The sequence below is a fragment of the Dermacentor andersoni genome, chromosome 10 (genome assembly GCF_023375885.2).
Source record: "Dermacentor andersoni chromosome 10, qqDerAnde1_hic_scaffold, whole genome shotgun sequence".
Taxonomy (NCBI): Eukaryota; Metazoa; Arthropoda; class Arachnida; order Ixodida; family Ixodidae; genus Dermacentor; species Dermacentor andersoni.
The window spans coordinates 86,823,592-86,895,680 of record NC_092823.1 but is presented as its reverse complement, the minus strand read 5'-3'; the positions used below and the strand labels follow the sequence as shown (position 1 = coordinate 86,895,680).

At 46.4% G+C, this 72,089-nt stretch overlaps 1 protein-coding gene and 1 long non-coding RNA gene across 2 annotated transcripts in view; both read left to right on the top strand.

Moving 5' to 3' along the window:
* The first annotated feature begins 19,939 nt into the window (after positions 1 to 19,939).
* Positions 19,940 to 61,525, top strand: LOC140213542 (uncharacterized). Its single transcript, XR_011890404.1, has 3 exons — positions 19,940 to 20,344; positions 48,665 to 48,875; positions 61,414 to 61,525. It is a non-coding gene; the product is annotated as an uncharacterized lncRNA (long non-coding RNA).
* A 9,026-nt stretch (positions 61,526 to 70,551) lies between these two features.
* The window catches only part of LOC126543514 (gastric triacylglycerol lipase-like), a 34,409-nt gene continuing 32,871 nt past the window's right edge, over positions 70,552 to 72,089 (top strand). Inside the window, exons 1-2 of the mRNA XM_072284715.1 lie at positions 70,552 to 70,565; positions 71,849 to 71,999. Coding sequence (XP_072140816.1) covers positions 70,552 to 70,565; positions 71,849 to 71,999 — 165 coding nt within the window. The remainder of the gene's footprint in view (positions 70,566 to 71,848; positions 72,000 to 72,089) is intronic.

Here is a 72,089-nt window from a genome sequence, read left to right as displayed (position 1 = left end):
CTAGGTAGGCAGAAACTCTCAGACAAGGCAGCCACCACACTGGTCCCACTCTGTCCCTCTGTAGGCTTTTTTTGTCTTTTACAGAAAAAGTATAAGAAAAACCAAGGTCACCTTATTTCAGATATCGGAACGTTAATTGAAAACCTCTCTCAGTAAGCCGACTCCCTAATACTTAAATTTCCTGCTACTTCCAGTCTTTTTGACGGACATGTACTACTCACTTTCTGTGAGTAATTAGTGCCATCATTGTGCCTGTGGAGTCCTTCCTTGTCACAATGTATGTATCACTTCTCTAAACGCACATCTCTCATTCGGACAGGATTATTTTTCTCTTTATTCTTTATTCAGACATATCCCCGCTTAGCCCGAAAGCGCTACAGCAGGGGGGTTACAAGCATGAAAAGAATACATCTTGATTCTCACTGCACACCTGTTCACATGACAGTCTATTCCACTGAGCGATAGTTTTTACAAAAAAAGAATGGGCATACAGGCCCGTCCTAGCCCGCTATGCTCTAATTTTGCACTGGTGGTCAGTGCGTGCCGATATATAGTTTGGTGGTTTTATGTACATTTCCCTATCAATTCCAGTTTTGTTGCGATATATTTCATACACAAGATTTAGCCGCAGCTTCTTTCGGCGAGACGACAGGGACTCCCAGTTGAGCTCTGTTTTCATTGCTGTGCAACTGTACTTCCTCCCGTACCTACCCGAGACGAACCTGGCTGCTCTGTTTTGTATATTTTCTAGTTTGTTTATAAGACATATCTGTGACGGGTCCCATAGGATACAAGCATATTCCAAAATAGGTCGTATACAAGTTAGGTACGCCGTGATCCTAAGGTTAGAATTTGCGTATTTTAAATTTCTTTGAATGTAATTCAAAGCAACTACCGCTTTGCCAACTACATAGTCCACGTGTGCCCGCCAAGAGCAGTCGCCCGACAGCATCACACCCAAATATTTAGTCTTGGATTTATTACTTAATATATTATTCATTAGACTGTAGCTGGCATCGATTACTTTTTTCTTCTTAGTAAACCGCACATGGACGCACTTTCCGGTATTCAAATTCATTTTCCACTTTGAGCACCATTCGCAAATACGATCTAGATCGGCCTGCAGTTTGAGAACATCATCTTCATTATCGATTTTTCTATACACAATACAGTCATCTGCGAAGAGCCGCATGTTAGATGGTGGTGCTGGTGGTGGTGATGTTGAAACAGGCGGGGTTAGCCTGGCATACATAGCCGGCAATTGTTCCGCCTGATCCTCCTTCGAGTTGAGATCAGGGGGTGTGTCACCAGGTGTCGATGAGCCCCGTGTCTCGCAGGAAGGCTATCAGCAGTCGTTGCGCTCTCTTCCTGAATGCCGCGGGCCCTCCGGGGAAAACAACAGAGTCAATACCTAAGTTAATATCATTAATATATATAAGAAAAAGAAGAGGCGCCAGAACAGATCCTTGCGGGACGCCTGATGTGACCTCAAGATAATCTGAGTTAGTACCATTTAGGACCACACGTTGACGGCGACTTGACAAATAGTTCTTTATCCAGCTGAAAACACTATAATCTATACTTAACATTCGAAATTTATGAAGTAGTAAAGAATGGCAAACAGTATCAAATGCTATGCGGAACTCCGACAATATGCAGTCTATTTGTCCACCCATATCAACTACAGACGCCAAGTCATCATAAAATTCAATCAGTTGTGTCGCACATGAAAACCCCTTGCGAAATCCGTGTTGTCTGTTTGTAAGCAATGTGTTGTCCGTTAGATGTTTCATGATAGCCTTATATATTATATGTTCCATGATCTTGCACGAAATCGAACTAAGTGAGATAGGCGTACAATTAGTAACTTCTCTTTAGAGCCCGCTTTGTGAATAGGGACTACATTTGCAATTTTCCAGTCCTGTGGCATCTGACCAGTAGTTAATGACTTGTGAAATATTAAATAAAGGTAAAGCGAGATGGCGTGAGAACACTGTTTTAAAATTCTAGGAGAGATACCTTCAGGACCGATAGCGTTACTTTCATCAAGGTTTTTTAGCAAAGATTCAATGCCGCTAACACTGAGTTCGATTGGTTTCATAAGAGGAACGTTGCTATTGGATGATTTTGGGCTGCATGCAGATTGAGAAACAAAGACTGATTGGAAATATCTGTTTAGGCATGTCACTTTTTCTGCATCGTCAGAAAGAATGCGTTCATTGTAAATAATTTCAGTTATTCCAACAGGTTCAGACCCACATCTCTTCAAATATTGCCAGAACGGTTTAGGATTTGTTTTCATTTTGTCGTTTAATCGTTTAAGATACTGTTCTTTTGCTTTTTTCGACAGGTCTTTGTATTCGCGTGTTAATTCTTGTAGCCTTTTAAAACAGGCGTGTGTTTTTGTTCTTTTATATCTTTGAAACACATGCCTTCGTTTTTTTAATTAACCTCAATACACGAGAGGCGATCCATGGTTTTTTACGCTTTTGGAGTCTAGCCGATTGAATACTTGGTATGAACTTCTCTGTAAGGTCAAACAGGTTTTGTTTAAATGTGCTCCATAAAAATTCTACTTCATGTTCCTCCGCAATGCATTCAAAAACAGGAAGAAAATCAAGAATTTTATCAGAAATTGATGAATAATCGCCCTTTTCAAAGAAGAAAATTCTTCTGCTGATGCACTTTTTTATGCGCTGTACTTTCGTTTTGATCTCTGCAACCACAACCCGATGATCACTGATACCTGGAATGATATCAACATTACCAACTAACATTGGCGAATTACAAAGGAGAAGATCTAGGGTACTATTAATTTGTGTGGGTTCGAGGACATACTGAAGAAAGCCAAAGCTATCAACCAGGTTCCTCATTTCTAGATTAGTACGGTTTGCATTCATTAACTCGCATGTACCGTTTTCCCACTTTAGGTCGGGCAAGTTAAAATCACCCGCAAGCAGTATTATTTGGCCAGATACCTCCGAAACGATATCGTACAGAATTTCCAATACACTGAAATCCGTGCTTGGTGATCGATAAAACGCTTTAGTGACAAAAGAAAGATTATTAGCCAGTGTAACTGTGCACCAAACCGACTCGACCAAGTCATGACCGATGTTCAACATTGAAGACGAAAGGGACGAATGAACTAATATAGAAACACTACCGCCATGACCCGGCCTGTCGTTGCGATAAGCAGTATAGTTGCAGGGGAACACCTCGCTATCAGTAATGGATGGGTTTAGCCAGGATTCAGTACCAAACACTATATCTGCCTTTAATGACTCAACCAATCCGGCAAACTCATCGCTCATGCTACTCATGCAATTTCATGCTACGGCAATTTACCACCGCAATAACTAAATCACGATAAATAGAACAAATATCATTTGTACGTCACCGTTTGGACTGGGCAATAACTTCTTCCTTTCTTCCAATAACTTCTTCTTTGACGATACACAATTGTTACTTTTTCATGGTGACAAGACTACCAGACAAGTCGCAGAAGCATTCCATATCATCAGAAAAATCTAATAGTTGCGTTAGCAAAACATTTTAATCTTGTCAGCGAAAGAAATGGCATTGCTGCATAAAGGTAGATTGAATGGCAAGTACATCGCGTGCGTATGTTGGCTGTCCGGAGTTTGTATCTGATCATCGATGTATGACCGGGCGCATGCGTGCCCAGTTTTGTACGTATAAGTTGACTTCTTGCTTCAAATAAATCAGTTGTAAGTTCAGCGCCGTGTTTGTCTCCTCCTCTTTCTGGTCCTGTCGTCTAGCGCTGTTTGAATTTTAATAAGCCGATCCCGCGCTGTAAACGTCGCCTCCTCCGTGACGAGGTCCGACACATATGATGCCTGAGCCCGGACTGTAAATCCTCGGGCACTGGCATGAGCCGCCTCGTTTCCGGCATGGCCGGCCTGCGCGGGACTCAAGGTTAATGCCACAGTTTGATGGAAAGGATGGGCCAAGAGGAGCGAAAGAGCTGGCTTAGAGACCCTGCCCGCTCCGAAGTTATGTATGCCTGCTTTGGAGTCGCTAACGATAACTGATGAATTTGCATCTTGATGACTGCATCTTGCGCCTCCTCCGAGGAAGAGCCAGGAATGGAGGCGGCCGCTGTGACCTGACCGTGAGAGTTAACGACTGATATTGCATAATGATTTCTATTCCCATATTCGGCGGCATCAACATGGAGCACGTCTTTGAAGGTGGAGAATTATTTTTGGAGAGCCTTTGCTCGCTGCCTCCTGCGCTGTTTATGGTGCACAGGGTCCATGTTTTTAGGAAGTGGGTTGATGCAGAGGTTCTCGTGTATGTGATGTGGAATGGTGTATTTAGTCTTGATGATGGGTGCCGGAGTGATAGAGTTTGTAGAATGTGTCGACCTGTTGCGGTGTTAGAAATTCTGCTATATTGGGATGTGAGGTGGGCTTCTGTGAGTTCAGTAAGTGTGTTGAAGGTGCCAGTAAGCATTAGCCTTTCAGTGGAAGTACGTACGTATGGGGACTCCCAGAGCGAATTTATATATTTTGCGTAAAAGAGTGTCGATTTTATCTGATTCTGATTTAAGGAAATGTAGATACGGTGCTGTGAATGTAATCTTACTGACAACGAAGGCATGGACCAGGCTGAGAAGTTCGGCCTCCTTTAGTCCGCCATGTTTATTGGAGACTCGCCCTAGAAGGCGCAGGGTGTGATAGACTGTGGTTTGGAGTGTATGTAGGGTATATGTGTTGAGCCGGTTGCTTTGAATGTGTAAACCGAGCACCCGGTGCCTGTCCACTCTAGTAACAGGGATGTGGTTTGGGATGACCTGTATACTAGACATGTGTTTTTCGGCCCTCCGGTGGGATGGCAGAAGAAGTAGCTTCGATTTTTGAGGGGAACATGTGAAATTCATAGCCCCTGCATGAGCCACAACGGCATCTGCTGCGGCCTGTAGAGTGTCTTGAATCTCTCCATCGGAGCCGCCAGTTGTCCAAAGAGTGATGTCGTCGGGGTAGAGAGAAAACTCGAGATCAGGAATAGATCTCAATGCTGGCGTCATCGGTATCATAGAAAGATTAAAATAAAAGGGAAGAGCACTGAGACTTGGGGCGTGCGGTAGCTACCTAAAGCGTACGAAGAGGATTGCTCTGTGCCTATGTGTATGGTTGCGGTACGGTTGGCTAACAAGGCACGTATCTAGTCATACGTCTTTCCGCCAACCCCAATGCGATTAAGCTCTGGGAGGGTGGCGGAACGTGAAACGTTATTGAAGGCTCCGTGGAGGTCCAGACTGAGAATTGCTTGCGTATCTAGACTGCTATTGGGTGCAATGATGTCATGCTTCATTCGAAGCATATCTTGGCATGAGAGGGATTTTCCAAAACCTACCATTTCTGATGGATAAAGAATGTTGTCTTCATGTGTTTACTGAGTCGGTTGAGGATGAAGTGTTGGAGTGTTTTACCTAGACCAGAGGTTAGTGATATAGGCCTGAGATTAGAAGTGTTGAGTGGTTTGTTTGGCTTTGGGATAAAAATTACCCTGGCATCTTCCCACGAACTAGGGAGGGTGCCAGTGTCAAAGCAGTGATTGAAGTACGCCGTGATGGCTGTGACAGAGTTGTCAGTGGATTTGCGGTGGAGACCACCAAACAACAGGCAAGGAATGTAAGAAAAACTCCGCGACAACCCGCCCCCCTACCAAGTAAGAAGACGAGAAGTTTAACAACGCTTGCGCCCGAAAGCATCGCTGGAGCTCCCGCACCGACGACTTCCCCGAGCTGGTTACCACCTCGAACAGCTCACGTGTGCCGGAGCCTCGACGAAGACGTGGCCAGAGCCGCTCTCGCTCTATCCTAAGGTCAATCTCTATATCCTGCACTTGGTCATGGTATCGCTCCCTTAGGAGAATCCCATACGCCGTCACGGCGAGCGGCAGGAGCGGCTCGAGTTCCCCACGCAATACCAGCAGTTCGGACGAGACAGCGACTATGCGGACCCTCGAATATAAAGTACAGGATCTGCAGAGGACGATACTACAATGACCGGCAGCCGAGTGCAACACGCCAGAACTCGAGGACAGAGTAGCGGAGAGGTAGAATAGAAGGTACTAAAACAGGTAGAAGCCAGATTAATGAAGCGGTTAGACGAACGGTTGGAAGTACATCAAGCGAAAATTATCGACCTCGTTGAACGACGCCTCGAAGTCTTCGAGGAAACCATCGCTACGAAACGACCGGAAGGCGAGTGCAACACGCTAGAACTCGAGGACAGTGTAGCGAATAGTGTAGAAGAAAGAATACCAAGACGGGTAAAAGCCAAAATAATGAAGCGGGTAGACGAACATCTACAAGCAAATCAAGCGAAGATTCTCGACCTCGTTGAACGACGCCTCCAATTCTTCGAGGAAACCCTCGCTACGAAGCTTCTCGCATCATCAGACAGTGATATAGACACTGATAACTAAAATCATGGAAAAATTACAGCCACTAACCCGCATGGTCGCCACACACGACGCCAAACTGGATGGTTTCATGGCACAACTCAACTTCATGACCTATGCTTACAAAAATTTCGTAACTGATTAACAGCTGGCGGAGCAGTTAGGAACCAAGCGCAAAGTTCAAAAGACAGCACGAGTGGAATCAGAGGAGGATGCTAGCTCGGCAACACCAAACCATATACTCCAAGTAGTAAATAACTAACAACATGGCGGCTCCCAAACGTAGAAAGCCCGAGCCACTTCCCACCTTCAGCATTTGGCATTAGAATTGCAGACCCTGCTCGGCCAACCTGCAAGAAAATGTCAATACAAGCAATACAGACATGCAGAAAACCAACGCCGAGAAAATCAAGCTCCCTGGCTACTACACTATCGCACACACCACTTGCACCGAAGTTCTTGTTAAGAAGACACCAACCGCAAAGCCTCACAAAATTGAACAGCCTGAAATCGAACACATCATATTGGAGGTTTTTCTGACTCGCAAGACTCAACAGAGCCTATGCGTGGCCAATATCTACAACTCGCCGCGGCAGCAGCCACCCTACTACGATCACATCGCCAGAAACCGGGGCAAGAGTGTTAACGGCGACAAGCTCGTAGTAGCGGGGGACTTTAACGCCCCACACGTGGCCTGGGGCTACCCCAACACCACCAAGAAAGGGGTATGGGTTCACGACACCGCATAGTAACACGGCCTGACGCTATGTAATGACCTGACCCAACCCACCCGTTTGGCTAACAGCGTGTCGAAAAGAAAGGTGTGACTCACGGACTGAAACACGTACAGGAATGAACTTGGCAGCGAGTCCGACATCGAAGACATTGAAGCTTGGCTAAACGGTATCGTAGGTTCGGCTGGTGGCCACACAGGACGATTCAACTAGATGACGACAATCGGGTGGTTGATTATCACCTCCTGCATTTATTGGATGCATGGCGATCGCTCCTCAAATAATGGCGACGGGAAAGCTCAACCGCAAGCTCAAGCGCCGAATTGCCGCATGTACCACGCAGGCACAGGAGTACGCTGAACAGCTTGCGAAGCAGAACTGGCGGTCCTGCGACCAACTTCAAGGGACCCTCAGCACAAAGAAGATTTGGCATATACTTCGAGCCCTGGTCGACGACACCCACACCAAAACCAACAAAGACCCGCAATTTACGGAGTCACGCGCAACTATGGTGGCACAGAAGACCAGCTACTCTAAGGACTTCAGACGAAGCTACATGGCTCAGCTAACCGACAAACTACTGTCACCAACGCTACTACACCCACGGAGAACCAGGGAACTGCGAACGAAGAGCTAGGTCGGCCATTCACACAACTACCAAAGATGGTTCGCTGCAGCAAAAGGACTTCATTGGGCCACCGAGGCAGGGGACAACTACGGAGACAAGTACTAATCCTAGGGTACATGGAAATGCAGCGTCGATAGCTGCTTTCGACAAGCTTTTTATGCCTGCGGAGAGTACGACCATGCAATACCTTTCTTTACACGGGGCACGTGAATGTAGGTGGTACCTGCCGGCAGGGATCAACCTCGTTATTTATTCATGAGGTTTACACAGAGTATTGCTACATCGTACATTGAGCAAGTGGCAAAGCCGAGTTTTGTGGCACCTGTGAACCTAGTCCTAACTCTATGCATCTCGAAGAATTTCTCCGGTGATTCGGACACGTCTGATGCCTGGAAGAAACTTGATGAGTCATGAGTTTATTATGAAAGCCATATAAAGTGAGCTGATGTCTTGACTTCTGTTTATGAGTGTCGTAATACAGCTAGCGTATTACGCATTCGCATACTTTTGAGTCGAATTGCGATGGTTTGTTTATACACATGCGTCACGGCCATATCAACCACAACCTGTTATAAGGGACATTTCAAATTTATTGAAATGAAGTTGTTTATAGTTAAATTAATTGGGAATAGGCATGCATGAGAAAGGTTAAGTGCTGAGTGCGCAAACGCTCGTAGGGGCATCTTAAGGACGCCTACGTGGCGAAGATTACTCCAAGGCCCCCACTACTCTTAGTTGCTCATAGCTCCTTGGGCAATTTCAGGACGCTGATCTCGTCAGCGATACCAGAATACGCGCATCAAAGCAAAAACGATTTTGAAATCTGCACCATCAATCTGGCAAACAACTGTCTATTCCTGGTGGTTAAATCGTTCGCTGATACGACTAAGGAAGAAACTGAGTCAATTAATTGCAATTCAGTGGTTTACGTGTTCGCGAAACTGACACATTTTATTTGGGCTTTGCTCGAATTGACGGAGTTGCTTGCTTGATCAAAAGCTCGAGAAAGCTGCAGTGGAGAATAAACAGCCTCTGTAGACCCAGTCGATTTTCTTCACGACAAAGTGGGTAACCATTTCCGAGCTTTCTTGTACTGCCGAGTTTTCAAACGGACTTCTCTAGACGGTCCCAGGCACTCTGCGATTGCTTACACACCGCTCTGCGGGCGGTTAATTCGGAGAGGGATACATGCTGCTGTATTGCTTTACACGTCAGTAAAGCTAGGTTAAGGAGATGGAGTAAAGAATAATTTCCCTAAATGCTATTGTGTAAATTACTATACACAGCTTACTATATCACTTCGTGTTCGCCGTTTTCTTGCTACACGTAGTGACCCTTCCAGCAAGCGCCATTTATTATTCACGAATGTTCTTTTACAGCTGTTAAAGATGCGCTGCCTCCAATGGCATACAAATTAATTTATTCAAATTACAATAATTGCTCAATCTTTCGTATGCTAGTACGTGATGGTAAATATAAAACCTAATTTGATATTTTTATATATATTTTATGCTTATATTTGGTGACGCACTGCTACTTTATTCGTTACATGGTGCGCAGAGAACGATATGTGCTCATGATACATACATATGTATCATTTATTTTCTTTCCCTTCACTCCTCTGTCCTTTTTGCATTATTTGATTGCTTCACTGTCGTTCTTTCTTGGGTTACTTATAGTGGTACTGATCGGATGTGATGATTGTAAGTAATAGGAGAGAGCAGCTTCAGCTTCAACCTTTCTGTGTTTTCACTTGTATTTTCCGGAGTTCTGAAATCAATGACAGGAACCCTGGGTGACGTCCTCTGCATTGGGGGTCCCATACCACGCCCAACAATTCGGTCCCCGGTTACCGCTTCAATATGCCTGCGATGTAAGGGACCACTTCGACGCCAGCATGGTCCCGATTGAGACATCTAATCGCTGCTCCACAGGGGATCTCGGAGTCAAGCCGCCGTACGAAGAGAAATATAAGAAGGACATGACTGCCCAGTCGCTAGACACCGAAAAGGCGAGTAGCAAGTGGTCATACACTATCGCATACGTGACGACAACGACAACAGCCAACGTTAATGCTCCGATAGGCAGGGGGTGGTCCCGATGTCTGAACTTAATGTTTGAGACGCAAATTTTGCCAATACATGGCAAAGAAACTTGGGCATATAAGTGCAGTTTGCAGGTGTGAAGTAACATGCAAACAATGGAGGTGGACGTCATGAAGACAGCAATTGCAACGTTTCTGCAAAGTGTCCAAATTGTTGGGGTGCTCACGACGCAACGTCAAAGGCATATCCAACGATCAGGAACGAAATCAGCAGTCTGATGAAGATGGTTAGAGACAATTTCACACAGGGAACCTCTAAGGACTATCCGCCGCTACAGCTGTAGTTCACCCCACCGACTCCAAACGGACCGCAATGCCTATCGCCTAAAAGGATTAACAACGCAATCCCAGCCTCCAATACTTTTGCCTACCAGGAATCAACGAAGGAGCCTTGAGGCCTTTATACTCTTCAAAAACGCAAGACAAGTCATCATCGCACCTCAACCCATTAGAGGCTCAGGGGCCCTGCCTACCATGAAGGCGCGTGGGTACGCCCTTCTATACCGTTCTTACATGCAATGAAGATAATGAAAAGACCGGTAATATTGAATTCAAGGCTATGCTTAATTCTTCTTTCATTTGATGGGCTCCATGCGCAGGATCCTGTTTGGTATAAATACTACTCCGGTCGCTATGGCTGCCGTACAGCTTTGTAAGGTTGGAGCTGCTTTTAGCGGTTCCTCAGTAAATTAGTATGGTGATGATGGTTCGAGAATAGTCGCGCCTGTCGCTTGTTATGCAAGGAAATATTATCGAAGTCTGTATAGTCGTTTGTCGGGTTTTGACAGCGGTTATTTAGGTACCAGTTTCTAGTTATTACCTGTGAACCGAATTAGTTTTCTTCTTTCCGTATTTCTGGATACGTCCAGATATGGTGGCATAATGATGTGGGCAGCTGTGTGCACGCAGGTCAGCGAGACGTACTAAGCAATCACCCAAGACAGATAAAAGCCAATTTGTACACAGACGGAGGAAGACGAAGTGATTCTTTGATAGAACGTTTCTGTTTTGTCTACGCTTTTTCGCTTTGTTTCGCTGCATTTCTGGTAGCTGCCGCTTCCCTCCTTGCGGCAATGGATGAAGAGATCTCCGAGGACTTTCCTGATGCGCAGTCGTCAGGTCGGATAGCGTCCAAGAAATGTGGAAGTGCGCCAAGCGATACAGACAGCGAGGCCACTGAGTTATGTTCGAACAGCTACGACTCGTCAGACGATGACTTCCAGGTCGTGATGAGCAGATCAGCGAAAAGAAAACTACTGCTGGCTACTGCAGACTACCGCAGGCATCTTCGTCGCCAAGTGCTTCTACCGTGAAGAGTACACCGCTGCGCTGGCCGCACACTGTGTTCGTTATGCCCGTGGACCCGGCGACCAATTTGCGGCTCCTCAACAGGCAAGTCCTCTCTTCGTTACTCGAGAGAATCGCACCAAATGAGATTAAATACGTGCGAATAAACTCCCGGAAGAATGTCTTGACAGTTGATGTCTTACATCGCAGCACCCTACAAGACATACGTAATATAACTGAGATCGACAACGTAAAGGTGCGATCAATGATCCATACAGACGGCGATGGTACTGCGGGCGTCATTTATGACGTCGACGTTGCCATCCCGAATGACGACTTGCCAATGCTGATCAAGCCAACGACAGAAGGCACTTTCATTACGATGATTTTCAGACTGGGAAGCACGCTGTGTGAAGGTTTTGTTTGAAGGAGACAGCCTTCCTTCCCACGTCAAAGTAGGACATGTCCGCCATCCAGTACGACCATTCGTACCGAAGCCCCTCCAGTGTTTCGAGTGTTGCAAGATTGGCCACGTAAATGGTGTCTGCGTGAACAACGTCCTCTGCCCGCGGTGCTCTGAGTCCCATTCAGAAGACGCCTGTAGCACAGATGTTCTAAAGTGCTCTAACTGCAGTGGTCCTCACAAGGCCTCATCAACGGATTGCCTGCGGGTGCGAAAGGAATTCGCGATCCTAAAACGAATGGTGCCGGACAATTCAGCACATCGACAGGCTGCTGCCGCTGTTCGGCGACGTCGGCATCGACACCGAAAACGTTCACGACATTCCGCAATTGCAGATAGGAACACGCCATCTTCCGTCAGAAGGATTGCCCAGTCAACGCACAGTGCCACCAAGACAGATACAAGGAAAGCAAACATAGCGGAGAGGCTCGCCCGTCCGGAAGAATGGCCTGAGCTACCGAGGGCACAACTCCCTGCTAAGGTGCCTCAAAACGCACCAACTTCGACTGCTTCGGCAACTGTTGAAGCGACGCTAGCTGATGGTCTCCAGGTCATCAACATTCTGCGGTCGCTCATGAATGCCATTCGCATTTACTTACCAACATGAAATCTTCGTCTGCACAAAGCGCGCTACAGGTGCTGGACATTTTGAGTGCAGTACTTGCAGCTCTTGGTTGAAATCATGCCTCTCCAGAAGCCGTCGTTTCGTGACGAAGTCCGGAATGCATCGATATTTCAGTGGAACGCCAGAGGACTTAAGTCACGCATGTCGGACTTTCGACAGTTTGTGTTCACCAATAAGTTCCCAATCATCGTCATCTGCGAGCCTCTATCAGATAACATTAGACTGTCCGGCTATGAGTGTTTTATGTCCGCCACCCACGTAGTCTGCAGCAAGATCATCCTATTCATACGACGTGATCTTACGTATGCCCATCATCCTGTGCCACTTGACCAAGAAAACCAGTACGTATGTCTCAGAATGAAGAAAGGCAAGCTCACTTTCACAGTACTTGGAGCCTACATATCGCCCTCCAGTAGGCTGGACTGCGAGCGATTACAGCGAATCACGATAGCGACTCCGCAGCTTTTGGTGAAGACTGGAGATTTTAATGCCCACCACCATCTCTGGGGAAGTTCTAAGATAAACTCGAGAGGCAAAAGATTATTTTCATTTGCCTCCGAACAAGAACTGTGCTTTTTAAATGATGGAAGCCCCACCTTTCTGTGTGGAACTGTGTACTGTAGCTACAGTGGGCCTCACCTTTGTTTCACGTTCCTTTACTGGAAAGGTCCGGTGGTCTTGGGATATTGACACGCGGGCAAGTGACCACCTACCAACTTATCTTAGGATTGAAGGGCTGACGTGCTCCAAGACAGCCGGCGTCACACAATGCATCGACTGGCCAATGTTCAAATTAATTGTCGAAGACAGCTGCAGTGATGACTTGTCGTCTAGCCTAGAGCACATCATAAAGGGTGCCCTAGAGGCTGCCACACATTTGCTTCCGAGAATATATACACGCACCGAATACGACACTGAGTTGGAGAAGCTTCGTGCAATTCGCCGCTGGGCAGAGCGAAGATACGGGCGCACGAAGTCTGTACATGACTTCGACATGACAGAAGGACTCAAAAGAAAATTCAGCGTCGCATGGGCCAACTTGCATCGCAAAGATGGAAGTCATTCTGCGAGTCTTTGGATCCACGAAAACCTTTCTCTCACATATGGAGAACTGTTCGTGGTCTCTGTGGAACCCCTCGGCCGTGCCACCCTTTAAGTCTTTGGCCCTTCACCAACAATGCAGCGAGATTGACGTCGCTGAAGCTTTCTGCAGGAGGATCGCTGGCGAAACCAGTTCCACTGGATTATTGACGCTCCACCACTCACCGATTTCGCGCGACCCCCGCATGGACAGTCCTTTCTCCATGGACGAACTCGAAGTTGCGCTGGCCTTGTGCAAGCGTTCATCTTCACCAGGACCCGACGGTACAACCTACCGTGCCCTATGTAATCTTGGCGAAGAGGCTCGGAAATTGCTCCTGCTCTTGTTCAACAACTCCTGGCAGACAGGTACGGTTCCCCAGGAATGGAAGACCAGTCGCCTAATTCCACTGCTCAAGCCTGGCAAGTCGCCTGTAGACATTGCATCATACCGACCAATTGCGCTTGCCAGTTGCATCGGAAAACTAATGGAGAGGGTCGTTCTAGCACGACTAGAACGGTACCTCGAACATTACCAGGTATATCCAGATGCAGTAGCAGGTTTCAGGCGTGGCCGTTCTTCCATTGACAACGTTATGGACTTGGGGACTTACGTCGAGCACCAGAAGTCCTGCAAAAGACTATCTGCTGCCCTGTTTCTGGATGTTAAAGGAGCGTACTATAACGTAGCACACGAAGCGATTTTCGACGTGTTAGAGGCAGTAGGACTTGGCGGCAAGGTCTATTTCTGGATAAGTAACTATCTACATAAGAGATCCCTTTTCGTACTTACCGAGGATGTCCCGACCTCTCAGCATTACAGTAACCGTGCGGTGCCTCAGGGCGGAGTACTGACCCTAGTGCTCTTCAGTCTAACACCCATTGGGCTCGCCGACATCCTGCCATGCACCGTTAGGCTCTCCTTCTATGCCGACGACATTTCCATTTGGACGTTGGCTGTGACACGACTGCAGCTTCGCGCGCGGCTACAGAACGCAGCCACTTTAACATCATCCTACCTTCGAGAACAATGACTTCATATATCATATGAAAAGTGTGCAGTGGTGGCATTTAGCAGGAAATCAATGTCTCCATACGTTATATCCCTCGACGGACAATTGATCTCGTACAGCACGAGTCACAGATGTTTAAGGTTGGTCATTGACAGAAATCTCTCCTGGACCCCTCATGTGAATTATGTGAGAAAATGCCTGACAGGAATTTTCCATTTGTTTAGGTTCCTAGCAGGAAAGACCTGGGGAGTGCCAATACAATCTATGCTGCAACTGTACAGGGTCCTCTTTATTGGATTCCTGCGGTACAGCCTACCGGTCATGTTCAACACCTGCAGAACCTGAATATAATCCAAAGCATGCAAGGCCAAGCCATCAAGATATGCCTTGGCCTACCACGGAGTACGTCAACGACTGAAGTTATTGCAGTCGCTCAAGATTCCATCCTTAGAACGCACATTAGTATTGACACAATGCGTGTGCACACAAGACACTTCGCCCGGACCCCTACCCACCACCTCGCAAGTCTCCCAGTAGATAGGCCCCACACGACATTCAGTGCGACTGTCTTCGCGCACCGTGCTTCTCTAAGGCCAGGTTACAAACCTGAGGCAAGACCTTCCATTCCTCCATGGTGTGTAAGTAAATAAATAAGTAAACGCAAGTAAATCTTCCAATCTCAGGACTTCAGAAAAAGACGGCGTCATCAGCACTAAAGCAACTGACTTTACTTGCTTTGCACGTGAAATACAGCGACTGCACACACATCTACACTGATGGATCAACTACATTAACCAGTTCCGGTGGCGCTGTAGTTGTACCAACAATGTGAATAAAGCAGTGGTTCAAGACTTCCCATGTCACTACGTCTGCAGCTGCAGAGCTCGCGGCTCTCCGCGACGCGCTTCATGCGATAAGTGCTGAAAGTGCTAGTAAATGGGCAGTCTTCTGCGATTCAAGGCCGGCCTTGCAATGTGTGCAGCCGTTTCTCCTACCTGGAACTCACGATCAGCTCACGTGCGAAATCGTGGAACTTGTCCATCATTTACGAGAAAAAGGCCATGATATATCTTTTCAGTGGATATCAGGTCATTGCGGAATCATAGGAAATGATGAGGCAGATAAGGCAGCTCGGATGTCAAACCAAGAAGACCACTGCGTCCCCATTCCTCTCTCAAGGACCGACGCCGCGAGACAACTTCTCAATCTAGCTCGCAAGACCTCCTTAGCAGAGTGGAATACCGCATATGCAAGGCGCACAAGACTGCACAGACTAAACCCGTCACTTCAACTCAGACCTTCGGCCGGTCTGCACCGACGCGAAGCGTCTCTTCTGTGTCGGTTGTGGCTTGGAGTTGCCTTCACGAATGCCCACGCAGCACTAATTAGGATGAATGATAGTCCTACGTGTGATGCTTGCGGATGCGAGGAGAACATTGATCACTTATTGTGCCATTGTCCTCAATTTCAAACACAAAGACAATCTTTGTCCAATGCATTCAGGAAATTCGATGATCGTCCTCTGAGTGAGCAGCCATTACTAGAGCACCGGTCCCACCGATCATAGACTCAGAAGCCAGTGAAGGCACTTTTATGCTTCTTCAGAACGTCGGGTTTGCGAGAGCGGCTTTAACTCAAGTACTGTCCGTACACGTATGTAAACCTTCTCTCTCTCCCCCATCTCCCTTCCCCCAGCCTAGTGTAGCCGACCAGACCCTTGACTGGTTAACATCCCTGCCTTCCTATATTTCTCTCTCTCTCTCTCGCTCTCTATATATATATATATATATATACACGGACGGTGGACATGGGACTAGACAAAAACTAAATACGGATAGCACATTAAACAGGTTTGCCATGCTATTCTCAATAATCTCCCCAGTTCAGGTTCTGCATCACTCACAGTTCCAATTGTCGTCGTTGCTTCGAACGGCAACGGTGGGGTAGCGTTGGCTGAAGCGTAGCGCAGCCGCAAGTCGCTTCGACAGTGACCGGAGACGGGGCGCAGCCTGGTCTTCGGTCACTGGTCTCTGGTCAACGGCGCCGTTTTTCTCTGCACTTTTAGGGGTACTTATGTTTTACTACTACAACTAACCCCGGGATTGCTAGGCAGAGTGGCGGATGTGGAACATCCTTTCTGCCACAGGCGTCACGAATACGTGGTTTATTTGGGGGATGGCGCCTGGTAACTAAACCCACACATGCTACCAGCAGGCATCAATGTTGCCTTCAGGTAGCATGCGTGGGTTTATTGACCAGGTGCAGTCCTCCAAATAGATCATGTACTCGTGACGCCTGCGGCAGAAAGCATGTTCCACATCCGCTGCTCCGCCTAACAATCCCATGATTAGTTGTAGCAGTAAAACATAAATAACCCAGAAAATCGATGAGAAAACGGCGCCGCGGTGCCTTAGTTGGTAAGAGCATCGCACGCTTCCATTTCCATTAATTTATCATTTTTTTTAATTCAATTAGTAAGTATAAGTAAGTTTTCCTATGTTGACCTTGGTGTCTTTGCTTGTTGACTCCTTATGATATGATTACTAAAAATCGGGTGTCTCTGTGCCCTTCCTTCTAATTCCATAGGTATTCCATAGAATTCCTTCGGTACAAGGAAAGAAGAGAAGGTTTGAGGAAGAAAAAGAGATTAAGGAGACGTATACAATATGCTAGAATGAGAAACATGTACAGAATCCGTGATTAAATAACGCAGGCTAGGTGACCATTTGTCACCGTCCTGTTTAGAGGATACCATTAGATCGTCATCATCAACCTTAGCATCGCATCGTATCGTGCCACTTGTCACGCGATGTGAGATGTGCGCCGCATAGCGTCGATACGTGTGCACTTGGCAATGGAGTTGCATATTGTTACACCAAGTTGCACGCCATGTAGCAGTTCCATAGGTAGCGGTACAAATTAGATAGAGAACTCTCGAGGATGAAAAAAAAGAGATTACGGAGATACACACAGAAATACTAGAATGAAAAAATTCTAGAGTATGCCTGATTTAATCAAGCAGGCTAGGTGACTGGCACCTCCCAATTTCAACAGGATGCCAACAATAATCATCATTATCAACAGCATCGCATCATGCTACCTGTGAAGGCATATACCATGCGCCCCCCGTAGTCTCGATACCTGTGTTTACTCTTCGGTACACTTTATGGCGCCTCCTCGCAAGGTGAGTACCGCTAGTGAAGCAGCGAATTGTAGTGCTAAGCGCGCAACCGCAAACAGGGCAACTTAGAGCTCAGCAGACCGCTGTGCAGAAAGCAGCGCATGCCGTAGATAGCCGTCGACGCTGGGCGGACAGTTCAGCTCGTTCTCGTGGAAACGACGCAAAGAAACTTCACCTCGAAGACCCTCTAGTGTGTTCTGGCGAAAATGGAACTCCCTGTGCAGCCGCTCCTCCGGTTTACGCTCTCACTCTGCTGTGCCTGACGCGCAGGCCTGTGATCTTTTTGTAAACTCAAGGACCGTCGATCGTGGAACGCAGTCTGCATAACTATACGAAATATGGAAACAGTCCTGATGTGGCTCGGCAATAAGCTACCGCCTTGTTTCTCCGCCACCAAAATTAATGCACAGAAGTCACAAACGGCGCTTTCCATGCATCGAATGCCCCTGGAGTGAGGTACTCGCGACGGAAAATTCATCTTTTCACGTCTTTGTAAATGTAATGTCGCGCTCAGTGCAGGCTACAACGCGCGAGCACGTGACAAAGTGGTCGTGCGTTGTAGTTCACATTGAACGCGATTATACACTTACAGAGGCTTCATAGCCCAGTCACCAGCAGCAACGTTGGATCCGCGATCCCGCATTTTGTCAACGTTCAATGCAAACTGAAGCTCGAGCTTTAAAAGCAAATAATGTGCCTAAGACTTTGTGCTTATAAACTCGGCACACCTGCCTCAGCAAACGTCGCCGGACGCCTGTAAACTTTTCATCAAAGCATGCGAGGTTGCGAGTGTCGACGGTTTCTTAAGAGATGCCGCAAACGTTTTGCGTGGTTACAAACGTATTTCTCAATGCGACGCCCACGTTTCTGCCCACATGTCATGTGGCATTCTCATTTTGCATTGCAGGAAATGCTTGCATAGTTCTCCTGACGACTTCTACCGTTAAACGTGGAATGCCATTACGTTGCAAGTTTATGTTTCGCAACGCATGCGAACGATATCGCAAGCTCAACAAAATCTTTCAAGACGACTGCAATACAACTGTAGAAGGAGATGCGTGTCCTGGTGATTCTGGAGCAAAAAACAAATAATTTTATCGAATTTCTAATAAGCTTTGTTATTAAAAAAATTGAAATATAGGAATTCTGTTTCGTTGGTTTGCTTTACCTACTCGGCTTTTCAAGAGTGAGATGAACGGAAAGGACAAAAGCAGGTTGACTTTCTATGAGCAAAAAATTTATTTGCTAACCTACACTGGCGTATGCCAAAAGAGAGGTAGAAAGATAAGAATTAAGTGGAGAGTCCGAAAGCACAGGTACAAGATCACAGCCTGTAACAATAACCACACCTTAGCATAGTGAGGAACATGTTCAGCAAAATAAACGTGAACATAGTATAAACCCTTTCCTGCTAGTCTATTGTCTTCCACAAGTCTAGAACTGATTCCGCTGCTCTGTGCTGTGGTAGCTTATGAGGTCAGACTTCCGAAATAGTTTGTTTTCGAAATGGCTTTGAAGCAGCGCATTTGCGAGCGATTGTTTCTGTTCAGCGTAGTGAAGTTATAGTCAAATATAACGTGTTTAAGGGTCTTCTCGCGACCACAGGCATCAAACGTTACGTTGTCACCCATTCCAATGTGGAAATAAAGAACTATGTAAAGGTCACTCCTAGCCCTTGCAAGCAGGGCAGGGTAGATTTGCGTCGGCAGTCCGCATTGCATGCAAATTTCGAGCTAAGAGGCCATGTGGTAAAGTCAGGTTTTTCACATGAATGCCCCAGGCTGCAACAGTGCTACTAGAAAACGAATAAAAAAATGAATGACACCGCACAGCCCTGACTATTGCCTGAAGTTTCTTACAGGAAAAGGAATAATATCTATCACACGGCCTTAACGCCGTCGGGATATACAAAGAATTACAATGAAACAATCTACCTTCGTGTTAAAAATGAACTGCTCTGAATGTGCCGCGCACTTCAAGTGAGAGCAAAATATAAAAAAAGAACTATACCCTTTGTATAACATATCGACATTGGGCGAAATCAAGTATCAGTATGTCACGAGCTGAAGTAGAAGAAGAGAGAGAACGAAGAGGAAGAAGGCTGACGTGGCTTGTCTTGTAATTTGTTTGTTTTTGTATGTTTTCTTATCTCTCTTTCGTTATATTTTTTTTCGCATCGAATAAGTAGCACTTCAAAAGAATAGATGAACGTTTCAGCACGCAATTCTTGGCCAATCCCCCAGCGTGGGTATGAGCCATAACATGAGGCCATCATCATCATCATCATCATCTACAATGAGCGAGGTGGAAAATGGCAGAACACCACTAGAGGAAAAGAAAGAAGTCAGTAAAAGCAATTTTATTTTTGTTCATTTCCTCCAGTTAGCTTTACCATGTTTAGTTTTTAATAAAGATAGCCTAATTTCATCCAAATTTTGGCCAATCCCCCACAATGGGTGTGCGCCATCGCATAAGGAATACCATACCATACCATACCACTGGGCGAAGAAGGCGCTGAACCAAGGAAGTCGAGATCGAAGAGTTGAGCTGGAGGAGGACACCGGTGGCTCTGCACCAGCCGAGTTCGATCCTCCAAGCCCGCGGCTGTGCACCGTGGTCGCAGCAAAGGCTTGGTCGGAGGACAACGGTCCCGTCCTATGCTACGGGGACAACCTCACCCTCACCGACGGCAACACTCGACAAGCCTGACCTGTTCTACTGAGACGGCCCTCAGCAGCTCAGCAGAGATGCCAGTGGTGCACCGAGCAATGCGGAGCTGCACCGACTAGGACATGTAAGCACCACACCGCACGTGGCTTATTAGGACGTGAGTACTTGTGAGACGATTTAAGAACTCGGGAAAGATATTAGTGTGAAAGAGAGAGATCAAAGTCAGTGTAGACCACTGTTGCGGATGTATGTAAATGTGACGAGGACTTATCGGTGAGATACATTATAAATGTGTTTGGTGTGCCGGTCCAGATTCATGTCTCGTGCGCCGGTTACCATGACACAATAATCGTTTTAAGGCCTCATAACTAACCCACGCAGTTCAACCCTCTGGTACACATCACATAAAAAGCGTCCTCAATTTCCTCAACACATAAAATCTGTGCTGTTTCTGGTCCTGCCAGGGAACACGTGCATGTTTAACTTTTATGTGGAAACAGCCTAAAGATGAAATCGACACACAACGTCAGACGTGCCACACTCGACAAGGTCGTTTTCACTGACGTAGGATAAGTTATTACCGAATGAAATTAGACAGACAGACCTCTCAACGATTTATACGTTTTTCAATGATGATAAAAGGCTGAGACTGCATTGTTATGTCGATTATCTCTTGACAGAGATTAAATACTTCCGATATCTGACAGTCCAATAATGTCTTGTTTATTGACGTATCCTGTGCGTGCGTGCGTGCGCGCGCGTGTGTGTGTGTGTGTGTGTGTGTGTGTGTGTGTGTGTGTGTGCGTGTGTGTGTGTGTGTGTGTGCGTGCGTGCGTGCGTGCGTGCGTGTGTGTGTGTGTGTGTGTGTGTGTGTGTGTGTGTGTGTGTGTGTGTGTGTGTGTGTGTGTGTGTGTGTGTGTGTGTGTGTGTACGTCTGGCTGTCGGCGTAACTATATGGGAAGCTTTTTTAATATCGATTCGTGAGCAATGCACCATTTTTCACAAATTGCAATTTAGGCACTTAATTCGGACAACGGTCTCACGCCAGATGTAGCGTCTAGTTTAATTTCACCGGCTGGTTTTTTTGGGCCGTCCAGCAGGTCTCGGTGGCTCTTGAAAGACAAAGGCCGAGCGAAACCGACGGAACGTTGCCCCTCAGGGAGACCGACCGCGGGAGTAACACGCGCTGGAGTTGAGTAGAGACCACCCACTGAGAAGACGTCAGGGCCCGCGTCACGGCGTCATTTAGTCATGCTGTCGTTCTGCAGGCGACTACATGAAGTTGTTTCTCTCTCCTGAGACACTTTTGTATGCCCGTTTATAACGAATGGGGTGATTCGTTAAATGCTGATTGCAGCGCAGCCAGAACTCATCCGCTAATTGCACTCCAGTGGCATGTACTCCAGGTCTCCCTCTATACGTAGTTCCAGTTTGGTTCTATTCTGCTGGCTGTATTTTTTCCTTGAAGCACTTTTGTTTGAACACTATGTGGTGAAGCACCACTACAGGCGCAAAATATTCATCCATCGTTGTATTGCAAGCAAAGGATTCGTCGATAACGTTGAGACTCATATTTGAATGTGCAGCTATGATGTATCTTAGTGTCCAGATGTACAAGCAAAGATGACACTGCCAGATTGTTCAACAAGCAGCGGACCGAATCGCTTTATGGAAGGACATTCAAGCATTAAGCCCGGCTACGCGCGCTATTTTTATAAAATTTCGGCGCATGGTAAACTGTTTTATTTGGTATTTACAAAGGTAAAGATTACATTCTAGCTTAACTTATGAAACCAATCAGTAATTACATTGAATAAAAGAAATTCACTGAGCGATTGCACATGCAGCTAATTATTAAGACTATAGTAACTAATGATCGCTAGTTAGTAACATACTATGCTTAGTTCTCTCGGTTTTGCCCACCTGTAATGTCATGGATATCAAATGAAATATCCCGAAACAAGCAATTCAACAATGAGGCCACCTGGGAACTGGTTTGATGAAGTCAACAGTGATAATGACATATTTATTTAACCGGTACAGTACTTGTTTTCCCTCGGGCACGTCGTCATTGGGGCCATTCGCAGCTTAAAATAATCATCATTTTGATTAACATTGCTCACTGATAACGCCGAGTCTACCTTCCATACAGCAATGCGTAATGAATGTGAAAAGTCATTCAAACAGTAAATCAATTATGATAACTAGGAGTGGCAGGACTGCGTTAGTAGTGATCACGAATGACTTTGTGTTAGTGGTAGTCTCCAGTTATATACGCCGTCATTGATATCAATCGAAACTTCATTAAATGAGTGTTTATTTGGTCACCGCTGCTGACCGATTACGACCGGTGATTAGCGATCAATAGTGATATGTTCAGATAAATTTTCTCATATCGATGCAGTAAATACTAATGGATATATCAAGTGAAGTCATATAAACACTTATTCAATTGTAACGACTAAGACATTGTAGACCGTTAGTAGCCTGTTCACAGGCTGCCCGCAAAACCCTAGAAAACAAAAGGCGTGACAGTACGATTTGCACGCAGGATCTTCGCGATGCGTGGTTGGAAAAACGCAAACCTCTGATAAACCCTAAGAATACACGTACATCGCCGAAAACATGACAAAGTGTTCCAAAATGCCGCTCGTAACCGTTAAGGCTTGGGTAAACTCCCGTGACTACGACTTTGCTTGGCATTCAAATGGGAAAGTCCTGGTGTGCAATAGGCACGGGGATTCGGCTGTAGTCATCAGAAGTGAACAAAGATCTCTCAGCCCTGGTCAGTTGAGTCTTTGTTGTCTTGCTGTCCACTCAATTTGAATTCCAAGTGCAATGGCGCACTTAGGATATATATCGTTGGAAAAACTAACTAATGAATATCGAATTAGAAATGACCTCCTGCCGTTGTTTTCATTTAAACCAGGTTTTCATTTTCTGGAAGGATTCCAGTTTTACGTGCTGACCGATTATAAGCCACTGGCGTATGTTTTCCGCACCAACTCATCGAAGCACGTGTCACGCGAACTCCGCCATCTCGCTTATATTTCGGAATTTACAAGCGACATCCGCCACGTGAAAGGGGCCGGCAACACCGCCGCTGATGCCCCTTCTCGTATAGCTGCGGTTGACACTCCATATCCCACCGTCAACTTGGCCGCATTCCCTCTGCACAGCAGAATTACAGAGAGCTCACCGCATTACGGGAGAACCCCCGTTCCCTCTGACTACCACTTGTGCCGCATCCATGCTTGCCTGAGCCCTTGTGGTGCGATGTCTCCGCAGACCTTCCCCACCCTTTTGTTCCGGCTTCACTACGTAGCACCATTTCCCACTCTCCACACGAAATTCCCACTCAGGTGTTCGGGCTGCTCAGCGCCTTTTCATTCAGCGCTATGTCTGATGCGGTATTAACGGTGATGTGCGCTCTTCGACGCGCACGTGTCTGCCATGCCAGACGGTAAAGGTCTGTCATACCAAGACACCTCCCCAAGCCTTCCTTCCACCCGTGCGTCGTTTCGACCATGTTCATCTAGACATCGTGGACCCTCTGCCCGTGTCTCAAGGTTATACTCACCATGGTCGACCGTTTCACACGCTGGCCGGAGGCTGTTCCCATTCATTAAATAACCTCTGAGTCTGTTTCCCGCGCTTTCATTTATGCGTGGGTATCTCGCTTTGGTTGTCTTGGCACCATGACAAAAGATCGTGGGCGCCAATTATAGTGCTCCCTATGTGCTTGCCTTGATCGCATTCTCTGCGCCAGACATTGCCGTGCCACTGCCTATCACCCGTGTGCCAACGGAATGGTAGAACTTCGTCAGCGACAACTGAAGGCCGCCCTGGCTACACGCATCAATTGCGCCATCTGGGTTGATGCCTTGCCCCTTGTGCTCCTGGGTTTATGGGCCGTGCTCCAGGCAAACCTACAGTGCTCAGCAGCAGAACTGGTGTATGGTAGTTCTCTACGTCACCATGGAGACTTCTTTAGATAAACATAGCTACCAGCCCAGCCAAAAGCATTCGTACAAAGCTTCTTGGAATGTGTTAAAGGCCTACGGCCCACTTCTCCTCGTCCTTCCCGCCACAATACAATCTTCGTGCACCCCTACCTGGCCACTTCAACACACGTTTTCGTGCGCGGCTATGCCGTCCGACCCCCGCTCACCCTGGCCTACGACTGACCATTCCGCGTTCTCCATCGCACCCCAAAAACCGACACCCTACTACAGAACGGACCTGAAGAGACAGTCAGCTTCGACCGCCTTAAGCCGGCTTACGTGGGGATCGCGATGGAAAGCCTCGCATCGCCACCTGACCTCGTGTATAGCCGGCCCTCAGTCCGGTTTCGACTTCCAATCAAGGCGGGAACCCTGTAGCGCGCTCCCTCTGGCGGCACCTAGAACCCGTATAGTGCGCGCCCGCCTGAGAACAAGGACGGCGCCTGGTCGTGGCACGCGAAGCTATGGCTCGCGGTTCTTTTCCAGCGTCGGTTCGTGTCAGCTGTCTTTCTCCTTGGCTCCTGAGGCATAAGCCTACACTATGAAACAATGCACCACCAGCGATGCACACGAAGCTCTTCCTTCCTGTACAGCAGAAGAATGCTCCGACCGTGGGACGTATTCTCGGACGAACACTTTCAGCGATACTATCGCCATGGCGTGGCGCAATGCTCAACCAGCCCATAAGCGCGCACTGAAATTGACATCGCGAGGACGATAGCCAGAGAATATGTCATCATTGAGCAGCCATCGTACACATGCTTCTCTTGTACCAAAGTCGGTCATTGAAACGTATGTCGCGTGCGGCACGCGCAAGTTTCTGGCAGTCTTCCCTCCTCACAGCTAACGTTTTGAGACGTTCCGCCGCCCTGCACTCTGTTCAGTATCGGTATATATTTGCTCTAAGGTGCCTTCAAAGTGGGTAAAGTCTGCCTATAATTTAATCTCAATAAAATAAATATATGTCTTTCAAAAGATCTACTGAGTCCTTCACGTAACCGTGACAAATGAGTGCAAGAGTATTGGGCTCGCTGACCTACAATGCACTTATTAATGACTCTCTGTGGCAAAAGAAGAACGCTGACACTCGTTTACAGAGAGCTGAAATTGTACCAGTTTCATTCAGCACAGGGTCTGTAAAGAGAGCGTGGGTATGACAGCTGCGTACTAGTGACAAAAAAGGTCGAAGAGCTGTACGCTTGCGTTCAGTTTTCACCTCAATGAAGTTTCCAACATTCCGATGTGCGAGGTCACGTGGTTGGATGCATAGCAACACCCTTACAATCGCGAACAGTTCAGAATGATGATCATCGCAGCCATCATCCTCGAACTGAAAGAACAAGAACATTTTGGTCTTCAGAAAAGTATATTTAAAAATGTGAAAACAGCAGACAACGAGGGAAGGGTATTTGACCTCTGCAAAGCGTTCACGAGGAATCATATGACCTTAAGGTCACGGTACCCACACGCGTAGATAAGGCGCAAATTCACATTGGAATTTTTTTCCAAAGTGAGTGTGTGATAGAAATAGTACAATTGTTTTACTTGCTTTTTGCCCCTACTTCGACATTCTCTGCCTTTACATCACTTACGTTATGAATCCTCTGACGTATATATTCGAAAAAAATATGTCATGCGAGACGACAGCCTTGATTTCTCTTCGTGAAACTTTCGAATCCGACAAACACTGTAGTTAATAAAAGCGTATGATTAAACATGCGTACTATAATTCATTCCAAATAAATTACACTTCGTTAAGGATGGATCATACTTTTAATATTCAGTTTGGTAAAAAGGTCAGGTATCAAACTGCAAAAAAAGGGCAGCCTTACTCTCGTCGGAGGTACAGTCCACAGCTTCTAAGTCATGAGCCCGATCACCTATCAGTTGAGCTAGGTCACTTTCTCGGCATCACTGCCCTGATTATCCAATAAACGAATCACCGAATTCTAGGGGTTCGATATTTAGTCCGGTAACAATCATGCGAAGCAAACGGCACTGAAATGAATTACCCATAGTTCAAGTGAGACCTCTTATTGTGAATACTGAAATTTAGTTTTAGGAATTTTTAATTCTGAATAATCATCATAATTTTCGTATTGTTCACAATTATCCGCACCGTTGAAATCTTTACTGTAGGAGGCCGGGAGAGGCCACGAGGAAATACAAGTTACGGGACGATTCAGGCAACAAACTGGGAGGAGGGGCTATATACAGATAAGAACAATAAATTATGGACATTTTGCTAACAACTAACCATTCCCTTCTTAAAAGTGACAGATAGGGTCGCGAGTCAGAAAAAAAGTGGGCGAGACGAATAAACTAATTGAGGTGGTTTGGCAGGAGCACAGCCTCAGTACTGCCCTTTGACGTCAGCTGCCAGAGCCTGCCAGGGTGGTCCGTTAAAACTGTGGCATCAGCTCAGACCTCCATCGAATACCTGAAGCGTAAGCACACCGGTAAGCGTCTGTTTAGGCCAAGGTCCCCGCACAAAAACCCGCGGCTGTGACAATCTCTTCTGCATGTTTTTTTGTTGAAGTGTACTTCAATGGATGAGTTGTACCTGATTCTTGCATCTGACGAAACAGAAAACTGCACTCCTTATCACCTAATCAATAATACGCAGTGGCTTTTACGCGAAGACCAATCTTGGGCGTTGCTTACATCAACATTCGTTCATTTGCGTGAGTGGTCATTCTAGATCATGTAAATGGATACTTTGAGCTAGGACGGCCTACGAGACGATAAGGGCCTTGAATACATTTATCACAGAGGCCACAGTTTATCATTGTATTTGACAGCATAAATGCACCACCGGTGGGTTGAATTACCAGTAGTCATTTTCGTCATAGCCAAGTTTGCCCGGGTGGCGTCCCTGCCCCGGAAAGGCGGTGGTCCCGGGTTCAAATCCCGGATCAGGGTGAATTTTTCTTCAACTGCGAGGCTTTTTTTTTTTTTTAGGAGCCCGTAAGAGTTTCCTTTGTAGCACTTAGGTACGTCTGGCTGGATGTCTCATTTGACCTTTATTAACTGCAGCAATGCAGCAGTGCCTGGTGGCACCGTATATATAGTGCAGGCATAGCAGTTAACAAGTAGTAAAGAAAGCGGCTGATACTAAGCTGACACATATGTAGGAGCATTATATTATCTAAGCCACATGCAAACTTCCTTTCAGCGTACAGGATTACCACAGTTGTGATTTGTCAAGTTAACTTACCGCACACACACAGCGGTGCAATAAATTCTGTACGATAGTGAGCAACGGGACAAAGAATGAAATATTAGTTGCGATGTGCCGATTTGAACCGTGTATGTGAATGCATACCCAATTCAACAGTATGCACGTTTGCTTCTGGAACAATTTTATGTTTGGCACAGAGGCTGAACCCCTGTGGCCTCTTGACTGCATATTTCTGTGGTCTCTTTCAAAGGGCTCATTGGGGTACCGTTCATTTGGCTGTTCGAATAGTGAGCAGACAATGGAGCACACCAATATTGCAATTTTACGCAGAACACCTTGCGCATTATTCACAAAGCGCAACCCAAGGAAGTATTCGCTGCTTTGTTATAAAATAAGTAATTCCAATATATTGTCCCTCACTTTTAGTGCGGGCCTGTCGACCACCATATGAGGTTTCATTTCAGTGTCATTTGCATGTTAAAGCAGCTACTAATTAAGAAAGACCAACACCCTTTTCACACCACGAGAGATCACTGAGCTCACTGCAAAGCTAAGTAACTTGATTATCTTGGGCTGCCGCCAAATAAAACACAGGTAGTGGCCAGCTGTTTGTTATGCTATGCATTTTTTACAGATTCCTAGAATATGACTGCGCATGAGCATGCTTGGTTGTTCCTACACAAATACATAAACGACATGCAGCCCCAGCCCAGCTCATTATAATAACCTGAGTAGAGCTTACAATTGTTCACTTATCATGTAAATCCGGTGTGAGCTTATTTTGTATATATATAATCAAAACAGAACAGGCTTGTATGACGCTGACAGTGTCAAACTAGATCAAGTAGACCATCCTTATTTGCTGCCATGGCTGCCAGAGTGAGCGTGCCTGTCATGGTACTGCCCTAGTCCTTTGTGCACTATGTTGTTGTGCATCGTTTAAATGCTAAATTAGGTAGAATGGTGGTAGAATAGGCAACGAAAAGGCAGATGATGTAGCCCGCAAAAGACATAATCACATAAAATTTATAAAAGTGTTTTTTACTAAGAGTGAGACTTCAGCTTTGGCGAAGAGATATGTACTCAATGAACTGCGTAGAAGGTGGTCTTCACTTTCAGGCAATTGCAAGTCTTTGTTCAACATCAACTCAGAACTCCAATGAAGGCTACCACAATGTCTACCGCGGCATCGGGAGACCCCGTATCAACTGCTGCGACTGACCATTGCATAGATGAGCAATCTTTTTTTTTTTCGCAATGGCCACACCACCAATCTAGGTTGGGACAACTAGGGCGCCTTGCAATCTCTAAAACACATCTTGCTCGAGTGCCCAGCTTACAGAGAAGAGCGACATCGATATAAAATGAAAATGGAAAAGCTCCACCAAGGCCCCTTGACACGGATGCTCGGTCCCTGGCCTTGTCCATAAAAGCAGCTCAAAGCTCTGGACTTCTTGTTTTGTTGTTCTATTGAGTCGATTGGTTTGCTGCCTAAACTAGGGCTCACGCACGTCCTCTCGTGAGGTGGTGATCCTATTCTCTTTTGCGTTCATTTGTCTACCTAGATTGCCTCGGACACTTACTCTACTGCTAGTAAGATGACACGACCAGCATTTCTTTTTCTTTGTTTCTTGCTCTCCTTCTTCTAAGGCCTTTCTTCTCCTTCGTCCCATTCCCTGCAGAATAGCATGTAGGCAAAAATACGCTGGGTGAACACTGTATATTAAATAAAAAGCTTTCTCTCTTTATCTCTCTCTCTCTAAGTAGTGAAGGGGCAACAGATTGGGCACCCAGACTGGTAAGCAAGAATGTAATTATTTGGTTTTACTCGAAATAAGTTGTCTCATCGCCAATAAAAATTATTTGCTTTCAAATAAATATTCTGCATGAAAACATCTAATGATCTGGATAAGGTGACCGCTGTACGTACATATTGCTTTTATGCCAGTCATATTTAATTGTACACTTGCTGCTTGACCTTCAATTCCTTACTGCGTCACGTTAACCACTTATGCACAATTTTTCTACGAACGGTGAGAACTTCATCCATGATTGAGCACATCTTTTAAGGTTTTATTCAGTTTGGAATGTTTACAAGCAGCAATTATTAAATTTCTAAGAGGCATATTTTATGCCGCACTTCGTCTTTGGTGGTTCCATGTATGTAAAAAAGGGAAAGGCATTTCATGCCTCCAAGTGCTTTAAGCACTATTAACATTGGCAGAGAGAAAAAAAAGACGCAGTTTCGCCCGAAAGACGAAGCACCCATCGCGATTGAAAGTTAGTAGATAACTATGCGAAGTAAGGATGGTAGTTTGTTCGGTCGTACAAACTTGTAAACATTTGCTTACTAACTAAATAAACAAGCACGGTATCACGCACGCACAGGTAAACATGAAGACATCTCGCTCGATGACCGCGGAAACTCGCTCTTAACACGCTGGAATGAGGGAGGAATCGGGCAACAGCAGCGAGCGAATTGACCTTTCTACATCTCTCGCTTCAACGCGAGCGAAACGTCGAAAGCGCAGCGCATACACAGCTACTGGCACTACGCGCGCTCTGCAAACATCGCAGATCGTTTTAAAGATTACGCCCGCGCGGGCGCGCCCTCTGGCCACGTTGCAGATTGCTTTCAAGATACGACGCTCGCACGGCTGCGTCGTAAGCAGCAGCCACCGGAAAAAAAACACCCCCTCTTCTTCGCTTCCCCCCCCCCCCACTTCGTGCCTCGCCGGTGACACCAGAGGCGCACTTTCGCCCCGCCTTCCTCGGTCGCGCACGCGAGATTCGCCTGCTCACCCTCGGAAGCTTTACAGCATACGGCGCGCGGCGACGATTTTATCGCCCTTGGACCGCATGCGGAACCTCACAGCGACGGCAGAACTGCGCCTGAAGTGTGCATATAATTGTTATCGCAATAAACATCATGAATAAGCAAATGAAACCATATCAGCAACCACTACTCGGAGCCCCACACGTGTGCTCAGTGGTAAAGAGGGGTGTCTTGTCGACCTACGCAGCTGTATTTTGCAGCACTTGTCTGTGTGTTCCGTGTTCTTCCAAGCTGTCACTAGCATTGCAGAAACTGCACCGTCGCACCGAACGCGAGGATTTCGGATAAATCATTTTCGGCGATACTATAACTTTCGCGTGACATAGAACGCGGAACGTTAGACCATTCGAGAGGCTTCGCTCAACCAGCCAAGACAGCGCGCACTTCAACTTCAACTTTATTAATTCTTCTAGTATGCACTAGAGATGTCCTTCTGGGCTAAAAGCTGCCATAAGCAGCTTTACTGAAAGTGATCGTCCTAGAATTCGTCCCATGTTTCGACATGATGCGATTGCAATACATTTTCGCAAGGTGGCGCAGATGAGATGACTTCAGTGTTTCGAACAAGGATGACCGCGCCAATGCAACATATGCGGCGGCAAATCAGAATGTGACAGCCTAGAGTCGTATTTTCACCGTGACACGGAAACTTGAAGTCACATACGCAAAAATATGCAAGTGTCACCCGCTGTCAAAAACAGTTGTCAGCGTTGGCACCTTGTTCCGCAGAATGGTTGCCAGCAGCCAACAGACTGCGTCATCCAATACGAGTGCGCGTGCGAGCCGCTCGTACGTATTCTGCGAGCACCGAATTTTACGACACGATCCAACACGTACGTGTCTACGTCACCGTTAGTTCGCGTCTGACGCAAGGTAGGTAATTCTGCTGGTCGCGCCTACAAAGGCTGACAGGTGAACAAGGATTAGAAGGGGGGTTTTAGAGAGAGGCAATGCAAGTTTTAAAAGATGAAGGTAAAGAGGGCCGGCGATCCATTGTGGAAAGAGTGAGTTTCCAGAAACTTCCAGCGTGCCCCCTTTTGTTCAAGGGCCAGTTTGGAAGCGTTGCTGAAATGGGCATACAGCTTGCCCCAACCACCCCAACCATCCATCCCGTATGCTGATATTCGGCAGGGACAGACCTGGGCACATCTGCCTGAATCCCCTCGCCAGACGCGTCGGCAGACGAGAAAGGGAAAAGCATTTATTATACAAACTCGTTCGATTCCAGTGGTTATTCGTCCAGAAATCGTAGTCGCTGTTTCCATCGTCAGGCGTCAGCTGTCGTGACGCTTACGCCGGCACGTGCGTGTTTAGCGCTTCATGGTGGCTGTTTAGGTGCTGCGGTCGGTAGTGGCGGGGCGCTGTTTTTCTCCGATGGGTGTTGCGTGGTGTTTCGTCGCTGAAGTGCAGTGCGGGCCTTTTGTCGTGACTCGTCGTGTGTTTCTGGTGGAGGACAGCTTCGTTTAGACCGATTGCCACTGTTGAGTGGGATGCATTGATGGCGACTATTGGAGAAGAACCAAACCTGTGGTGAAGACGTTCCATTTTGAGAAACCTGTCATGCGATTCACCGCATAATTTGCCCCAATTTGACAAGTAACGTTCAATCTAAGACTATTGTAGGTGTCCACCTAACCATATCTACGGGATAGTCGCTAGAAATTGGTTCATGAATGCGGAAGTTCGCAGAAGAAAAAAAAAACGCCAGCGTTCTTCTCAGTTTACCTCATGAATTGTGATTTCCTCGCTTAGAAGTGATTGACCACCGCAACTGATTAGCTTTGTAGGTCATGCTGAGAATACTACTCACTTTTATGCATCATGGCTCAGAATATTCATTTGAACTCTCGCAATACACATAATGTTTGTCTGTTAGGTTTTATTCCATGAAAGGAAGCAGCAACAGCCAGTATATAATTTTTTTTATGCACGCTTAAATTAAAAATGTTATATGCCCTTGAGCAGACAAGTGTATTCATCTCAGTATCGCTAACCGTGCCCACTGACGCAGAAATTCCCCATCCCATCTCTCACGCGTACCTGAACGTCACAGGTCAAACCACAAATGTCCGCTTCTGTGCCTCCCTAGACTTTGTCACAATTTTGCCCTGTACATTTCCAGTGAATATGTCTGCTTCAGGGCAGATAGTGGGCAAAGATCTGTAATACCGAAAACGCTAAAAGCCGCAACAACGTAATTAAATTGTTGGCGTCTGTACATCAAGCAGGGTGGTACGAAAAAGTAATTAACAAAAGTATAACTCGACGCTGTCACGTGCTATATATTGCTACACTAGAGGAGCGCCGCGCGCAAAGCCGTGGTCAGAACAGCCGGTTGAAGAACTGTTGGTCACATGGCAAGACAGAGCCATTTCCGTCACAACGCAATGTGGCTACCTGCTATAGTAATCGTTTTCTCAAGCTCTGTCTCCTGTATCGACGTTACGGACGTGGATAGACATGCCAATATGAGTACCGTAAGTTTGTGTGTGTTTTTTGTTCCTTGCAGTTTAGCATTGTGCAAGGCCTTCCTGAGGCAATCAGCTGGTTCGCTGCATTTTAAACTCTACACAGAGATAGATTATCTTTCTCGCATTACCGTCGACAATCATTCTGAGGCATCTTCCTCCGAATTTTTTTTTAAACGCGCATTCTCACTTATTATAAGCTAAAGCTAATAAACAGCTGGCTTTATTTGCAATTATGCGACAGCTGCTCTGCCTAAATTCATGAAATAAAACAATATTCTGTATTCTGTGGTCTATTCTAATCATAATACATTCATTGGCAGAGTATGCTGAATGTCTTCATAAGTGTTCTTTAGCCGCATCCTTTACAGTTCTTGCCCTCCCCGACTGCAAAAGGCCTATAGTGAAACTATGCATGGGTGCTATATATAAAAATAACTATTAGCCAAATCAGCACTCAGCGCAGTTGCAATTAGTTGGTATGAACAACAGAATATATTGCAGACAATCATATCCGAGCATTCTGAGGGTAGTCCCTATCACTATCGGCAAAACTTATGGCGTGTGCACGAAAGAAGCTTCGTAGTCTGAATTCAGTCGGTAAACCTTGCAGAAGTGTTTGCGCGCGCTACGTGCATGGCGGTGTCCAAACGCCGCGAAGGAAATGGTTCCAAAACAAATGTTTCGAATTCGCTGTTGCAGGTGTAACTACTTAAGCGCATAATATAAATATCGTCTATAAGCGAAGAGTTCAAGACGACGTGGCTACATTAGGCACTGAAAGTTGCATTAAAGATAAATTCTCTACAAATGCAAAAAGAGACAAGCACTCAAAAAGACGTTTCTGGCAGAGCGCACGAAGCGATTTAACGGGAATAAAAACGAGAATGCCGAAAAAAACAGGTACAGTCATAGCATGGCTTAACACTGCGCTCACGCTCTTCGGGCGGATTGTTCGATACCGCAGGGAGCGGCACAGCGCGACGCACCGCGCGAAGCAACAGCTGTTGGCCAGCAGGAACGTTCACCTGGGAACTCGCACGCGTCTCCAGCGCTAGCGTAATTGGGCGCCTCCGCCTCCTTCAACTGTAGCGTTGTGGGAGGCGCAGATAGCGGCAAACAGAGGCGCCGCACACCGATGGGCACGCGCGACGAGACCAACGGAAAACCTTCGGCATTCTTCGGTTGCGAGTTTTAGAATGAGATCGTTTCAGCTGGACACGTTTACTCTCCGTTGCACTCGGACCAGCTGTGCAACCAGCGGTTGAGCACGAATGCTAAAATGTGTGCGCAGGCCGCTCATCTAAACAGCGGATGGCAGCATTTCTTTTTCTTTTTTTTGCCTTGATTCCACTACCGAGTCGAATAAGCTACGATTGACGAGTCTGTAACGGGGCTTCCACTTGACCGCATTGATTCCGCAGCCAAACCCACTGGGTGTCGCTTGCGTTGCTGAAAATCCTGTAAACCCCGCGCGTGCGCGCTCTCTATATTGCGACAGCACGGCGGCGGCGGCGGTCTTGCCGAAGGCGGAAACGTGCCACTAGCGTCTCTATATTTACTCTCGCAATAAAGAAAAAATAATTTATTACGTCGTTTGTCACTAAGGCGCCGGTTATCGCGAAAAAAAAAAGCCTCTAACAGCTGCAATTTTCACTATGGATGAGCGAATTCAGAGCCACAATTCCCTCTAATTTTCTGAATATGAATGTCTATGGTGAGAAATGGACGATCTTGTCCATGCTGCGGAAACTGTACGTCGTGGTTTCTGTGTGCCCCGCGGTCGATAGTTTAGGCTGCGGCCAGACGTCTACGATCTGGAGCAGCCGCCAGTGATACGAACTCGTGCTCTCTCACATTTGCCTGCTGGCAGCATTGTGTCAAATGACCACGTGCCACAACCATGGCCGTATCCCAATTAAACACAGCGGTATCCATCGACCCTCAAACGGTCACTTCGCAATGTAGGCTCCGCGATACTTCTCAACGCTAGCCCACGAATTTGTAAGTGCGGTTGGAGTAGGTCGTCATATGTAAGGTGAAATGCGCTGAAATACAAGTACCGGTCCTTTAGGTTATTTTGGCCATTCTAAGAATAGAAGATTTTGCCAAAGTTGGCAACCAGTTCATTTTGCCCGTAGCGACGACAGGTAACTTTTTGCGTTGTAATCTTTCGCATTTCGATATTACCAAATAACCACTCCTCTACTCGCAATTCATGCCTCGTGTTTTGATACGCTTATGCCGCACTGCACAGACGCAAGCCGATGTATTTACATTTACTACATGCTAAATTTAAGAGCTTCGGTATGTGCCACTGCTCTTAGTTCTTTCGTCATGCTTTATTCAAGCCCAGCAACGTAACATAAAGAAGGCCCAGATACACCTAAGTTACCATCACCGTCACTTAGTACACGAAGCAACCAAGTTCACCAGGAGGACGACACCGTCGCAATTGCCAGGTTATGACGAAAGTCAGGCTGCACCCAGCTTTGATTTCGTGCCGCACATGGGCCCTTCATTGTCACTGTCACCATCTACAAGAGCAAACCGAGATGAACGTGAAGGTCGCAGCTTCTGGAAATTAAGCTGTGAACGTCTCCCTGAATACTTTTCTCCCAGAGCTCATAGTTTGCCTGGCACCAATTACCGGGCCGCACTTTTCCCGGTTTACCTGCCCATTCTTCCTCACGCTCGATCCCACCTACCAAAAGGAAACAATTTCTCTGGTTCTCCATCGCCTCTAGCATTATCAACTTTTGTGGCATCTGCTTAACTTTTCCTGTATATAAACCTGATATTGTACGACGTTTTATTTTGCATGTTGTAGCAGGAAGGAAGGGCACTTGTGCCTGAATTGACCTAAAAAATATGAAGCTTTCCCCTGCTTTGTGACGTTATAGCAGGATGCAGCAAAAAGATGAAAAAAATAAAGAGGTGATGTCTCGTCGTAGGACGACAGCAAAATAATAAATAAATCTAGATTGACCAGTCACGAACATGAGATATCATAACCGCAAATCAGGAAAATAAGAACCACAGTGATGAACTGGCTAAACAGTTCAGCTTCAAAATGTGTTGTGCTCGTGGAATGAGTTCTAACGAACCACAAATTGTTCACAATGAAGTGGAAGTTCTTCGCAATGGCGAAGGCCTAGCTGTTACCTTCCCTGTAAACCTCACCAATAACTGAGTCACAAAAAGAACGTGAATTAGCTCGCGTCAATCATTGGGCGGCGTCAATGGTGCCCCTTTCTGAAGCTAGAACAAGAAAAAGACTGGTCAATATAAGTTGCTGTTACCTCAAAATGACAAGTTCTCTCATTCGCGAAAGATAAAGTGCAATTTTTACACTCTGGATAACTTTATTCGTTGTCCTAGCATTCTGTCAAGCCCTCAAAGTGTAACTTCATCACCCCGGCGTGGAGTCCCTGCCACACAACTTTCTGTACCTTCACGGATTGCTTGGCGTTGTGCAGCTCATGACTTGAACGAAGGTGTTACGTCCTGCGGGGACGTAATAGGACCAACTAATTGCGATTTTCATTAATCACCGACGTGGCATGCTCACAAAAAACGGCACTTGACATATCCTTATATTTTATAGCGGTTCAGGAATAGGGCACATACAGTCCGCTCTGTGTGTGTCCTGTATAATAGAACTTAAGTTGGTAATTGATTTATCTACATCCGTGTTTAACCTTGGTCCTGTACAATCGCAAAGGAAATACCATCGGCGTTTCTAACGTAAAACTTGCGGTCCGTTCCGCTCAGGCCAATGTATATGCAGTGTGGTGCAGCCTGTCCATAGCTGAACAGCAGGAACGGTAGTCTTTGGGCACAAGACGCTGATGCCGGCAGCGGAAGGCACAAGGCAGCCTTGGCCACTCCACCGTAGAACCAATTGAGCAGTGTGGGACTGCGCGTCCACTTGGTCCTTGTTGTTCGGTTGGCTACGTCGTTTTTGACACCAAACAAACGGCGCGTCTCTCGCTTTTTCTTCCGTTTCCGTTTTCCTGCTCCACGCGCGAGCAACACAAAATCTGTCGATACCGCGACAGCACGGCGGCATGCCTCGAATGATCTTCTAGTTGCTATCGCAATAAATGTGTTCTCGTTAGAATACCCGTTCATTTGCGACGGAAAAGTCAAAACCTTAAACGCCACTTGGGGGCGCTATTTAAGGCACGATCAAATTGCGCCATATTCTCCAGCTTGCACCTTGTCTGGTCTGATTAGCCCACACAGCTTCCAAGGCCTATCTCATCGGTAGAAAATAAAGACGTAACAGAATCGGACAATATGGATAAATTTATCACCCCCCGACAGACACACGCACACGCACACACACACACACACACACACACACACACACACACACACACACACACACACACACACACACACACACACACACACACACACACACACACACACACACACACACACACACCCCGCAGAGTAGCAGCCCAGGAGACCATATTTTTTTCAGATTAGCAGCGTTTTCCGATGACAGCCCAATGAACCGAAGGAAGCCACAGCTCGATTGTTCGGTTACGATACGTAGAATGGGTATTGTAATGAAGTGTACGCAGCAAAAACGACGTACGGTCCCTGGCAGCATTCGTCATGAGGCAGTCAGCAGATGGTGGGTGTCGCTGGCTTTGCCGGCCTGGAATGCTACTGCACGGTGCACTCGTGTCAGTGTACTACATACCCTTCGTTGAAGGTATCATTTGGTCGTTGATTATTTCTTTTATTTCAATCTTGCTGCTTGTAATGTTATCTGTATTGCTTCTTTGTGCCGCGCTCCGCGCAGCTGTTTGCTTCTGCAGCCAGACCGAAAATGAGTTTTTGCTGCTTTTGAGCTACACTGAAAGCTATATCATCGCAACAGAGAAAGTTTACGAGGCAGTGTCAAGTCATTAAGTTACAGAACTGCATTCTCCAACGCAGCTCTATTCATATTTGTTTTACTGAACATTCGTTTCAGTGGCGGTGTAGCAAGGCCATTTTACTGATGAGCAGCTGAGTACTACATAGGGGGTATATTTGTTGCATCTTTATTAATCGCTCTCGGTGTGATTTATCAATTCATTTCTCCCTTAGCGAAAGAATAAATGGCGAAAACCCAGACGACAGCAAAGAAAACAAGCAGTGCAACTGGGCTTTTTTTTTCTAATTTTGTCTTTCAAAAGCACTGCGAGAGAAGTTTTCCACTGCAAGATTGTGTGGTGATATGGGTCATGGAACGAAGCGGCCCTGTCGCCTGTTACCTTCTTTTTTTTTTTTTTTGTCCGAGTTGCTGTTCCTGAAGTTTACTTTTCCCTATAACTGACAAGCTTACCATGCTCCATTGTTTTATACACTGGTTTCGTCATTAGATTGCTCGTTTATTAGGCTTGACAATCTAACGGAACGCAGAGACTATTAGAGACGCAGTGGTTACTGCGATTGTACGTGTCCGCCACCCTGACGAAAAGGACACTTGGCAAAACGTTGACTCCGGAGACATACATTTTATTGCGAAAGCAATACTGCTCGAGGTTTCCGCTCTTGGTCGTCGTCCCGGAGAATCCACCATTGGCCTTTAGCATGACCTATGTGTGACGTCATGCCAGCTGTGGAAAAGCGGCCCCCCAACTCGGCCCGTCGCTATCGTCCCAGCGAATCCTCCACGCGCCGCTGCCGTGGGGGGAGACGCTCGCTCTCGTGACGTCATGCCAGCTGTGGAAAAGGGGCCCCCCAACTCGTCTCGTCGCAGTAGTCCCAGCGAATCCTCCACGGTATGTCGGATGATGTGTATAAGGTGAAGCTGCAACGATGTGCTGCAGCTAAGAAGCGGCGGCGTGCGGAAGAAACGCATGAAGAGAGGGAACAACGTTTAGCTAAGCGGCGTGCATATTATGCAGCCAGGCGAATGCGTTCAACATCTCTTGATCTGGGTGCATCTACAAGTATCATGCATGCTCTCAATGCTGACGTGACCTTGGCGACACCTGATCGTTCGACAGCAAGCCTTATGGATGCTTTAAATGGCGACGAGACTGCATCTACACGTTCGATGAGCAGTATGGAACTCTACAACCTGAACAGAAGATTGCTTTCGCAATCCACTAGGCTTAGCCAAGCTAAGCCACTGGCAATTTTTCGACCACTGCTGGGCACTTTATTTCTGTGTACCTTTGGCCTCCTTGAACACTTCTTAAGTGTACGTAGTGAGCGTATGTTTCGTACGACGATATATAATTATAACTACAACTATAACGATACGTTATAGTTGTACAGTTAGTTTAGGCTAGTTACTGCTAACTTTATGGTTGTAGTTTAGTGCTTTTATCTGATTAGCATTCTCTGCCTACTTTAGTAACTTCGATTCTATCAACATACCAAGCCTCTTGCATCAATCCAGCGACCCAAGTTGTTTACCGACTTCGGCCACCTGTTATGTGCTTGTGCTCGTGATGGCGTCGGGGTCATTCCATCGTCATCACACAGTCGTCGTCCTCCCGCTCTCATCATGATATCGTCCTACCGTCGCCATCCCTTTGGAAGCCTCATCCCATTATCGTGATACCGCGGTCGTCATACCATGGTCGTCATACCGCATCCGTTGTTCCATCGGCGTCGTTCCTTCTTCGCCCCGCTATCGTACGCATGATGCCGTCATTCAATATTCATAATGCCGCCATTTTTATGCTGTCGTCGTGCTTGCGTCGTCGTCATATAGTCGTCATCATGCAATCGTGGTAATGTCGTCGCGATGCCGTCGTGGTTGTTTCATCACCTTCAATGCGGTTTCACCATCTGATTACCGACATACCATATTTGTCACACCATCGTCATCATACGCTCGTCGTCATCCTGCTGTCGTCATATTGTGATCGTCCCGCGGTCGTTGTAGAACCGTCGTCATTCAAGAGACGTCACCTCGTTGTTGTCATGCCGTGGTCGTCACATTGTTCCACCATTCTACAGGCGTCATTCAATCGCAGTCATGATATTGTCATTCAATTGTAATTATACCACCATTGTCACGCTACAATCGCAAGGCATCTTATGGACCCGGCCTCATGCCATCCTTGTCATGCTATCGTTGACATGGCGTCGTCGTCGTTCCATCACCGTCATCCGATTACGGTCATACCGTCGCCGTCACGCTGTCACCGTCATGCCATCTACGTCATGTAGTAATTGTCAAGTCGTCGTCGTCATCCCATTGTCCTCATGCCTACGGCCTCACGCTGTCATGGTTATACCATCGTCATAATTTCAGAATCGTCGCACCTTTTTTGTTGTTCGGTCGATGTCATTCCTTCTTTGTCATTCGATGGTCGTCACGGCGTCGTGGTCATGCCATCATGGCCATGGTCACGGCGGCACGCGAGCGAGTGACATACTAATGTGGGCCGATCCCGAAGACTGCGTATCTCTAATGTAGCCAAAGTAATGAAAATCTCAGAATGGCCACTACAGATTCTAAATAAGGACGTCTTCAGCAATAGGAAGTGTCGTTATTTTGCTTGAATGGTAATCGCATTAACGTCGGCAGCCCTCCTGATGTTCTGGCGGAAGGTTCTGGGCGCGCCGCCAACACTTGTATGCAAGTTCGTTCTCTATATGGGAATGGCGGCGCTCTGTTACTGAATGTATTTTTCCGTGACACTCATTTCAGATATATTTAGAGATTGCTCCCAGCGTTGCTGAAAACCACGCAAAACCGAACAACAAGAAGGAGCTATAAATGTAGTTGACATCTTACTGCCTGCTGAAATGCTACAATAGTTTTGATACAGCTTGGAGATTTCATCCTGCAGGGGACCTAAAACTATTATTATTATTATTATTATTATTATTATTATTATTATTATTATTATTATTATTCATTGTCCAAAGCTTCTTGTCCATGTGCAACTTTCAGTGCTGCAAAAGTGCCGTATTTCTTTGAACGTAACGCGACTGCGATTGCAACGCGAACGCGGACTTTTGAACGACAGAAAGCTGAGCTAGTTGGTAAGGATTCATGATGCAAAAAGCTGAGGCGTGCAGACAGGAGACAAGGGAAAAGAAGTGGACAACACGAACGTGTTGTCCACGTGTTTTGTGTTGTCCAACGTGTTGTCCAACACGTGTTTCATGTTGTCCACTTCTCTTCTCTTGCGTCCTGTCTGCACGCCTCAACGACTTTTGAGTCCACGAAATATATAAAAGATACAAAACAGCGAATGTAACGCAAGCTGGGCGGAAAGAGAAATGGTACCTATAATGAAGGAATCAATTCGGAAACAAGTTCCATTTAATTAACATCGTCTGAAACGCAGAGTGAGCTTTCCTTAGGCAGTATTCTTGGGCGATCCCTTCAAGGGGTAGTTTCAATTTGATGAAATTTCGCGTGACTTGGCCCCGAAAGCGTCCCTGACAGGTGTTCCTGGCACCGTGCCTTTCCCGTTATCAGTGCCTAGAACGCTGTCAGCTGTGTACTTCGTGGGGTTCGGTGCCGGAACGAGCCAGGTCTCGCGAAAGCGAAATTATTTCTTGAAGTGATAATAATAATAACTTCTTTATTTCCATCAGTGATGGATGGAGAAGACAGAGGGTAAAAGTCTCCTTAGAGGCAAGCGACTTGACTAGAGCGCGCAGCCTCCTTTGCAAGGCGAACAGCGGTTGAACAGGAGATATATATACATAGCAATTGACTACATGTGAAACCTGCAGAAAAAATAAACGCGAGAACACAGATTTCCTGAGAAACGCTCTTCAATTATTTAAGAAAGAATGAGTGAAAAATCGCAAGAGAATCAACTCATCCGCGCGGTCGAGCTCCTTTGAGATGAAGTATTTTTTTAAAAAACCGCGCAACCATTGCATTCGGGGACAGTATCGGGCCACCACGGGGCCCTCCTGACCGGCCCCTAAATTGCAAAGCGCCTCCGATGGGCGCCACCACCCGAGAATTGTTTACTCATTGAGGTCAAGCCAGCGTGCCACGATGGAGTTTCCCAGCTCCTTGGCCATTCAAATTACTCGCCTCTCGAAGCTGTCGTCATACCGAACGCTCAGCGTTGCCACAACATTGCGAATGAACGTAGTCCAACCGCGAAAGGCCGCATGGTGAATAAGCACTGTAACAGTCACGCCAGTCACAAGCAGAGCAAATATGGCGTCGATTTCAAGGACAAAGAAAATTTTACTTCGGTTGACTTGTCCATGGATTGAATTGAAGTGTAAAGGTGCAGGTTGCCAACGTAATGGTAAAAGCCGCGTAATTTAAAAGGTTTGTTTGAAATTCGTGCATTTTGCCGTTATTCGAATGTAACGCCAGGGTCGAGTTCAAGCAACAAAAATCTTTAAAGACTCGCGTCACAATCGAGTGAAGATGGTATATGGGGCAGCGTTCCGCGTTTACTGCGCGACCTTGTTGCATTACAGACTGTCATATATGGCTCGACTCCAAAACCACATGTAATAATTATTCTGCTTCTATTGCCATATTCCAAACATTAATTTCCTCGGTTTTGTGCATATGGAGATAATCATGTTTTAGAATCAACCGAATTTTACGCCCGCCTTCTCGTCTTTTGTTTCCCCATTTCTTTCTGAAGTAATAGTTCTGCGGAAACCCGCAAAGTGGCGAGAAGTAATTAATAAAGGCAAAATCAGACATCCACCCATTCGTAGCAATTGCTACAAAGGAAGGGTTTCCTTTGTAGCAGGACGAATTTTTCTTCAACTGTGAAGCTTTCCTTTCGAGGAACCCGTATGGGTTTCCTTTGTAGCAATTGCTACGAACGGGTGAATGTCTGATTTTCCCTTTAATAATCCATTTCTTTATGTATCTCGCATTGTTTCGTCAACCACATTTGTCTTATGTGTACATTTTTGATCGAGTGTTACATTTTAGGTGAAGCAGTTGAACTCCTCAGCTGTTCCTGGGAGCTATAAGAAACATTTGGTTGATTGATTGATTGTTACTGCTATATGCTTGTTATTATTCTAATATTATTAATATAAAAATAATAATATATAACAACTCCACAAAACCGCCTGTTCATGGAGGAGGAACAGCAAGAACTGAAAAGGGGGATCAATGTTCACAAGTGCACCGATTGTTAACATTTTTAGAAATAGGTCAGACAAAAGAACAACGGCGCATAATTTCACTCGAACAGAGGATTCCAGAGCCATGATAAGACACACCTAAAAAGTAGCAGGATAGCTTTACGCTCAAGTGCATAAGTGCGGAATGCGGAGACTAACGACTTTTGCCTCCTATTCTTTCATCAGGTCCGTGTTATCTTGTTTAGTCTTTCTTTTGTCCGTTGTGGTCTTCTTTGCTTCAGAGATGCTTTTAAACGGTGCTGTGAAAACTACCGTGCTTGTCATACGCGACCGCCGTCCGCTTTTTTAAATCGAAGCTTTATAATTGCGTCAGCAATTACAAGGACACTCCAGGCGCATTACTGCCATCGCCGTCAGCGTGATGTTCCGTATAAAGTTCAAGGCCAATAACCATGCAGTTTCATACAATAATTACTAGCAAGACTTCTGCCGCTAGTGCATACAAGATCTGCAAAGGGGCGGTTCAGCCGGCATGGGAATTATAGGAAGTACATGGGATTTGCCTAAACTTCGCTCTTATGGCTTCGACCGGCTTCTCGACTTTGTACACTTGTCATTGTCAACAAATAATTAAATGAGTGCTATTACAATTTGTCCGACGGCAGTACTTGAGCGCAGGATCTCTAACACAGAAGCCCGATATTCAAACCATTCCGCCACAGACGCAAGTATCGACGAGGAATGTCAGATGTCCTTATGAATGTATCGCGGGCAAGCCAGTGCCCTGAGACGCTTGGCGCGTTTCGATTTGTCCACCTCGAAAAGGTTAACCGTTGCAATTGGCGGAGATTGTGCGTATTCGCAGCGTCTTTTGCACTTCCAAAATTATTGATTGCTCTGAAATTTACGTCATTGAAGGTATACAAAGCGTAATAAATATATCCATGGTGCACGAGTTCGTCTGAACCCACAACCGTGAAGATCAGATAAATCCACGTACTTCCCATCATTTTGATTGTGGCTGAACGATTGCAGCGCCAGAGTTCCCCCTAGTAACTGTAGTAGGAAACTCTCTGGCGATAACATCGTCGCCAAACACCGCTTGCTCCATGTGCGAGTCAGAGCATGGGAGGGTGAGTCGACGACGGTGGCTCAGTCTTGCGCCCGCAATGACGAAAAGCCGGAAGGAAGCGCGCCGTCTACCGTCGTGCTCAAGGCACCGTGGTTAGGGGAGGCGAGGGGAGTGCGTTCTGCTCCAGCGGCTGCTGCGTAGGTCGAGGCCACACGGGCCCTATCTTGAAAGCGATCTGCGGTGGAGACAGAGTGATGATAGCTTCGTGTGCGCTTTGTTTTCGCCGCTTAGTTCGGTTTGAAGCGAGATGCAGTGCGAAAGTCAATTCGCTGGCTGCTGCTGCCGCCCGTCTTAGCTCCAGCTTTTTCAATGCAAGTTTCCGCGCTCATTGAGTGGGATGTGTTCATGTTTTCTTGTGTGAGCGTGAGTGATCGATTGTCTACAAGTTTATACGGCCAATAAATTGACGAAACCAACAACTGCCAAAAATTCCGTTCAGATACACTGGTTCGGAAAGGGATAGTAGACTCATGGGTTTTAGCGTTAAAGAAGAGTTGAAGCTGGTGGTGTTCTGCCACTTTCCTTCTTGACAACAATTTATCAAGACCTAAGTCCTGCAATAAGCTTACAGCCTTCGCAAGTAAACTGGATGCCTTTTCCGAAGTTTTACTGTCCCTTTTCGGACCATTTTATCCGAAAGGAATTCTTGGCAGTTGTTGGTTTCGTCGTACCTGCAGGAACATTTGTCAAGTCTGTGGTTTGGGGATCCTTTCATGATTCCGAATTCTGGCTCAATTGTCGAGCTTTTGAGAGACCCTGGAAATAGGAAGGCTCTTGGCATAGATATTGAAGATCTATACTGCTCACTACCACACATAGAATTATTAAAAAGTGTGAAAGCCTGCATCTGCAATTTAAATGATGAGAAAAGGTTCATTGACCAGTGTGGCATCAGCATAGAATCATTCCTTGAATTACTTTCTGTGCACTTGAATTTTACTGTGGTGTGTTGGGACAATGCTTTATATTTACAAAAATCTGGTGCTCTCATTGGGGCAAAAGTGGCCCCCATTCTTAGTAACATATTTTTACGTTTCGTGGATAGAAAAATTAAGGAGAAGCTGTGTCGTTTGGCCATGAAAATCTTCCGTTTTTGGATGATTATTTAGTTATGGTAGACAATACTGAGCTTAGCCAAGCGTATGTCAACATGCTGAAGATTTTTGGCGAAAACGGAATGGAACTCAAATTTACAATTGAATTGCCTCAGGATAATTCGCTTGATTTTCGAAATCTGAGGCTAAGTTTTTTGCAGTACCACGTGTGCTGGTTGTACAAGCTCCATTCTGTGAAACCTTGCTGCCGTACAATTCCGGTCACAGCAAATTGGTGAAAATGGTATCGCCCTTTCTTGCCTCCGTTCCGCCATAACATAGTCTTGTCAGCACCGCTTGCTGGAAGGGGCTAAAGATCAAGTCAGCAGGCTAACCATGGCTGGTTACCCTGAACACACAATCAGGACGACAGCCCAAAAACTGGCGAAATGGTTAAAAAAAAAAACAGAGAGATAGCTAGCGATGGAAATGACATTGGTGATCGCAAAAGCCATCAATTATTCCTTATGTACATAGGCTGGCACATGGCCTCAAAAGGGTCGCGCACCGTTATGGTGTTAGAGTTGCTGTTTCTTTTCCAAAGAAATTATCAAGTCAGTGCCAGGCTATGCAATCACGAGCACAAATGTCAGATTCAACTGCGAAGAATTCATGTACGGTAAAGCATAGACCTAAAATCGTGGTGCGCCGCAACAATGTTGTGCACGAGATTCCCCTGTCATGTGTATCTTGTTACATCGGCCATACGGGCAGGTGTAAAAACAAAAGTTACAAGAACATTCCTCCAGATTAAATAATGCTGGTCTATCACGCTTGGCCACCCATTGCGCAGCTTGCGGTTGGAAGCCCATTTTTGAACGCACACCCGTAATCTGGACAGACAAAAATGAAAAGGCCCGCCTTATTTCAGAAGCCCACCTAATCAATAAATGTGGTGACAGGTACATAAGCCAGGCGTCGCTCGCATTACACAACAAAGAAAAACTTTGTTAGACACATCTGATCGTTAAAATTATCGGACTTATTGCTTTTTGGTTGCAGTTCTTGCTTCGCTTTTGGCTTGGGTAATGTTGGTGCGCGGGTATACGCATGTGCATGTTTCTCTCTCTCTCTATATATATATATATATATATATGTGTGTGTGTGTGCGTGCGTGTGTGTTTAAACGCAATAAACTTTTCAGCGCTCTTGTTTGTCTATTCTTCGTCCGTGTTTTTTACTGCGCGCTGTGTGTAATAGTTATGAGGATGTGAATGGATGTTGTTATCATAGAGGTACTGTACAATTTCCTTATGAATGTTGTGTTCTAGTATTTTACAACACGTAGATAATAACAAAATTGGTCTATAATTGGAAATTATTTGCCTACTGCCAGATTTGTGTATTGGTACAACTTGAACAGTCTGGCCGACAGGAGGAAATGTTTGGAAGCAATAGATTTCTGAAAGGTGATAGTCAAATACCACGCCAAGTATTCCGTGTATTTCTTTAGGAACATGTTTCAAATGTTATCTGGTGCCGCACTTTTTCTGGTATCAGTATTTAACAAGAGGCTGGGAACTCCGCTGAACGTCGTCTAATGTTATGGAAAGAATGCTTAAGCACTATCACAATGAAAAATAAGGATAATGTGTTATCTTCAAGAAAAACAGATCTAAAAAGGTATTGAGCGCTTTAGAGATCATGACATTATAGCACCACTGTCCACTAATGGTAAATGGTAAATGGATGGTAAATGGATGGTAAATCCATGGGGTAAATTTAGTGTAAGCACTTATGTGGACTTCATCTTCATCTGTACAAAGTCATCATCAATCGTCGGCTCGTGTTCGTTTTTGCGTCGGCGCCATTTTTCCTTCTTGGAATAAAGCGTCGTCTCGACCGTGGTATTTCAGTAGTAGTTTCTGGAATGCGAGAAGGCACCAGCGAATACGCTGATCTTAAGCCACTGATGTATGAAAGCCGACGCGCTTGAACCGCACATAAGACTTTCGATGGTCGCCGACTATGCTCGCCGCTATCGTTGCGATTGCGTGTTGATTTTGCTTGGCACAAGTTGGCCTAAGAAAGAGTTAAATTTGTAACGCTAAGTTCTGACTCTGCGTCATCTTTCACCGTCAGTACTACGTGACAATATTTCTAAAACATATTTTTCACTGATACTGTGCACGCCTAATTCTTGCATACTTGGCTGTGCAATGAGATACCGAAAGTGAAATCGTACAACACCTTTTGATATGATATGGCATGGTCGTGCAGGTGTTTGCAAAGCGATATTCTACACAGAAGACGTGCGAGCGCTGATGCCGATATTTTGTCACTGTTGTTACTTCAAAGGTAGAAAGAAACTGTTGCGGCAGGCGTACATTCATTAATCAAACCTGTTTTCTTACACCCAAAAGAGCATGCAGATCACTAACCTATTGTTTCAAGTTCAATTTATAGCAGGTTGTTTTAGGCCGGACTTTGACGGATGAAGACAAAATATCCCAGCAACAGTGCTCCGCGGCGGAGGAGTGAGCGTCGGCGTGTGTCAGAGCTTGTGTCCAGTGGTTGCGCGCACTTTCCCCCCCCCCCCCCCCCCCGACGCGAAGCGACGCGTTCGCTTGTCGGCGCGTGCCGAAGCGTGTCGACGCGTGCCAGTGGTTGGGCCTTAATGCATGGTGTGCCTAGCCCGTCGGTCATTGCACGCATCACGTCACGTCACAGCCATCTGCCTGTCCAAAGGTGTGTCCTAGTGCTTGCGTCATTGGGCACGTGTCGGCTCAGCCAATGGGGAGGAGGCGACGCCACGTCACGAGTGTATAAGATGAGTGCACTGCCTCGGGCATGTCACCTGCTCTTCGGATTTCATCGCTGCTCTCTCTACTGCGATGGACTTTCGACGCCACTTCATGAGTTTATAAAATGAGCCGGTCTGTGGCCATTATATACGCAAAGCCGCAATGAATCAGCAAAAATAACTTTAATGCATGTGAAATACATCAATTGAAAACATTTCCCCAAAGGGGCTCTTCTCGTGCTCTAATCAGGCTCTCGTCTGTACCTTGTATCTTTCCAATGCATTGTATTTAAAGAATAATAAACTGAAACAAACTGAAACTGAATGCTTTCGCATTCCCACACGTAAGCACTCTTAAGTGTCTCTGCCTAATTTTTTTATGCGAAGCAGCTCCTCTAGAAGCGCGTTAAAGTCGTGATTATTTATGCAGCTCTGCGCATTTTCTTTCACGGCAGAAAGCGCACAACTCACCTACGTTGACTATCAAAACTGCGGTTTCTTTTATTTTACTGGCTGCATCGTGAAAGAGGCCAGAGAAACTTTATATGACCAACATTATGTTGACTTGAACTAAGGCTCTTCGCGATAATATTCGCCAAACAATGTCATACTGAGGTGGTCGCTCTACCCCATGAGCTAACCAGGAGGTCAGCATACTCCAGAACGAAGGCGAAATAATCATCAACTCGAAACAGGGGGACATTGAAATGTTTTCATTTGCAGCATCATGTTGCACTTCGGTGGGTGTCAGCTCTTCCTTTCAGAAATCTTCCTCACGCTTCCGCACAAATGATTTGCCTAATTATCTTCCTATTCAATAAACTTGCTCTCGCTTCTTTTTTCGTTAAACTTCAAAAAGAGACATTTAATCCCTCACTCACACAACACAGTGCTTACCCCATACGTTATGCTGGAATACCCTTGCAGTGTGAACTAGTCATGGACTTCGGCTATTCCTGTGAGACACTCGAGTACACCACAGAAGACGGATACGTCCTCGAAGCGGATCGGGTAGCCGCGCCAAAGAAAGGAATTGGAGCAAACCTCTTTGCCCCGCATCACAACCCTATCATACTAGTGCCTGGCATATTATCCGAGTGTGGCACGTGGTTCCTGAACTTCCCATCACAGAGCCCAGGTAAGTTCATTATCCTGTAAGGGCTCCTCGATTTTAAATAATGTGCAGTGTGTTAAAACATGACGCCTACAGCATGCTAAAGACAAAATTCTGCCTGAAAGAGTGCATAATTTTCCGATTAGGCTGGCAGTGCAGGCGTTGTAGTGTCTTAAGAGGAACCTTTAGTTTGGGAGCTCTTATTTAAATACATGGGAACAAAAAATCGCCTTTGTTCCCAACTAATGCGCCGACTTTGGTGAGATTTGTTGTATTTAAAAGAAGCTAAAATCTAGAAACTCTACAAAGAGAAATTTCTATTTATACCATTATTCTTTTAGAGAATTTTCTGAAAATTTCAAGAACTCAAGTGTTAAGTTTACAATTTTTTAGCTGAGCAAATAAAAACAATATCTCAATTTTTAAACCGCACGTTATTAGTCATCTAATGCGGACAAAGATGTTGCATTACACAGCCCCCTGAAATATATCATTGCTTTGTGAGTGCGCAAAACTTGTAAACACTGTGGTAGCTAAAAGTAAGCTATAAACTCGCATATTGCATTTCGCTTTAGAATATCTAACATATGCAGCTTATAGAACTACGATATCTGTTTTTGTTGCAAGGTTACGGATTCGTAAACTTCCAGCTGAATTATTTTAGCACGTAGATTTTTGGCATTGTTTGGAAACTCATTGATCCCATTATCATAACTCTTTTTCCTAGAGTTGCCATTTCTTACTTTTCTGCTTTATATGCGAAAAATGTCATTTATGTGGGCCCAGTGGTTGTCTCACAAAAGCATTTCCGCATTTTACATGTGTTACAATATGGACATCGGAGATGACCCCGAGCTAAAGCTTCTTTTTCAAAGGGCCCTGAAACACTTTTCGAACATAATGAGAAACGTCGCCGATCTTTCGTAGAGGCTGCTGTGATTATGTGAGGCAAATCTTACGGCACTGCATGCAGGAAGGAATTTACACTCTCGTGTCAAAAACTGCAAAAAAATGCTCGCTCTCACTTCCACAATGACGTTACATGCAGCGTCATCGAAAGCAGCTGGGCCCATCAACGCAATTGGCTGATTTTGTAATCGCGAGAGCGTTCTCAGTAATCCATAATTGCTCATTTTGAGCTGAACAAACGAAAAATATATAGGTCTGTGGTCTCAAAGGGGCAGAAAATTCATTTCACCTTCGTACTGTGCGTAGCTGGCGTCAGCTGCGCGTGGTCTCTCAGATGGCAGCGTCGCCGTTGCCATAAGGTTCCGTATAAAGTCCAAGGGCGATGACATCGCCGCCGCGCGCCGTATTGTGTAGGTGTAGTGACCGCGTGTGAGGGTGTGCCGACGATGGCGCCTCTCGCGCGCAGAAGGAAGGAAAGCGGGGAGGAAGCGTACCGTCTTTCGTCGCTCGCAAGGCCACGAGTGAATGGGAGGCAGGGGGGAGCGTTTAACTCCGGCAGCTACTATGGCGCGTGCGGCCGCGGATGCTCCATCTTGAAAGCGACCTGCGGCGGGGACGAAGTCCTCCACGCGCTGTTTGCGTTGCTTAGTTCGCGTTGATGGCAGGCAGCACGAAGGCCAATTCGCTCGCTGCTGCAACCACGCTTCCTCACTCCAGTGTTTTGACAGCGAGTTTCCACGGTCATCGAGTGAGATGGGTTCATGTTTGCTTGCGCGAGCGTGACACAATGCTTCTGATTTAGTTAGCAAGCGAATGCTTACAAGTTTATACCACCGATAACAAAAGCATCCTTATTTCGTATCGCTGCCTGCTAATTTGATATCGCAATCGATGCTTCGCCGTTAGGTCGAAAGTGCGACTTTTTTCACTTCTTTGTGACAAAGCTTTAGGTTTCATGACTTTAAGTCGACACCAACAGGACTGATCAATGATATCACTGCTAACCTACTAATAGCAGCCATATCTTTAATAAATGTATACCTTCTTCATGTTTGCGACATTCACCCTTTAAAGAGCAATTTGTTCACTTAAGTTTACATTTAAATGTATTTTTCCGAAGCCCTGATACGCATCATGCAGCCGTTACCTAGACTTCCGCCATGACAAGGTCAGAATTTTGCATTTCTAAGTGGATGGCGTCATTATCTGCCTATATGAAACGGGAATTCTCAGCAAGGTTTTTCAGTGATCTTCACCGGCTTTTCGCATTTTTAAGAACATTTCCTTCTGGAACCGTCACGTTTATTCATTTTTTTACACCAATAGCCTGTCACGGACGCAGTGGTCTAGCGGTCCTGAAGTCTGCCGGCGCACACCGGTCTGCGTTGCAAGAATCCCGAAGTGTTTTTGAAGAAGTTAATAAAGAAAAAAAAGGGCAGAAGACTTTACCGATTACCCGCCGCGGTTGCTCAGTGGCTATTGTGTTAGGCTGCTGAGCACAAGGTCGCGGGATCGAATCCCGGCCACGGCGGCCGCATTTCGATGGGAGCGAAATGCGAAAACATCCGTGTACCTAGATTCAGGTGTACGTAAAGAACTGCAGGTGGTCGAAATTTCCGGAGTCCTCCACTATGGCGCGCCTCATAATCAGAAAGTGGTTTCGGCACGTAAAACCCCATAATTTCTTTTACCGATTACTTTGGCTCTAAACTCATCTATTACGACAGCAACATTCTCCCCCAGTGAAGACCAGCCTCTAATTTGTTGCAATTGTTCTGGTTGCTTGCTTCTTCCTCAGACAATATTGCGCTCACATATTTTTGTTGTTAACGGCGCATCAGCATTTGACTGTGTAAATGTATTTGATTCATATAATCTTGGCTCATCATTTTTATTATAGCTTCTGTAGTGTACAATTTTTGTTTCATCGTTCAGTACGACAACTTCCAAACACGTACCTGCTCGGCGTGACTGCCATGTGGCAGTTTAGATGACCATGAAATTTGACGTCTCCCTACACCATTTCTAAATTCATTTTCTTTTGTGTAAGTCAATATTTTGTCCGCAGGTGACGAGGCACCTTCTGTGTTAAAGCTTTTGTCATTAAGGCTCGATGACTTGCTTCGAAGGTCCCGCCTGGGACCTTGCAATAGACTTTCAGCCCGAAACTCCTAATAAAGTTATGTTACGAGCTAAATGTCGCAGTGCAACGTACGAGAATTTAAAATTTTCATTTGCCCTATATATTTGCAGCACTACATGGGGCGATTGGCACCTGTAAATTCTGGGAGCTAATCTGTAAACAACGGAACAAGTCGCTGTAATCTGTAATCTTCCAAGTCGCTGTTGGCAACGGCAATCTTTTTCTCGGTGCGTCCTTTACTGTGAGTATGTGTAATGTTTGAGGCTTACCTCCGTGGGTTCTGCCTAAACCTGTCGTCACATTGCAGATCCCTGGAATTACTAAAAAGTCATCCGTTGCATCTATTGGCCTCAGGCAGCTCACTGTTGCACATTTCTGCAGAGTACGGATATACTGTACACGTGTATACAGATGGCTCTGTCACACCATATGCCTCCACTGCAACCTTCGTCATTCCTCATATGATCATCCCTCAGCGGTTTGAACTAGACCATAGCTCAACATCAACTGCAGCAGAACTTGTTGCTATCCGGGAGGCACTTCGATTTCTCTCCGAGGAGCCTCCTCACGCATGGACGATATTCTGCGATTGCAAGCCAGCTTTTCAAGCGATTGACTGTGTCCTCAGACGGGGCCCGTATTATTCTATGGCTACAGAAATTACAGAGAGTCTCGAGCACGCAACTAGAAATGGCCACAATGTCACCTTTCAGTGGATACGCACACACTGTGGCCTGATCGGGAACGAACAGGTAGGCGCTGAAGCGAAAACTGCTTTAGATAATGCTTGTGAAGTACGCATTCCATTCTCACGAACAGACACAAACACCCTACTTCGTCGCGTAAACCGCAACTCTACGTTGGAACACTGGACCCAACCAGATCGACGACACAAGCGAGTACACAAATGGGACCAAGAAATGAAATTTCGTATGCCTCACAAGTTCAAAAGAAGCCACACGAGCACGGTGCACCGGATTCGCCTTGGTGTCGCATTCACGAACCGTTGTAGACATATGATAGGTGCCAGTGATACTACCCCAAACTGTGAATGCTGTGAGGTGCCAGAAACACTTGCGTACGCAGGACGCGTGTGTCCCGCGTACGCGCAAGAACGACAGCAACTTGTCTCTTCCATCGCAAAGATCCACGAGAATGAATGAATGAGACCACGTTTATTCCACATTAAAATGCGCCGAAGACGCTGCGGTGGAAAGAGGAGGGGTGTTATTTCAAAAGGGGAAGGGTAAGGCTGCCTCCGTTTTATTAATGAACGTCCTGGAGGCAGCTAAGTGGGGACCGCATGACGCTTGTGGCTGTCGCGGAGCCGATCGCCGACGGATGGTGCTGCAGGGTCCTGAAGGAACAGTAGCAGTGCTCGCCAGAGCTCGATGGCATGGTCCGGAGACGTGGTATCCGGGCAAGCCCAAGTCCGGAGAGAAGAAGGCCAGGGTCCCCGCTGTATGGTGGCCAGGGCACGAAGCCTTGGTGGGATGTAGAGGGGGCACTCCCAACAAAGGTGGTTTAGATCAGCACGACATGTGCACATGGAACAGAACCCACTTACGGGTGGTGGTGTGCCACCCTTGTGGAAACGGTTCAACAAGTGAGGTGTAAGGAGGGTGCTTGTCTGAATTCTCCGAAGCAAGACTGACTCTCGCCGAGTGAATATCTTCGGTGGAAGTGACGGTATAGAGAGTGGATTGCCCACTGCTGCGAGGTAGGCGGCACGTCGTTGTTTGGTCGCATACTTGTCTGCCATTGGGTCTGCTACCTCAGGTGTGGTAGCTAGCAGAGGATAAGGATTATCGGAGGCTCTGGCTAGCGCGGTAGAGAGATGAGCGCGCTCCAGTCTGTGAGCCTTCTCGTTTCCGGGGATACCGCAGTGCGCAGGGACCCAGTGAATGGTAACATCGTGACCGCATTCGCGGAGCAGGCGTGCCTGGTGCCGGATCTTCTGCAGTACGGGATCTGTGTAAATAACATTAGCACATGCCCGATGGGCAGCCTGGGAATCTGTGTACACATGATGGTGAACAGGGTCAGTTTGAGAGGAAGTTGCGAGGGCCCACTCCAAATAATCTAGGATGGCCATTAGCTCTGCGCGGTATGCTGGACATTGCTTCTGCCGATATATGATGGCGGCGGTTCTGATTTTCATTTGTCTGGTCGTACCACGCAGTCGCATAACAGGTGTTACTAACGTCGTCTGCAGGCAGTGCAGCGTCCGTGTATACGATGCGTTCAGTGAAGGAGAGTGAACTCGTTGCCTTGGCATGCCTCTTGGCATATGCAAGGCGCCGCATTCGCTGAGTAGGGTCCATATTGAGAGGAAGTGGCCTGCCATCGGTGAGAGCCGTGATTTCCCACGGCGGCGTGTTGTTGGGCAAAATGGGCATTTTGTGGACGTCATACCCGAGGAGCATGAGTGTGTGTCGCCCGGCGTTTGTGGCGCGAAGGCTCGTCTCTTGTGTAGAGATGTGCATGTCTACGAGCTCGGACAGGTTGTTGAGTTTGCTATAACATTTAAGCGCTTCGAGGCTTGTGTACCTTGGGAGTCCAGTTACAATGCGTTTGGCTTCGTTAAGTAACCGGTCGAGCGCGTGCACCTGTGTGCGGTTGACTGGATGATACGGCAGCCCGTACATGATACGGGAGACAAGAAAAGCTTGAGCGAACTGCCGCATTTCACGTTCGTTTACTCCACGGGTGCGGGTAGAGATTCTGTGTAAAGCGTGCAGTATTTGTTTGCTGGTCTTCGTAACGCATTGGAACCAAGTGTTCGCTGTGCAGTTCTCGTCTAGGTGCATACCGAGGATTCGGATAGTAGATTTCCGTGTGATGGGTTGGTCACGGATGTACAGTTTAAAAGACTGCTTTTCTTCCTGCTTTCCAAAGGTAGACCTGCCACCATGAATGACCACAAACTCTGTTTTGTCTGGGGCAGTGTGTAAACCTGTTTCCGTGGCATAGGCGTGAAAAATGTCCAGAGCTCTTTGCAAGACGTCGGTACGGAGAGACACGGATAGTAAATGACCGCAGGCCGACCTTGTAGGGTAGGCTGTTACCTTCAAATGTGACCATGGCAGTACCTTTGTCACCAAGTGGGCGTGCTTGCAGGATTTTGCACTTGCGGCAATGCAAGGAGTTCATTAGTTCCTCAGAAGTCATGTCTCCAGCATTTCTAATAATGCCTCTGATTTTATTAGGACCAATGGCTTCGTATGCTTGAAAGGGCACATCCTGTCCACGGATTGGCAGGGACGCTATTGCGAGAATTGCGTTGCGCACCTCGGGTGCGGACGCGTCCACAGCGAGCTGATTGCTCTGACTTAAGTAGCGAACCGAGAACTCCGGTATTTGGTCTTCCTTAGAGAGACCGAGAAGAGCCAAAATGTGGCGTGTTATGACTTTGTCTAACCGTATGAACTGCTCATCCATAATGCGGCACGGCTGCTTAGGCCGAAGGATGACGGTGTGTTGATGTTTACGCGGGGCACCTGAGCTCGGCTTCGCCACGTCCGTCGTACGGTTCTGCTTTGTCCGTCGAGAACGAACACATACCCAATTGTCCTCTTCGTCCTGGCGACTAACGGGAGCAGGAGGCATGCGACGTGCGCCTCTCGCACAGGGGTAATCCCTGGGTATACTCGTGTGCTGTCGTTCGGGCGTCAGCATGAGCGAGCCTCGTGCACGTTTTTCTACATTCGGTGCGGTGGAAATGACGCGAGCTTGGTGAAAAGTATTCGCAGACTTGCCTTCAATGCCATGCTCTTCCTCTAGGTCCATGAGTGGGGCGAAGGGGTTGGTGTCCGGCAGCAGCAGCACCCTTGAAGGTATAACAGAGGCGGCCGAGTTCTTCGTTAAAGCCAGCGGCGCAAACGAGGCAGCCTGGTTGTCCGGAGCCTGTGGGTCCATGTCATCGGGCAGTGGTACATCGTTAGGGAGCACGGGCTGCTCCGGCGAGGCCATCAAAGCACTAAACTGGACGAGCAGCGATGGCCGCCGGCAGCAGGCCGGGCGGCGGTATCGTTGGCGGGTTCAGATAACAGCGAGCCAGACAGCTGTTGCTGCGAGCGGGTGGTGTCGCCGTGATCCTCTCGTTGTGAAGCGTCGATTGATGTAATCCAGCCAAGGGTACATTCTGATTAACGGGTCAAAACCGATGTTGAAAGCGAGAGCCGATCTTACTACATGTTCTTCGATGCTTCTTCCTCGTCCAAAATCCACAAGAGACCGCTATCCGACGAGTTTCTTTTAGGTCCTTGGCCTAATGCAACCAGCGCAGCCCTGGTAACAAGAGCCGCTATAGCTTTTCTCCTAGCCACTGGGCTGGACGCACGGCTTTAGAGATGCCACAACTCTGTGAATTTGTATATACGCATCTCTTCCTTATACCATCATCATTCATCAGCCCTTTCCCTCCCTGTCCCTTTTCCCCAGTGTAGAGTAGCAGGCCAGAGCAAGTTATAGCTCAGGCCGACCTCTCTGCCTTTCTGTAGATAAATTTCTCTCTCTCTACGATTATTATTCTAAAATACACTTCGTCCATGCCACCGACGCTTTCTTCATGAGCATGAAAACGAAGACTTGCAACCAAAGTACACCGTCATCCTGTCAACGACAATTTCTGTGATACTCTTAAAACATAATCCTCCTCTGCCACAGTGCTGCCCGTTCTGACCTCCGAAATGCAAGCACAAATTCCACTGATCTAAGAGACCGCGTGGAGTGCAAAACATTGCACAACATTGTCAGCACTCTCGTGCGATAGCACAGTGGTTAGCATACTCGACTCCCTAATGCTTATTACCCGAATGGCATGGCCTCAAATCCCAGTAGAGATGGTTGTGAAGAAGTATATTTTTCTACGCACTGTAGCAATGGCCGAGCTGGGCATGACAAGATGGCCTGACAACGGCAAAAATTAGCTTTCTGCGCCGTCAGCGGCGACATCAGTCAAAGGGATGGACAGACAAATGGGACGGATGGACAAGGTAAAACCTGCTTAGAGAACTTAACCGCTCTCGCAGTAAAAAGCGTCACACGTTGCGAAGCAGTGACGCGATAGATTGTAAGATTGTGCGGATTTGCACCAGCTCACGCGATATTATTGCCACAGCAGAGAATATGCCGAGCCCGGTGAGTGTGGTCGCGCCAACAACTGCTTTAATATTGGCGTGGAGAGGAGACGCAGGTGACACGAGGAATCATAATTTCATCACAACCCTACTAAGTGACGAAAAAACAACATATGAAAATGGTGCAATTGAAAACCATTCGTGCACTTTGCGCTCTGGCATTACCCGTTCTATAGCAATTTCGCAAATTGGACTCGATGCGTGTAACACACGCGTTAGTCCTGATCAGCATGGAAGCCAGGTTGGCGGACAAAGCGCCGTCCGCGGGAAGACGACGCGAGGCTTCAGTGTGCTGTCGTCGACGCATTGCCGCCAGAACTCAATGGCGCTCCGTAGGCGTCGCGTCAAAGCTCTCGTACGCCATCAGCAACGCAGTCTACGCAGGGCTGCTAGCACACGCCCATCACCAGCCCGGCGGCTTCGGACAGCAGACTATATGGCACAGGGTCTCCAGGGCCCACCTGGGGTTGTAGGACAGCGCAGCCTCGACCGCTTTGGCGCGTCAACTGCCGATGGCCTCAGATGGCAGGAGCATCGCGGCCATTGGTGCTGTCTCTTTATGCGTTATCAAACCCTTCGTCAAGCTAAGGTTGTTGTCTTTGGTCCGATATCGTAGCTTTCGCCTTATTCGTGCATCTTCTCTGCGTGATGCAGCGATCATTCGTTTGATACATTCTTCGGGGCACCTGCGTTGCTGTGCGCGTAAACATCTAACCACGTGATGCTATTTCTAGATATAGCGTGCTGTTTTTATAGGTCGCAGGAATAAAACCCGTAATGAATGTCTTAATGGAGAGAAAGTGCCTGAAATGTTTCTCGGTGCAATTTCCAAATTTCGGATGGATGGTTTGACTTTATGTTAATAATTAATGTGGTAAATAATCAACACTTCCCGTTTATAAGTTACTCATTCCAGAAATTCTATAGAACGTTAGAGAAATTACCACTTTCAAAAGCGGGCGCTGTCATCTGCACAGTGTAAAATCCAACGAAACAGCTAAGACCCAGTGGACCTTTAAAACAGCAGCCCCCTAAGTGTGCGTTTATTCCTAAGTATTCCCCGCTTTCACAGCTCTTTCAGGATTCGCCGCCAGATGCTGAAGCAGATGACGCTCGTCCGGCAGCACTAAACATGACGCTTCTTCGTGCTGCTAGCCGCTTGCGGGGTGTGCCTTGAACGCCTGCATTGGGAAGGGCTGTCGCCGGGCAGTAGAGAACAAGCTTCGCCTTCCGCCGCTCGCTTTGTCCCCTGTTCGTTGGAGCCGTCTAACCCAACCACCTTTGACCACACAATACCAGCTTCACTTTTTATGTATTACCGGTCTGTAATCGGTACTGCCATTATAGCAATTCTGTCGATAGATTTGGCGACTGTCTCGTCTCTTTCGCGACAAAGTTTCCCATTCAGTGACAGGCGTTTTTTTTTTTTTGTGACGAATGAAGAACTGGCGACATTTTAACAACTTAGAAGATAGGAAACTTGCTTCAAAAGATGACTTTCTAGAAAGTAGTTCATTATTCAAAAGCTACATGCAAGTGACCGAGACTCGCTGTATGACGTATAGGCTCTCTGACCATGATGAAGCAACGGCTGCCTTCACATTGTACTTTTGCTACCCAGCACAATTGTCAATAATAGACTTCAGATTGTGCTCACAAATTGATGTTTTCTAATTCTCTCAAAACCCACTTGAAACGTTGAATCAGTTGAAGTGCTGCGGATTCTGCGGCATCACTGCGGCATCAATAAAGGAATTCGATTAGTGGACATTCACAAGCGCAGCAGTAAATTTCTTTCCCAAGAACAGTTGGAATAAATGTTTTCTTCACACTAACAACACGGTAGGTGAATAAGCCAGGTCAACGATAGGAAGGCACACAGAAATGCGTAGGTATTGGAGCGGCTCAGCTAGCTAACATGACCCTAAACAAGTTGTTTCTGTTTCTTTCAGCTTTCAGACCAATAAGTACTTCGCGGTGGCTTTCAGATAGATCAATGGCGAAAGCGTAGTACGTGACCCGCATAAAGCTGGGCTCATTGCCATGCTCGTGTTAACAACCTGCCGTGGACAATTGCAGCGTAAGCTGTTGTGGGCTCGTTCCAATATCCGTTTCGATTGGCGATGGTGTCCACCGCCGGTGTCCGGTGGCCGTAGCAGCTATCGCCAGGAATGAGAAGAAAATGCCCTGTTTCCGCCAGTATCGAACCAGGGCCCGTTGAGTGGGAGTCAGTTTCGCTACCGCCGAGCCACGCCAGCACAACGACGCCGGGCGGACGTTTCAGATCGTTCTCGTGAAAACGCCACGAAGAGACTTCGCCGCAAAGACCCTGTAGTGAGTCCTGCCTAAAGTGGAGGCCCTGTCAATGCACTCCTCCGGCTCACGCTGTGACTGCGATGCGTGTGCCGCGCGTGCCTGCGACTTTCCTTTCTCTCCTATCCCAAACGTAGAGAACCAGAAACTTTCAGGCACAATGTAGACTTATGGTGCTGGAAAATTATGGCTATTTTTGTTCTTTTGAATCGTATTGTATTTGTAACCTCACAGTCCGAAAGTGAACGCAGAATTTAAGCTGTCATCATCCGTTATATAAATAGAGTAGATGCCAACACGGATTAAGAAAAGGTCATTTTACGTCTACTCAGCTGATTGAAACTGTTCATGACTCCGTAGTAGCAATTATTAGTATTAACTAAGCCGATACAATACTATGGATTTCAGCAATGCATTCAACAAGCTTTCCTACGAATAGTTACTTTATAATGTAAATAAAATCCTCCAATATACAGAGTTGATATTCTGGTTGTCAGCCTAGCTAAGAAACCAGTAGCAATATGTTGTCTCCAAAGCCTACCCTCCAAACGACCTTCGGTACCCTCTGGCGTTCGACAAGGATCCGTGCTTGGGCCGCTTTTATTTCTCGATATGATTGATGACATAGCAACAGATATTTTAGTAAAACTCAATTGCATGCCATTGATTGTGTTATTTAGTCAGAGTTCAAAAGTGTTTCTGGCAAGCTCAAGCTGAATCATGATTTTCAGAAGATTACTGATTGATGCCAAAGTGTCACAAATAGAAATTGATTTGAAAAGAACCTTTTACTGCTAATACTCGGAAACGAAACGGTTTAATATTTAGCTATTGTGCAAATAATATCCTTCTCGCTGTAACAACTCACTTTAAATGCTTCAGACATCTGATTAATAAAGCCCTTCATTGGCCAAAGCACACAGGCCACCTTAAAACTAACCCAAACCAGAAACTGTTCTTTCGCCGAGAGGCTAGATTAGATTATGGGGTTTTACGTGCCAAAACCCCGATCTTATTATGAGTCTTGCCGTAGTGGGTAACTCTGGAAATTTTAACCGCCTGGAGTGCTTTAACGTGCACCTAAATCTAAGTACGCGGGTGTTTTCGCATTGCACCCCCATCGAAATGCGGGCGCCGCGGCCGGGATTCGATCCCACGACCTCGTGCTTAGCAGCCCAACACCATAGCCACTAAGCAACCACGATGGGTGTTCTTTCCCCGAGCAACTTTAAAATTATCATATCCTGCTGTTGGATTGCTAGCTTACAATACTGTTGTCCTACCAATAGTAGAATATGCTTTTTTTTTAATTACGCCTTCACCGCATGTCCTTGATGATCCCCAAAGATTAGGGAAATAAACAAACTCATGAGGGGTAAAATCAAGAGAACAGGGAAATGTTTCAGGATGGCGATCTTCCTTTCGTCAAGCAACCGCCGGCTGCATTCGATGTTCTGCAGTCGGTGTTCAGCATTCGATGTTCTATTACAGCTCCCGTCTGTCCTCGCAAAATTAGAGAAGCAAGTGCCGAAGGATTTCTGTCTAGAATTACTGGTCATGTTTCGGGTCCTATGCTGAGAGCTCACTACGGACGATGCCTCTCGCACTGAAACACGTGATGTGCATCACTTTTTCTTTTCAGTTGAGTTAACATGCCTTCTTTTACCTCAGCAAATACGGAGACTTCCATTGACCGCCCTGGAGCTTTCTGGCTAATAGTATGCGTGAAACCTGCCCTTTCGTGCATGTTTGGGCGTGGGATGAAATGCGGCTGTGGCGGCCGCATTTTGATAGGTCTGAAATGCAAAAACAAGCGCCCGCGTGACGTGCATTGGGTGCATGTTAAAGAACGCCAGTGGTCAAAATTATTCCGGAGTCCCCACTGTAGCATGCCTTATAATCATATTGTTTTGGCACGTAAAGCGCCAGACTTGCATCTTATTGAGGTGCGTAAAAGTTTCTGTTTAAACGCTACGCTGAATATCCCAAATCTATCATTCTGAAGCTAATGCAAATAGACGTCAGGAATGTCGACATGTCTGTCTATAAATCGCAGGCTACATCCTGGCTGATCACGGTTTCGACGTGTGGGCCATGAACACGCGGGAGATTGCGGCCCGCTCCCGCAGCATCCACAATCTGCAGCAGAATGACGACCGGTACTGGCAGTGGAGGCAAGGGGCTTTCCTCTTATTACTCTCGCCATTGTAGAACAAAACATTATTTCGACTCCGATGATCTGAGCTGGAGGAGAAGGATGGTGCTAGCCACGGTTGGATCTAGCCTTGCTGGGGCATAACGACAATATACTCCGCCCGAGCGTCTGTGCGTGTCAGAGAATCAATGGCATCTGCTATCTAAATACATTGGAACAGAAAAATCGTTTCTCTCTTCATTCACTGTACCGAATTTGATGTGCTTTGTCGCATTAAAAAAAGTCAGAATTTAAGATTATAGGCATCAGATTTTTTTTTAGCTGGGGCCGTCCTTTCTCTTACCGTAATTCTGTAAAAGCGAAAGATTAAAAAAAACACTCAAGTGACAAAGATTGATAGAAACACTTTAGTGATTAATCAAGGGAAGGGAAAAGAGAATAACAGAAGTGGTAGGATGAGAGGGAGAGGGTGGGTGGGTCCTTATTCCAGGACACCTGTTATCCTGGCTACCCTCTACGCCTGGTCCAAGAAGCCCCTTTGGGCCTTAGCCCTAGCCAGGCGAGGAGACTCTCCCACGGCTCCCTACTGTAGATATGGATCGTTATTTATCACTGTTTTACAGAGTTGAACACATGGCACTTGAGTATCCAGGAAGCAAACTCAAGTACCACATTTTCATCTCTGCATGTAACTGACTCAGAAATAACGATAAAATAATTATGTACATTGATCCTATTAAGACGTCTAGGGCGCACAACATGTATATAATATACGCGACTCTCAAGTACATCATAATTTGTGAGGCGCACTTTTGCCGAAACCTCCTAAACAGTGCAACAATTCTAACCAAGCAGAAAAATCACACACCAAACTCGTCCGCTTTAGATGCCATAACGGATGTAGCTTAGAGAACTGCAATATCTGCTTCAAGGGTTTTCAAGTTTACCGGTTTTAGGCATCTGTTCTAAAAAAATAAGCTCCTAAATCAAGGTACCACTCCCTGCAGTAACTAAAATTTAGCTTTCTCTCACGAATGCAACACGCGTCATTATAACTGGTTGAGCGGTTCTTTCGTGTGAGAATTTTTTAATCTCACATGTATTTGTACAGGAAAATCCAAGTGATCCCCGAGCTAAAGCTTCCCGGTTAAACGCAGTGCAAGCAGCATTTAGACGACGCTGCTCATAGATATAAGTACTATTATATTGATCACACGTAAAATTCTACCACTCCACCGAAATTGCCCCGTACCCAATCAGATGAGTTGGCGTTTATTATTACTTGCTAAGCATTATCGCTCGCTGAATAGATCGATGCAATTCAGAAACTTCACGAATAGGTCAAACACTTCTCTCCTGAAAATGTGGTGATCCCGCTGAAAGAGTAAGCCCTCCACCGAAACTCACGGAGCCATTTTATTTTTCATTTTCTCTAGGAAAGTTCCGCGTTTTTCTGCCTCACTCATATTATCATAAGTGTGGCAGAAAGAACATATTCAGCTCTGCTTATGGCATAGTGATCTTTTGCTGGGCCAGAATGAAACCCGCTTCGGCCCTGAAAACATGCTTGCCAAATATTTTTACATGGATACATGAGTCTATCTAATGTTTTCAATTTCACGCGTGTGTCCATTTTAACTTTGATATTCTCCCTCGTTGCTTATATCAACGTGACAGGAGTGACAAGCCCCTTTCTATGACGATACATAGAACACCTATACTCGAAACTTTCTATCCGTACTTTCATAATTTTATGTGTATTAAATACTATGCACTGCGAATTAGTTCCGCATTATTCTCTTAGTAATATTTTTTACAACACCCTGAGACACAGCAGGGCATACGTGTCTTTTTTCAAAGTGAGTACAACAAACCAGGCCGGCGTTAGCAAGCATTAAAATGTTGCTCACGTTATCACTGTAGTTAATTTAGGGTGCTAAATAAGACAGCATAAATAACATGATCAAAATTCTTGCGCGGTATAACAGAAACTCTGTGCAAAACAAAATGTCAAACAACCTATGGCGAGTTTACATATTGTATTATATGCACTGAAAGAATTATGTGGGGGTGTGCAGTAGACGCAGACACTCAAGTTCTTGTAATCAAGACCCTCGGATTGAATTACCATGCCATATTAATATTCAAGTTTGGGGTAAATTATCTAGCACATGATATGCAGGGTACTGCGTCAAGAGCACAACTGTCTTTAATTTTGGATCAGCATATACAGCTATGTGATGCCGACCATATCTGTCGTACAGTCAAGAGGGTTGCAGGGGGCCCGCCATAGAAGTGGCTTCCCCAAACTTTTTCATCTTCCTCAAAGGAAAGTGTTTATTGGGTAATTTCTTTGTACCTGCAGTTTTAAAAAACACACATCATAACTCAGGACGAAAGAAGGCAGACAAAGGAGAAGTGCAATCCCGCATCAGTGCTTACCCTGTGGTTGTCCTCTGTGTGCCTGAATTTGTCGTTTGTTATGTGACATGCGCTTGTTAAACCACCTTACTCGTTGGTCCTCGAGCTGCATGGATGGAGTTTTTGTCCGTCTTGTTGCGTTCCGCCCTGTGTTGCGGTTGCTCTATATTACATATCACAGTATCCTCACCGAACTATGACGGGCTAAGGACTCGTGGATGGGGGATGGACGGCGAGGGCAAAAAAAAAGTGGTGGCGAAAAAAAAATGTGGGGCGAGCAGGATAACACCAAACTCCACAACAAGGAGCCCGTTCTCGAAACAATACCATGTAGATAAAATAAGGCCCCGGTGCGGCTGACTACGTACTGTTACGGTTGGCGTCTGGCACCACGTGCAGAAAGGAATTTCACCCGACCTTCTCTCACCGTGCCTCGTCAAAATGAGGCGTGACTTCTTCTGCTACGGTTGGTGTCCCGCACCTCGTGCAGAAAGGACTTTCCCTCACCCGACTTTATCCACCAGGCCTCGTCGGAATGAAGCGTGACTTCCTAATTCGCCATGACCATTTCGAGCGTCTGCCGGTCTGGCGGACGCCCCGCAGTGTTTACAGGCCTCTTTTGTGTGTGTGTGTGCGACTTTTGAGGGACCCTTTCCTCGAACGGTCAAACTCTACAGGAGAACTTCCACGAACCAGCAACGCGCAAAAGAGATGGACAAGCGTCTACAATTCCAGGAGGCGGGACACCCTCCTCCTTGCAGCAGGCGCGGTTTCTGTGCCGGTCACGTGACGTCGACGGAATCAACATCCCTCCCACGATTATAGAGAGCCTATTTAAGGAGCTCCGAAATGTACTTTAGATCACTTCATTCTCTTCTCATCATCTTTCGCCAACCTTTCAATAAACCGTGAGTTTCACATTAGAAATCGTCTCGTCCTTGCCCGCATGGTCTACCGGATGCCTGCAGCCCGACGACAACGCCACGCTGCCCAATAGTAACGTCGGTCGAGCTTCGATAGGCAGGCGTCGCTACAACTCGGCAGCAGTACGATACGCTACCCTGGAGTACGCGACAGTACCCGAAACATACAACAGCGCAACGAGCTTGACTCTAGTTACGAAGATCAACAGTCTCCGCAAAGATATGGAGTGCAAAATACATCCGCGTTTCACTTTCAGAAGAAGGATACTGGTGAAATTGCTTTGGGTGCTGACGGCAATGTAAGCCATCAAAATTGAGCTGTCAAAAGGTGTGGATGAAAACGTCAGAACCCATCTCACGATGACTCTCGACCGTAATGCGTCAGCAATGAATCAAGATAGCGACAAAACATATTGCTACAGTAGAAACGATCGAGGTTTGTATGAAAAGTGTACCGCGACGAGACTCCTCTTTCGCGCGTTCTTAGTAACACTGGTTGCCGTCTAGACCCGCCGCCACGAAGCCTGCGTGTGGCGGCGGTCCGTGCGAACGCTGAGAAACACGGCATGTAGTAAAACGGTCTCCGTTGTCACGCTTCTTTTTGGACACGCTGCGCCATCTAGGGACGCTACCGCGAAGTCGGCGCATGGCGCCCTTGACGTGTAGCGTGGCGCCTCCGTCCCTGCAGAACGCTGCGAATTACTCCCTCCTTGCCACGCACTAAGCGCCACATGACAACGCACTCTATAACAACTCAGCACGCAACCTCCATAGCTCAGCACCTTCCTTTTTACCCCATAGGAAAGCAAGCACAGCACGTGCCATACGCACAAACTGTGAAACGCTGCCGCTACGCGGCACCCGCCGGGATGAATAGATGGATGGATGGATGGATGGATGCTATCAGCGTTCCCTTTGGAAGACGGCGGTGTGTCGCGCCACGAAGCTCTTGTTACGGATGGATAGATGCTATGAGCGTCCCCTCTGGAACGGGGTGGCAGGTTGGCGCGATGCGTAGGGTGCCTCGATGCGCCTTCCCCTCCGCCGCCGTGCAGGATGAAGACAACCTTGTCGCCTGCTACGGCGTCCGCCATTATGATGCAAGGTCTGACTACGGGCTAGTTGGAATTCCATGGTATAACTCGTCACCTACAGCGCAAACATTATGATGCCCGCTCCGCAGGCAGTCAACGGGCGTCGCGCAGATGCATCTACAGTTCGCTTTGATCGCGTGTGCTGCTTTAATGATACGTCGAGAAGACGAAATTTTCGCATCAGCAGTGTGAAGGTATCAATTTATTATTCTGGCATTTTTATTTTTAAAGGGGAATTTCCAACTGGACTTGCTGGCAGCAGAAAACTGCCGTCCACGCCAGCTGCGCAGACCTTAAAAGAACATCTTGTTGAGCTAGCTGGTGACTGTTCACCTTGGTTAAAGGCACGAAACATACGCAGACACGAGTCCCGCCGTCTTTCGCTGTGTCTGTGTGTGAGTGTCGCGCCTTTAACCAAAGCGTAAAGACCGTTTGGCTGCCAGCTGAAACCCGAATTTGTTTAGCAAACCGCGTGCTGCCACGGGACAAAAGAATAATTGTCATCGCACACCCTAGTTTCAAATCTTGTTTTCAAATCAGTCATCAGTTCGCCCATTTACGGGCTCAATGATGCAACGCTGAGTAGAAAGCAATGATCGTAACAGTCAAATAGCCACTCTGCCGTTGAAACGAGGCCGTGTGTAAGTGTTGTTCTAAAAATATTGAATGGTAGTTTCGGGGTCACGGAAACTGCAGTGAATGTGGCAGCTTTTCATTTGTGTCTGTGTTACCTGTCTGTCTTACCTGTTTGTGTCTGTGTTACCTGTGCTGACATTTGCGAATTTTTTAACGTCGCATATTTCAGCCAATATCACATCCACGGCCTTTGTGATTTCGTAGCATCGGGTGTGATGGATTCGTGGTTGAGGGCATCGGAAATTTCTACCACCTGAGGTTTTATTAACATGCACCGATACCGAACTAGTACACAGCACCATGCGTTTAACCTCTATAGAAACTCGGCCGCCGCGGCTGGGTAGCTCCCACGTCCTCAGGATCAGCAGTCGAGTGCGATAACTACGGAGCCTATACATCCTGGACGCTTGTATTGCATGGTAGTTCGAAACGTAACTTATATTTGTTCTGTTGGATATTACACACTAATACTACGAAATGAACCATTTCTGGCGCCTTTTTATGTTTAGCTTGGGTATATAGCATGCACTTTCATTGAACGTTTTATTTTATTTTGTGGCCGTATTCTGTTTAGCAGTGCTTCATTAGTTATTCTTAATTCTGTTTTGAATTCTTATACCTTACCGTAAATATGCAGATCAGGGTAAACAAAATATTAAATGCATACCAGATTATTTGGTGCCTTACATGTGGCTTATACAGCACTAAATCACGACTCTCACGTAGTAATTGACTATAGAGCCCTGTTTAGCATATTTTCTGCACGAATATATTGTCAATTGGTAATTGCTATAAACCGGTAATCGATGCTGCTAAAATAAAGTGGCCATACGGCTTCTCAACACTGAGAAAAAGTGCATTCAATAGATAGCAATGTGATAGCTTGCTTATTTGGTCGGGAACTTTAAGGGTTTCAAAAACAACAAGCGCTACAACTCACGGTAGATTAACTGCAGCGCATGTCTTGCTTCCATGCTCACTAAGTCTCGCAGCTTCGAGCTGGCGCAGGTGAATGCGTAGCCTTACTCTTGCATAACTTGATATCAGCGTGTGTTCCAGATATTCCTTGTGTCGCTGGCATGCCTCCAGACTGCACTGAGCACTCTTGATTAAATATTCTATTACAGCCTTTAGAGGAGACTTCAGAGTGAACAGGTTGTCAGTCCAGGACGTGATTCCTTTAAAGTGCTCTTCGCAGGATGTGAGAAAACTCATAACTTCACCGCTCGGATAACATAAGTTCCTTACCATCATGAACATACTCTTTTAGTGCAGTTTAATATACATGCTCATGGCTCGTCGAGCCCAGCGTTGCAGCCCAGCACTGCTCGCAGTTTTGCATTTTGCACCAATATGGTGCAAAATGCTGCACTCAACTGAAGTCAGTGCTTCTTCCAGTCACTCCACGAGTGGTTCGTGCACTGGGGCACGCAACACCCGGGCATTTCGGACCAGAAAACGGCGTGCGCGTGTCTCTCTCGACCGACCGTAAGGAAATGTGGGGAGCGCAAAGGCGGCCGGCGGTCGGAAGGCGGCACTGACACCTTCACAGAATGACTCCACCCTCCGAAAGGGCGCGCGCATCGAGGCACCCTAGCGATGCGTAGAGTTACTGTATATGCTACCACAGGTAGCTGTGCTAGCATATACAGTAACTCTAGCGATGCGCAGAGGTGAGCGCCATCTGGTTGTATTGCGAGAAACCCAGCAGCGCACGCGAGGAAAGGCACAGCAGCAGCAGCAGCGCTCGGAAAGTCGGAAGAAGAGGCGTAGATAGCTTCGCTTTAAAACACGCTGCAAAATACAATATGAAGACCTATGGTATTAGGTTGCCAAAAGTCTGACGAGCGAATATCGTAGGTTTTGTAGTTGTATCGTGCATCTTGTTTTCTTAATCTTTTCGTGATCGCTGTTGTCGTTGAGCAGCTCCGCTAGCGTTAGCTGGGACACACGGTATAGTGAAAACCGAGCACTCATCGCCCCTAAAGGTCGAAATTTGCACAGAGCTCGAGAAAAAACACTTTCGTTTGAAGCAAGCATGCCCCCTGTATTCAGTCTTGTTCACGATTTACGTTAAATGGCCGCTGACGTAACAGAGGTCTTTAGATTAATGCATGCGGGTGACTTCATGGTACTAGAGGACAATAGAGGAGAGGCCTGCGAATATGTGTGCCATTAAAGCGAAATATCTCCAAAATTATGGCACTTGACGAAGAGAGGAGTAATGAATTCGTACCAATTCAACAAGTCAAACATGTACATACATAAACGAAGCAAGTACCGAGAAGTGCTGAGCATGAAACGAAGGCAGAGTGTGGCCGTAATGAAATTTGGTGCATTTTGGGACTAAAGAAATAGTAGGTGGTGGAAGGAACCTGGGAACTAATAGTGGTGCCAGCATTAAGGTTTTGCAAACGCCATTATGTGCTTAACATTTGAGGTATACACAGTGTGTACATTTAGCTAGAGGGCAGTGGTTCGATTAGCAGAGGGTGTCCACGATAGAACCACGTACAATTCAGTGAGTGCATGGTGAAATAGGAAAACGAGGTTAGCACGGAAGGCGAGTACGTAGAAAGGCACACAGACACGCCGATGCACACACTCAAAAATCCCAAGTGCAAATTGTGCATTTATGATTTTTTTAGGCTTCTCCTCAGCTTCCTCACGCTCCGTATTTCTAAAATCCCATGGTGTCGTTTCATCTCGGTTCAACATGATGTCGCCCCATTGGCAGAATTAGCTGGTGATCCTACACGATAGCTTCTCTTAGCTGCCCGGTTACTTATCAACCCACGCGTTTCATTTCGGAACATAATAACAACGCTTGATTGCCCCTACCTCTTCAGGTAGAGGCAATCTACCTAGCAGCGAATAGCGTAGATGGAATGTATTTAGATTGCCTCTACCTAGCAGAGACTAATAACTCCAGTCGTTCAATCTGTGATTTCCATGGCTTTGCCTGGTTGCCAATTTCGCCAATTTCCCGGATTCGTGAGGTGCCATGCTTTAACTTTTATGAGTCACCCATGGTGGCAAAGTTTCGTAGTTTCACTTTCTTCACGAGCTATGACATCTTCTTATTCCTAGATCTCTGCAATGACATTTCACATCGTGTTTGTCGCATACAATCTCACCTTCATCGGAGTGTGCACGAAATGAGCTGACAAGTAAATGCGCTTACTTTTGAAACCAAAATACACAAATGCATAATGCTAATCATCTCTGTTAACAATTCTGAAGTAAAGGTTCATGAACTTGCGTTCTATGTGGTGATAATTTTTAAGTTTTACGTAATTTTCAAAACTTCCTGTTGGAGATAACATACTTCTAGTCCTTGAGCTGGATTATTAAGAGAGGTGGCATTGCTGCATGAGAAATTGAAACACATCTTTACATCATGTTTTTTTGAATACCTAAATAAATTCCTGATTTATTCATTTACAGCACAGACTTAAATTTACGATTTGTAGCCGGTGAGTTTTCCAGCTGTATCCAATTGGAGTGAATTTCCAGAATGACACCAGTCTGAAGACGTGCGCCATCGATTTCACCGTAAGAATGCACTGTTGCTCAACTTACTTTTCTCGGAAAACGCTGTTTTATGCATTTCAGCACAAAAGTAACTAGAACGCCAATGTATTTCGCCGCATACTTTGGGAAACGATATCTCAAAGCTGGTGTCATCCTGGAAATTCATTTCAACTAGATACGTCTTGTAAACTCACCGGCTACGATTCGTAAATTGCAAAATGTGCCGTGAAGTACATATTTAAGTAGTTAACTAGTGAGTTTCCGTTAATTGGATGAGTACGCGTTTCGATGTATCGTGATTGTAACGTCCGTATCTTCAAATAATTCAGCTGAAGGACAATAATTACGCTATCTTCCACAGGTGTTTTTTTTTAAATCCCCGAAAACTTAAATATAATCACCCTGCATAATAGTAAAAGACGGCTGCAGGAATGATTAAGTTAAGGTAGGCAATACACAGTTTTCAAAAACGTACTTAGTTATATCAGAACAAGTCACTCCAATATTAGATCTTTTGTTAACACGAAACACTGATCTTAAAAGGCAAAAACTATTGCAGCGGAAAAGTAAAAACATTCAGACTTGTGGCGCTTGCCGCCACGGCGTTACAATGGCGGGTGGAGTGGGCTCGTGACGTGAATCGCCCATATATCCTTATATTTATCGAGTCAACACAGACTTTGGAATCGAATCCAACGTGTGAAAATGCTGCCTACTGCGCTATGAGCTTTGAACTTTAAACATTCGTCTTGCGTGTTTGAAACAGTGCTCCCGAATAACTGATCTCACTTCTAAATCCAAGCAACTCAGTGCGGCACCTTCGAAAAGAACTGCTCTAAAGGCGAGACAAGCAAGTGGGTGTGTTTGTTTCTCACTGGCCTCTATCACGTTTCGCGCTGTCGCCTTCAAACATGCTAATCTCAGACTCTATCTAAACAAGCTTTGCCCACTTGATGAAAAGAGCGCTACGAAGGCGAGGACTAAAAGAACAACATGTACGACGGACAAGGCGCTAACTTCCAACTAAATGTTTTTTTGAAGAAACAGGACTTTAAATAGATGCAACCAAGAATGGCCCATCGTGACATCACAACCTCCCTATCTCATTAGTAAAGCTATCTCTTTTTCGGTAAGCGTCACTGAAGGGCAACTAATACACGTGCCCTCGGCCTTTGCAATGTAAAAAGCTTCTAATATCTCCCGTTCTAGTCTATCTCTAGACCATGCCAGAAACCTGGTGTCGCGAAGATACGGACGACAATTGAATCTGAAGCAGCAGAAGCTTGATGTGGGCGAGTTAACTCGCCCATCAACTCGCCCATTAACTCGCCCACATCAAGCTTCAAGCTTTGCCCACTTTAATTGCAATGGCAAATATATGGACACTCGAGGCTCGCTTGCAGCGCCGTGGTCGTGCTGTCCTGGTATCAACGACGCATGTGCGGCCGGATGGTTACGGCTCCGGGGCGCGCAGTGCGTTAAAACTGCAAAAACGACGAAGCCAAACTCGATGCAGCGTCCCGCTCCACTCCGTCGGGTTTGCTGGAGCCAAGTCGCAGCCGAGTCGCCCCCACGTAGCGTTAAAACACCGTGCGAGGGGTCCAAGCACAACTTTGCTATTCTTGCAACGTTGCAGAACCTTGTTGGGGCTTTCGATCTTTGGCCCTTCTGGCGAAAGCGCCTAATTTATTTTTGCCTTATTTCGTGATTGTGCTATCTCCTTTTCAGCTTTAACGAGATCGGCCGTTACGACGTCGCCGCTGCCATTGATCTCGTCCTAAAAACGACGGGCGCCCCCAAAGTGACATTGCTGGCATTCTCGCAAGGATTCACTTCTAGCCTCGTCCTCCTTTCCACAAGACCGGAGTACAATGACAAGGTACGCTGCTCATGACAGAGAGGGGGCTATATAGTTTAAATAGTCAGAGAGGTCAACTCGGGCATTGTTGCCTTGTGCTTTGCACTGTAG